This window comes from Mixophyes fleayi, chromosome 8 (assembly GCF_038048845.1).
Source record: "Mixophyes fleayi isolate aMixFle1 chromosome 8, aMixFle1.hap1, whole genome shotgun sequence".
NCBI lineage: Eukaryota > Metazoa > Chordata > Amphibia > Anura > Limnodynastidae > Mixophyes > Mixophyes fleayi.
In genome coordinates, this window is record NC_134409.1 from 106,510,621 (window position 1) to 106,572,871 (window position 62,251).

The 62,251-nt window shown below is 39.7% G+C and overlaps 4 protein-coding genes and 2 non-coding genes across 14 annotated transcripts in view; 4 read left to right on the forward strand and 2 right to left on the reverse strand.

Moving 5' to 3' along the window:
* Positions 1-1,989, reverse strand: part of PBRM1 (polybromo 1) — an 86,423-nt gene extending 84,434 nt beyond the window's left edge. For 3 of the 7 annotated variants that reach the window (XM_075183089.1, XM_075183090.1, XM_075183088.1), the window contains exon 1: positions 1,546-1,989. The gene's annotated coding sequence lies outside the window, so the exon portion shown is untranslated. The remainder of the gene's footprint in view (positions 1-1,545) is intronic. The other 4 variants (XM_075183092.1, XM_075183093.1, XM_075183091.1 and 1 more) reach the window with 2 other exon arrangements.
* GNL3 (G protein nucleolar 3) lies at positions 1,810-12,148 on the forward strand. Its single transcript, XM_075183095.1, has 15 exons — positions 1,810-2,169; positions 3,365-3,423; positions 4,005-4,142; positions 4,256-4,369; positions 5,007-5,090; positions 5,189-5,321; positions 5,632-5,735; positions 7,128-7,266; positions 7,566-7,653; positions 7,853-8,027; positions 8,785-8,927; positions 9,026-9,156; positions 9,442-9,608; positions 10,934-10,979; positions 11,801-12,148. Exons 1-15 carry the CDS (start codon positions 2,157-2,159, stop codon positions 11,893-11,895), a joined length of 1,629 nt encoding a protein of 542 aa, XP_075039196.1. The 5' UTR covers positions 1,810-2,156; the 3' UTR covers positions 11,896-12,148.
* On the forward strand, positions 5,401-5,474 carry LOC142100560 (small nucleolar RNA SNORD19). The gene has a single exon (XR_012678858.1). It is a non-coding gene; the product is annotated as a small nucleolar RNA SNORD19 (small nucleolar RNA).
* On the forward strand, positions 7,330-7,403 carry LOC142100561 (small nucleolar RNA SNORD19). Its single transcript, XR_012678859.1, has one exon. It is a non-coding gene; the product is annotated as a small nucleolar RNA SNORD19 (small nucleolar RNA).
* A 12,088-nt stretch (positions 12,149-24,236) lies between the features above and the next one.
* On the reverse strand, positions 24,237-44,667 carry GLT8D1 (glycosyltransferase 8 domain containing 1). Of its 3 annotated transcripts, none has more exons than XM_075183098.1 (10): positions 44,530-44,667; positions 43,788-43,844; positions 43,061-43,159; positions 41,859-42,075; positions 40,514-40,619; positions 40,328-40,412; positions 39,314-39,426; positions 36,000-36,166; positions 30,439-30,551; positions 24,237-29,381 (listed from the first exon to the last, which is right to left on the reverse strand). In XM_075183098.1, exons 2-10 carry the CDS (start codon positions 43,801-43,803, stop codon positions 29,191-29,193), a joined length of 1,107 nt encoding a protein of 368 aa, XP_075039199.1. In that variant the 5' UTR covers positions 43,804-43,844; positions 44,530-44,667; the 3' UTR covers positions 24,237-29,190. The 3 variants fall into 3 exon arrangements, with proteins under 3 accessions (XP_075039199.1, XP_075039198.1, XP_075039197.1); XM_075183097.1 differs by having other exon boundaries at positions 44,526-44,667; XM_075183096.1 differs by having other exon boundaries at positions 44,512-44,667.
* Positions 44,668-45,072: 405 nt separating this feature from the next.
* SPCS1 (signal peptidase complex subunit 1) lies at positions 45,073-53,732 on the forward strand. Its single transcript, XM_075183100.1, has 4 exons — positions 45,073-45,198; positions 51,551-51,610; positions 52,773-52,859; positions 53,230-53,732. The coding sequence occupies exons 1-4, from the start codon at positions 45,163-45,165 to the stop codon at positions 53,344-53,346; spliced, it is 300 nt and encodes a 99-aa protein (XP_075039201.1). The 5' UTR covers positions 45,073-45,162; the 3' UTR covers positions 53,347-53,732.
* Positions 53,733-62,251: the final 8,519 nt, after the last annotated feature.

Consider the following 62,251-nt stretch of genomic DNA (forward strand, 5'->3'; position numbering starts at 1 on the left):
CATTTGCTTACATAATTTTTTAGTATAAGCATAAATGTTAAGCGCATATGAGCTTAATTTTAACATCTGTGCATACATGCCCTAAAAGGTGTTCTCTGACAGCAATGTAGCAGACACCATGTTAAAGTTAAGTTGCTTCTTATTGTCATAATTCTGAACAGACAAAGTGCACTGCATACATTCCTACACAGGGACAAGTTTAAGTCACAGCAGCTAAATGGTCTTGCTTTGCTTTGAAATTTCAGATTTTTATCACTGTCATAAAGTTCTGAGCAGCGAATTCAACTTTCAGTAATGGATAAGGGAAAATGCTCAATCCCAATTCACTTTCACAAGGGCACATAACCATTTATGGTTAGCCTTGTGCGTACAGTGCATTTTTTGTTTTATTATTTTTTTGGGGACTCATCACATGATGAATGCAACTTGCATGCTTGTAAAAACAATACAAAGTGCCTTTCTGATCTACAGTATAAGCAGTCTGTAAAAAGCAGCGTTTCATCAGAGTGCACCAAAAAGACCATGTTGTATGCATATATACAACTGTTAGGTGGTTTTGACTATTTAATCTATGCACAATCATGGATAAGCCTGAGGGAGGAACAAACTATTTTAAAAGAAAATTGAAGAGCTGGTGTGGACTGTATAAAATATGAAGCAGAACAATATGTGAGAACTAAAAATCACCAGAATACTGTAGTACTGTAATTACTTTTGTATTCTTCAGTAAACCCAAGTTACAGTTCTCATACTGCTACATTGTATATTATTGGTCAGAAAACTCAATAACAAAGTGTAAGTCAAAACAGACTTTGTGGCAACTAAGTAATATTATGGAGAAGGGAGTATGTAATCAGGAGAGGTAGTGAACTTACTATATGGTCACACTATGTACTGCAATATATGGAAGGCTGGAAAGTATTAACAAAAGCAACATCATTGTATCTATGTGATACTAGGGTTGTACTATTGAGAGATAAATGATACATAGAAAGAGTTACATGAAATAGTGTAGGTTTTATTTAAGCATCATTTTATCGAAATGACTTCAAAAGTATAAACACATAGAGAAATAACAATCAGTTCTCTGTGCTGTCCATTGTTTAGAATGCTAAACTTCATGATTACTATGGAATTAATATTTGTATCATAGTACTATGTGCTAAATATTGGTAATTCGGGGCAACTAGGGATAGACTCACGCAAAGCTATAGAATATATGGTAATATAGGAGCACTAGGGACAGGATCACTATGGGGTGCAGACAGGTAATACTGTGGGACTACAGAATAGGTTATTAGGGGGTACGAAGACTGGTAATAAGGGGCGCTATGGACGGAATATGTAATATATGGGTACCACGAGTGATGTAACCAGGATGCAAGTGATATAGATGTGTCTGGGGCTGTCTTCCCGGTGGGCACAGCCACTGGGATGATGAATGAACAGAGAAAGGAGTAGGGGCCAACCATTCACACAAAGGAACAATGTAACCCCCGCAGTCTACGTTTCCCCGCAGCCAGGCCCTATGTTCTCCGCACTTACCGAGCGCCGCCGCCATCCGGACAGGCGCTGTCGCTGCCACGCAGGAGTCGCCAGGGCTGCACAATGCACCAGCCGGTACCTGGATCCAAAATAGAGAGTTCAATGAGCTGTGTACAAGGAGCAGGCCGCGAGTCATACACCGGACAACCAGCAGGGGGCAGCACACCGGGCGGGGCTACACGCACCATCCAACAGGTGGGCGGAGCTATAGGCGCGTGCACAGAGACTCCCGATGGTACTGCACTAAGCTACACCCGCTATTTGGTCAACTACCTGTATTGGGGTGGAGTTAGTTTTTTGTTTTTTGTTTGTAATTAAACGTATGGCGGCATTGGATTGCGGCCATCTTATTTAAGGGAATGTCGTATTTTCCCTACGCACTTTCGGCCATATTTTTTAAGGGTGGTTGGCACTGAACAGGGTTATATATACATAAACGTGTGATCCTGTGCCAGCCAGGTCTAGAAATGGGCGGTTATAGTTTTGGTCCCGCCCATAGCTAAATAGTCGTATGTAGAGGCCGTGCACGAGCAGGTTACGGATATGACATAGGGCATCGGGAGCGCGCTCGGCCTTTTCACACGTGGTGCGGACGAGACTGGACCGGAGACATGAAGCGCCCGAGTAAGTTTCCGCCGCTCACAGGTGTAACACGGATTGTGCACCGGGCAATGTGCTCTAGTGTAAGCCTATAGGTGTGCGCCCCTCACCGGTTGTTCTGTACTGTTCTCACGTTGACATTCTGTATAGAGAATGGGCCCCACCTTGTAATTAAGCCCCACGTGTAGGTTTTACATGTAATGTGCTCCTTATTGTACTTTATCTGGATAGAACAAGTAATTGAAGGGCAAGGGGAATGATGCCCACGCTTTCAGCCTCGTATTTATTTTTTATTCATACTCCAGCTTCTTATTCAGAAAACTTTATTTGTAAACCATTGTATTTAGCTTGGCCCAACATGGGATGGGACATGAAAACAGGTGGAAAAATGGGCAGTCTCCATATTTTATCATTTAGAGTAAGTAGCTATAGTTTTGCAGTGGTTACATCCTTTTGGGCCACACATTTGACAGTGGGAATCAACAGTATCTGGTTGATTGCATACAAACCTGGGGCCTGATTCATTAAGGATCTTAAATGAAGAGGATCCTTATTTCAGTCTCCTGGACAAAACCATGTTACATTGCAAGGGGTGGAAACTAGTATTCTGTTTTGCACATAAGTTAAATACTGACTGTTTTTTCATGTAGCACATAAATATCAACTTTAAATTTCAGTGTACAAATAAGCTATCAAGTATTTGTGTGCTACATGAAAAAACCGTCAGTATTTAACTTATGTGCAAAACAGAATACTAATTTGAACCCCTTGCAATGTAACATGGTTTTGTCCAGGAGATTGAAATAAGAATCCTATTCTTTTAAGATCCTTAATGAATCAGGCCACTGTTTTGGAACCTTAATAAGAAGCTGACCTTTATTTTTACGAGACTCAAGAAATATATAATTACTTGGCAGAAAGTTAAAGTGCAGCCCATAATACATTGGTCATCCTCTAATGCTTAAAACACACAAATTTGTCAGGGTTTTTCAGTTCCTTTATGATTACTTAGCGTTATATATTGATATTGTGTGAGTACATAGGATCATTTTATTTTAGCTTTAAAAGTGTCATTTTTAAGTAGCTTGTGTATTGATTGTTTAGGGGAAGGATTTTTTCTTTTGCTGTTCAATAAGCAGATTCTAATGGAAAGCTTGTATGAATGAGTGTTATGAATGTGTTAACAAAACTAAGTGTTTGTTCTGTTTGTCTTTTACAGAGCTACGGAAATCTAGTAAGCGTATGACATGTAGCAAACGCTTTAAAATCCAAAAAAAGGTAAGTTTATAGCACAGTAATTAGCATTGCTGTATCACATTGCTGGGCTCATGTATTAGATTCTCACCAGGGCAATATCTGTGTCAAATTTGTATGCTCTCTGGTTGTTCGCATGGGTTTCACCCCACAGACCAAAAACATAGTGGTAAGTTAATTGGATTCTGACAAAATGGACACTAGTGTGTGGGGTAGGGAATTTAGACTGTAAACTTCCAATGGGCCAGGGACTGATTGAATTATTACATTCTGTACAGAGCTGTGTTGTATGTTTGACACTATATAAATAACACACATGGAGGCAGCAAGTTTTTTAGTAACCTGTTCTGGTATGTTCATTTAATATCTTAATTCATACGCAGTCTGCAGGAAAGATACAAATGCAAATGTTGAATTTAAATTCAACTTGTGAAGTACCCGACAAACTAGTAAAGGAAGATTATCGTGTCAAATTCACCTCCACATACATCTAGCTAGTTTTGGTGACCTTTTAAGTCTTGCTCCATTTAATTATGACATTATTTCCAGAGTAAGTTCAATTGACAAACTGTTTTATTACTAACCTAAGAAACTTTTCTTGTAAGGTCAAAGAACACAGGCGAAAAGTTGCCAAAGAAGCAAAGAAATCCGGTTATAGAAAGCCAAAGAGAGATATCAGCATTCCCAATGATGCCCCTTTCAAGGAAGACATCTTACGAGAAGCAGAACAGCGAAAACAAAGGGTAAGTTTCACCTGCGATCCTCCCATTGTTATGACTTTTCAATTTGCTTGTATGTGATATTGTTAATTGCTAGCTTTGGGCATATTACTAACCTTTATCATATTTCCTTCAAGAGAGAAGAATTGAAAAAACAACAGAAACTTGAAAGACAAAAAGAAGTTGCGAAGAAAAGAAAACTAGAAGACAAAAAAGGAGATAAACCAGAAAAGAAAAAGCAGGAAACAAAGGTAACTGTAGGATCTTGTTTAATTCTCATCATGGTACTTTAAGGTAGATTTATTAAACCTTCTAAAAAGTAACAGTTGTGTTGCCCATATCAACCAATCAGATTGTAGTTATAATTTATCTAATGCATTATGGAAAGTGACAGCTAGAATCTGTCTGGTTGCTATGGGAAACATCTCCACTTCCTTTTAGAAACCTAGATAAACATACTCAAGACTTTATTGTGATTCATTCTGATTGTGTTTTTTTTTTTTTTTTAAATAAATACACTCTACTAGTCCTTCAGTTGGTCACATTTAGATCCTATCCTTGCCACACAGATCCAAATAATTTGTTTATTAGTCTCTTCGATATATATTAAAATCTCACTTTTGTTTGTCATCCCCCTATAACCTCACCCTCTATGTAGTCCCCTTTTTTGTTTGTGATCCTTGATGATGTTTAAAGGAAAAGGGTGTTCATATTTGTTTGCAATCTTGAGATGTCCAAACCTTCACCCTGCATGAAATGCACTGTAGCAACTGAATGGTGTTGAAAAGAATCTATAATTACACTACGAAATCCATTTTTATCCATGTCCTGTTTACAATCTTGCTGCAGAAATATTAATATTATTTTTCCTTTATCTCCACTTCCAAGAAAAAGAAAGACCCTCCAAAACCAAAACCCAAAAAGTCGTCTGCTCGAAATTCAACCAGATCTCTTTGCCATGAAGTGAACAAGGTAAGGGAGACATAATGATAAATAAGGAAGCTTGGAGAGTCACAAACAATCTAGCAATGGTGCATATGTTATATGTTTAAGCGTTTATTTTCTGGCAGGTGATTGAGGCGTCCGATGTTGTCCTTGAAGTGCTGGACGCCAGAGATCCACTGGGCAGTCGATGTCTGGAGGCAGAGCAAGCCGTACTTCAATCCCCTAACAAAAAACTCCTGCTTGTGCTCAATAAAATTGGTAATTTTCTTTTTTATTGTTGACCACTTGTGGTAGAAATGTGACACATTCCTGGTATTGTGATCTGATTATCAGAAGTGATATGAGGAGACTATTTCATGCAGTCTGATCTAATAATGAAGACTGTCAGATCCAACTCTGATCTGTTCTGCCAGATCATCACAAAACCGAGAATTGTGTTTTTATGGCGATTACACCTAAATGGAACAAGGCTGTACTCTTGAGTTCTTGTGGGTTTTTAAAATCCTATTGATCCCCCTCCCCATGTTTGCTGACATTTTATTCAAATAAAGGTGTCTTTGTGTTTCAGATTTAGTGCCCAAGGACAATGCTGAGAAGTGGCTGAACCTTCTTAGCCGTGAACTTCCAACCATTGCCTTCAAATGTGCCACACAAGTGCAAGAAAAAAATCTGGTAAGTAATTGTCTTGGATGCATTGGAGTTCTACACATTACATTTCATTAATATTCGTATGTGAATGACAATACATATATGAATGTGTTGACAGATACCGTAGGTGGAAATGCTAGTTTATGACCTGTGAGCCTTTGTATAGTAGGCAGTGTACTAAAATGTGAGTGGACATAGGTGCACAAATGTGACACTAGCTTTAGGTTGAGATTTTGCCTTGAGCATGAACTATAAAATGGCTCACTCGTCCCTATCCATGCAAACAAAATATATGCACTGTGCTTAAGTATTGAAAATTATTTCCATGATAAATAGCTGGGCCTTTATGTGCCCCCACTTTTTTTTTTTTTTTTTTCCTTTGTCGCTTGGCAAGGGAATAACTTTATCAACTCACGGCATCTCCTTCCAACATGGTTAAGTTTTTTTTTTAGTGGAGAAGGTTAGGTGTCTTCTCTTGGTCACAGCCCCCCTCCCCCCACATTGTCCAAATGGGCTGTGTATAGACCTCGAAGAAGCGGACTACCCCAGATACTGGGCGCTACAGAATGGTAGCCTTTGTATGGAAATTTTTGTACAGGAGATGTTTCTACTTCCAGAGATGGACTGGAAATAAACAACCTATTGCTATTCTTTGTTTATAATGCACATTCAGAGGTGTACATTGAGGGGATCGTGACACAAATTACAGCAGAAAGTAAAGATGGCCATGTCCACATGAGCTTACAATCTGAGGTGCTGGTGAGCACTTGACACATAAATTACAATTGAAGCTACTGGTGGGTATAGTTGGAGTAAGGAATCCTCAGCCCCCAACAATAACGTTGCTATTAGCGACTGGTGTTTCTGTGCAGCGACTGGTGGTGTGGTTTAGTCATGGAAGGTTTACTACGCAGGAATCTTATAAGGACTGCTGGAAACTGACTGTCCTTCACCAGTTATCTTAACTAGAACAAATTCCTCTTTGGCTCCTAAAGAAAGCTTTATCGCTGCAGGGCCACTCTTCTGGTTATCAGCCAGCTTGGAGTAGCAATGATTTCTCCCCTCTTTGTCCTGCCTTTGGTCCATGATGGTTTTAGGCTATAGAACTTGAAGTTTAATAATGTTTACCATATATTTTGACTCCTCCACATTCCTAGGAAGGTTTCATTTGCATCCATCCAATATCTCAGCATTTTCCTTTGAGTATGTAGATATATGTTCAGACTGGTAGTTAGGCTGGCATTATTTTTCGTATGATTCTGGAGTTAGTAGCTAAAAAGATTCATTGGTATTAAAAATTCCATTTAGTTTGGTGTTTCATAGAAATTTACTATAGTGATTGTGCAGTGAATTGCTGTTGTATAACCTTTGAATTCAGTAATTGGTATTTTTTTTTACCTTATCTTAATATTAAAGCCAGGAAGTATTCAGAAGGTAAAACCCGGCTGTATCGATGTGTCGAAAGGGACAGTGTGCTTCGGAAAGGATTCTCTACTACGGGCTCTACATAGTCTCTGCCCGTCACCGAGTGAAGGAATTAAAGTCGGCTTAATAGGTATGCGAGCTTGCAGGGACTCGACTATAGCATTTAAAATTAGTCTTTCTACATGAATTACTGCAGAAATTATGAGAATTTCAAGCAGTCTGATGTTTCTGATGACTGTCAGATCCAACTCTGGTCTCATTCGTCAAAAATTCTTGCAGAATTTTCTTTTTAGGATTTAGCCACCATTAGGTGTCCTGTAAATAGAGTTAATGAAGATTGTGTATGTGTACAAGACTGTGAGGTCTGCAATGTTTATAGCTATAGAAAGGAATTACTAAATGTCTGCATTGTAATGGTTTTCTCTCTAGGTTTTTCAAATGTGGGGAAGAGCAGTTTAATCAACAGTGTGAAGCAATTTCGTGTGTGCAATGTGGGAGCATTAAGAGGCACTACAAGGTAAGTAAGTGCTGGTAGTCTAGAGAATGTAATGCTGGACTATCTCTGCTTCTAATGACTTGGTGTGTGATGAAAGATTGGAACTGACGATCCCGTGGAGGACCCATTCAATCCAACTCTGAACCAGCTGTACATTTTATACGTTCTTGATTTACTTTTGTGAACACGGAGGCTATAAGCTAACTAATTCTCCCCACAGATTCCAGCAAGATGTGAATATTGACCAACAAATCAAGATGATTGACAGTCCCAGTTTAGTTGTCTCTCCCAATAACCCACCTGTGACTATCCTCATGAGAAGTGTGTTTCCAAGAGGAGATGATGATCTTTTAGCTGCCGTGAAAATTGTTTTAAAAAGCTGCAATAAACAGCAGGTAAGCTCTGTGCAGTTCATGCTGGCCATTTCTCTTTCAGCTGGTACAACGAAACACTGTTTTTACTTAATCTATGCTATTTTGATAACAAGTCTGTAGAAATGTTATACAATGTGCTGTAGAAGTCTAGATTTGTGTGCAAATGACTAGTTGTTTTTTCTTTTTGTTTTTTTTTTGCACTTACGTTTAATTTTATAAATGAACAAATTAATGAATAATTGATAGTCAGGCTCTAGCACACTTATTCTGCTTCGTCACCCAGAGGTGATTGGGTGGTACTGATAATCATGTCTTTCTATAAAAAAAAAAACGACCGTACTTGCCACGACTCGAGGATCCCGAAAGTCTGATGGCAGGCATGCTGACGTTGACGACTGTTTGAAAAAATGAAGTGCAACCATTTTGACGCATCAGACTTTCGGAATCCTCGAGTCGTGGTAAGTACTGTTTTTTAGTAATCCGAAATTTAGTACCCAGCCCGAGGTGATATTGCTAACGCCATACTGCTGGATGTAAGCACTGAAAAGAATACACTTGTAAGGCAGCTAACTTGAGGATCAGGAGGACGGATGCTGTGCATTTGGAAGGAAATCATTGTAGGTTTCTGAGTACATCATGTCCTAATGTATTATGAACACTTTAATTGTGTCCATCTTAATTATTTAAACATTAATTTAATTGTGTTTATACACATGAGGTCTTGAATACAGACTTTTACTTCTTTGGCAGTTATTTACAAGTAGTTCTTTTTTTGCAGATCATGCTGAAGTACAATATTGCAGACTTCAGAAATTCCCTGGAGTTTTTGGATTTACTTGCTCATAGACGTGGGCAGCTGAAGAAGGGTGGTGTGGCTGATTTACAAGGCGCAGCCATACTATTCATGAACGATTGGATGGGGTGAGGACACCTTGCATTTCATATATATATCATGTTATTATGTCCTCATTGTTTATTCTGTCCATTTCCTGCTTAATAATGCAATTTGTGTTTTATAGAGCCAGACTCTGTTACCATACTCCACCACCTACACATTTCAAATCTCATGTCAGCAACCTGCAAACTGGGGCAATGCAGAAAGGAATTAACCTTAAACTTCTAGAAGAGGACAATAAGAAGATCGTTAAATGTAAGCTTATGTTCGTTCTTAACCACATGTTATTTTACTAGATTCTTTGAGTGATTTCACTGTCCTGACTTATTGTGTTTCTGGCTATTGGCAGGTAGTTGCATGGCAAATATATGTTTTGGATGCATATAGGCTCATTGTTATACAACCTGCACAGTAATTCTAAAGTTCCACTTTGCCCGACTGCACATTTTTCTATTAGTTTTCCATGTAGATAGCAATTTTCCGTTCCCTGCATGGTCAATGTTGAGCACCATAATGGTTGGTTGTTCTCTATATCCACAGCCTCGAAGAGCCCAAGTCCTTCCAGCAGCATTGTTTTTCATGTATCTCATCTAACCAATGGTATCCTTGATGAAACTGAAATAGAGCAGGAGCCCAAAGAGGAGGAAAGTGATGAGGAGCATGTAGAAGAGGAGGCCATAGAAAAGGAGGATGATGGTGATGAAGAGGTAAGAAAGTGGTAATGGTTCAATCATTTATGCACAGTGACACCTGCTTTTAATGCTTTTAGCTTACTAGACAACTCTGAGACCATAAAATACCTTTGTCATATTGTGTCCAATGTGTCGGCTCCCTGCGGAATCATTAACTCTGCAGACATATGGGTTAAATGACTTCCATCTTAGGTTATTTTTTAATTCTTCACTTTTTAAAACTGGCATTCTATGTAAAGAGCAGATTCAGCATTAATTGTAGTAAGTTAAAAAGAAAGGTGACCCTCCTCACTAGCCGTCAGGAGAGGATGTTTAAAGTGAATGCATTAGGTAGTGAATTGCTGAAATAAGATTTTTACTCGCCGTATAACCCATTTCTCTTACTCCATTGGGTGGACACTGCGATACATTGGGGTATAGTAGTGGCTGTAGGAGTCTAGGCACTTATCAACTTCTTTGATCTCCACTCTCCTCCCCTACTATGCCCCTCCTCACATGTGGATACTTCAGATTGACTAACCAAACGTATGAGATATGGACGCCCTAAAAAGCAAGAAATATAAGCATACAATTCACACAACAGAGCTATTTAACAGACCAAGGGAGGGTACGCAGTGTCCCCCCAATGGAGTAAGAGAAATGGATTTTACGGTGAGTAAAAATCTTCTTTTCTCTTTTCCTGTCATTGGGGGAAACTGCGATACATTGGAGACATACCAAAGCTGCCCCTAAGGGAGGGAATGCTCTCGAACGGCTGCGCGCAATACTTTGCGCCCAAAGCTTGCATCTGAGGATGCGAAGCCCTGCAACCTATAAAATTTAGAGAACGTATGGACAGATGACCATGTGGCCGCTCTACAAAGCTGCTCCGCCAAAACACCAACGGCTCTAGTAGAGTGAGCCTTTAGCGAATCTGGGACAGGCAGAGATGCTCGGACATAAGCTAGACTGATGGTGGATGTGATCCAGCGGGCGACAGACTTTTTGGAGGGGCCGAGCAGCTAGTTTCAGGCATTCAAAATAACACTCCAAGCACAGAGCTACTCACTTTAGCTGAACATATTCAGAAGACCTCTGAATATGTAGGGCAGGCAGCCATGGATGCGGTGTCTGTCAATTCGAGACTCTGGCCTCATTATTCCATCTTGCCGTACACTATGGCTACGCTTGTGGATGGCGGACACTGATTCAAAACGAGCTCTAAAGATGATAATTGTTCTAGGCTAGAACCCTGACTGCCTCTAGTGGCTGATTCCACATAATGCATCCACATTGTAAAATGTATATTGCCCCCTTTTGTAAAAATCACAATCAAAAACATTTTTACCTTTGTTCCACAGGAAAAGACAAATTCAGTGTTGCCCGAGACTTTGGCTAAACAAATCGGTATGTATCAAATGCAAACAAATCAGCTTAGAGTCCGCAAATAGTGTAAAATCAGGCACTGAATAATCTTTCATCTCCATTGTTGAAATGTACATGTTCTTTGTGTATAGTAAGTAAAAGCTATGTAATAAGACATGTCCTTCAGAACAGTATCAGAGTGTTTCTACCACAGGAGCAGACATACCTATATGAATACAAAATGATTATACACATATATGGGGGGCTTACATGGGGGGCTTACATGGAAGGCTAGTTGAACCTTGTCTAGCTCTGTGGAAAACATCCTAATATTTAGGGGAGGGTGAGGTGAATGGGGTAGCACCTGAAAGTGAGAAGAAAGCCATGCTGACCATCGGTCATCTACCTTGTGAACACAACCAGCACAAGAACATAAAGTGAGCACATAAAAAGTGCTGTATGTGTGGCGTAAGAACCAAACTGGCATATAGATTGTTCTGCTAACACAGGCCTAGACATAAAAAGGTGCTTAACTATCACACTTCTCAGTTATTAATTTTCAATCCCACACAACAGGGAAAAGGATCTGTGTTTTTTCTATTGCCATAAAATATAGAAAAGATTTTGGCTAAAAATCTATATTGGCTCTAGTATTTTTAAATTTGCAAGCTTATTGGAAGAGCAGTCATACTCTTACTCATCCCTGGCCCAATCTCATTTTTATTCCTGATCCCGTGATTGATTGCCCTCTTGAGTTGTAAATATTAAAGCTTTCGTACAATAATAAATGCCTGCTAAAATAATATATTTTCGTTGCTTTATTTGCTTTTTAATTTTTTTTTTTGTATTTCTCTTGATTTTAGATTTGACTAAAGAAACTGCTAAAAGATCAGTCAGTTTTGATAAACTGGGAGCTGAGGCTGATGATGCTTATGACTTTAATACAGACTTTAACTGAGAAACCAATCCGATTATGATACCACACACTAAACTTGTAATGCTTGATTTGTGGTTGGATGGGTGTGAAGAGATGGCAGCTTGCATTGGATGTCTTTGAGGCCATTGACATGAAAATGACAATAGTCGCTGTATATAGAGTGGTATTGTATAATGTGGATTCTGTGAATCTCTAAATTATCCATTATGACTGATGTATGCAAAGCCTGGTGTGTGGAGAGATTACCTCCACATAATAAACACATTGTTCTCTGTCTGATCTTTGCTGTGAGTGATTTAACATTGTTATATTGGGAGTCGAGAACCCACACGTAGCCAAAGTGGTACCACTATATATATATATATACATACACACAACATAATCCTCCATACATTGCACTCCCTATGATGAGCTGTGTTGTGCAGACGAAGTCACGTTCACTCTTGCGTGCTTTAACATAAAGTAGAGAATAAGTTACACCTTTGGGTCACATGAGAAAGCTTTCCAGGACTCCTGTTACCTTTCACTACTCTAGATGCTGAAAGATAGTTGTGCAAATTATCTGGCTTCTCTGTAGATCTATGTACTTTGTAAGACTTGTGGAAGTTTAAACCATTGTTTCCCAACTGTTAGTATATAAACATTAATCACATTTGTTTGTGTACAGATGTCAATGCAGTAAAAAAAATTGTTTAAAACTAGATTGCAGAAAGTAGATGCTTCTAATTTTTAAAATGATAAAACTATGCAAATTAACTATATATAAATTGATAATGGGGACACCAATTGGACAGCCTGCCTAGAGGAGATATACAAAATGTATTGGTGGGTTGCTCAATTTATATTCAGCCAAAGTGCCACGAAGAGGGGTGATATACTAAAAGCGCACAAATAGAACAAATACTTGTGGGGAAATTCAGTAGTGAACAAATTTCGGTCGGAGCCCAATATGATGCGACTTTGTGGGATGTTTTATTTGCTGTAATAACCAGAAGTCTGTGCAGCTGCATATCAGGCAGGGCTCTGACATGAATTTGAGACTTCCTGGCATCTGTGACACATAATACAATAGGTTAACGCCCCCAAGTCAAAATGGGTTACTTAGCCTGATGACTTGCTCAGGGTAAGATTATAAAGTTGAATAAACTATCCTGATTTTGATGGGCTCCAGGAAAGGTAAATTACTTTAATGGTTACATATTATAGTAGTAATACCACAGATGTTGGAAACTTACTGTTTAGTGAGGCTATATCTGAGGGTTGCAAAGTGAGCTATGTACTGTGAAGTTCATCCAGGGTTTCTATTAGCCTCCACCTCAAAGAAGCAACGAGTGCTAGGAATCAATATAAGTAGTTTATTACATTACACAACTTACTCTCATATTCACTAACTATACATCAACATTTATTCATATAGCGGCAACAAATTCTGTAGTGCTTTACAAGTGGGGACAAATACAGTAATAAAACAATACTGGGTAATCTATATACATGTTCCGCTAAATTACCCAGTGGACAATTCTGACACTTGTGGCGCAGCTTGTGAGGTTGATGGCCGACTGTGGTGATCAGGCTGGTTCTGTCTATTTCTGAGCTTGCTGCAACGTCTTCAGATGGTAGGCTTCTTTCACTGAAAACTCAGGTTCTATAGTTTCAGTTCTCCAAATTCCCTGGCCCAAGGCTTAGGTGGTGGCCTCGGCATCTAAGAAGAACCTGGAGCCTTTGTTGGGTGATGTCTTATTTGGGCTGGAACTTGAGAAGATCATTAGTTGGGAAATGTACTGGAAGAGTTCTTTATTTGCCAAAAACATGGGCATCTCTATTTCAGTCCATTCCCACTGCCAGTAAAGGTAAGGTTCCGGTATCAAGAAAGCAGTTCTTTGTGGATGACAACTAAGGTAAATAAGCCTGATCTACAAAGAAAGCCAGAGCAAAATCCTCAGATAGTTTTGTAAGATGGGCCTGCCCCATAATAACTATGGTGAGAGCCCATTTACTTTTCTTTTGAGATCAGAGGTGTTGTAAATCATTGATCACCCTGGAGCTCCACCCAGATGTATTTTCTCTTCCAGCAGATAGGGCAAAGGGTCAGGTTTGTCAAAAGCCATTCATACTTTATTGACCACTGGTGTAATCACCCCAGTGCCAGCAGAACAGGGGAATAGAGTTTTATTTCAAACCTGTTTTTGGTTCAAATAACAAACTCTTCCTTTCATCTCATTTTGAACCTCAAGACCAGTGTTTCTTAATTTCAGTCCTTACGCACCCTTAACGGCTCATGTTTTGAGGATTTCTGTCCATGATCCAGCCCAGAAGAGATTCACCTGTGCATAAATGAAGAAATCCGGCAAAACATGAGCTGGTGGGGGTGCGTGAGGACTGGAGTTAAGAAATTATGCTCAAGACCCTCAACACTTCTATTTGGGTGGAGAGGTTCGAGCTGGAATGGTCGAGATCTGTCATCGACAGGATGAATTCATGGTATCCATGTACATCAAGGATGCTCTTTGCATGTTCTAATCAGGAAAGGGTCACCAATGTGGTTTAATATAATTTTGAGCGCTGCCATTTGGGCTGGAGACCGCTCCTCAGGTGTTCACAAACATCATGGCTGTGCTTCTGAAATCCAGGGGGGTGATGATTATCCCTCACTCTGATGATCTTTTATTCAAGGCAGTGTTGCTGAGTTTAAATAAATGTAGATAAATCTTTCTGCTTAGTGGCTCCCCAAATAACAACAAAATTGATAAATAATAAAATAAAATATAGTAAACAAATACTTATGTTCAGTTGTGTGGATATGTTCAATTCTCTTCACTTTTCAGTGGTGGTATGCATGAAGGAAATGGAAAGACAATAGCATAATCATGTATGCTAATAGGTTGAACTATACAATCATAGATTAAATGGCAAATTTGTGGATACAATGCCGTACAAAAAAATTTAAATTAAAAATAATTGAACAATGAATAAAATCACTATTGAAAAGTCCAAACTAAAAGCCCTCACAAACTGATATATTTCAGTTGTATAAATAAGTCAACGTTCCACCAGGTGCAATCTGTTATCTTCCTATGGTATGGGAAATCTCCCGCAGGGGATTCTACTTGCAACAAGTATTCTTTGGTAATGGCACTTCAAAAATTATTCTTTATCCCTCGATCGTCTCGACAAATATTTAGAGAGGGAAAGAAAAGGGACATCTCTAAGGTAGTAATTAAAATATTTCTTTAATCGATATTAAAACATGGGTACTCCTACCGAAAAGCAGTTGGTAATCAGCGTGTAGTGTATTAAACACTGAATTCAACAATCGCGGACATCATGATGGAAAGTAAGCGAAGTCCAGGATGCAGACTGCAGTCAGCGTGATGTACAAGCTGCTGAGTTCAGCAATTATAGATGTCCACGTGAAGGATATGTGTAAATCGGTAGGGTCCTAATTTCGAAGAATGAGCAGAGCCACCGGCGCGTTTCAATCCCAAATCACGGGATCTTTCTCAAGGTGATAAGGAAAGATCCCATGATTTGGTGAAGAGAATTGAACATATCCACACGACTGAATATAAGTATTTGTTTACTATATTTTATTTTATTATTTATCAATTTTGTTGTGTTCTTTGGGGAGCCACTGCGCAAAAAGATTGATCTTATTTAACCTTTGTTCTAGACTCCAGTTTAGTCTATCTGCAGCAGTGGTGTGTGGAGCGCTGCAAGGGCTGTTTACTATTCGTTTTTAAGTGTTGCTGAGTTTGCTTCAGGCACATTATCAGGAGGCCGCAACAATATTGAAGTCCCATGGTTGGATTATCAATTACCAGAAATCCAATCTGATCCCTGATCAGAAATGTACTTTTCTGGATCATCTGTCCAACACTTGACAGCAGAGGATGTTTCTCTATGGGAAAATAGTCTTGACATTCTAACCTATGTAGTGTGCATGGTGCCATTCAAAGTCCTTTCAGATCAGCCAATCTAAATGGGACATATCACATCAGTCTGTCTCCAACAACACATTGTTTGCTCCTTCGGTTAAGACCACAACCTCAACAGCAGCTGTCCTTTGCTCATGTGGAATGGACAACTGTGAAAACAGACATCAGCCATCCATGCTGAGGAGCTTGGTGGTTTTAGAGACGGTGGTCTCCAAGATGATGTGGCACACACACAGTCTCAAGAAGTGTAAATGTCATAGCCTTGTCCTCTAAGGAAGGATCTGTTGTCTCAGGTACTGTTTTGACCTTTAGAGCTTAGTGCAAATTACTTTAATGGTGTGGCAGTTGAAGCCATGATACTTAAAAACAGGTTCTCTGATAGCGTTATAGTGGCCATGCTCAGAGCTGTCTCGGCTAGGAATTATCTTATGGTCTACTGTATTTATGTTTCTTGGTGCAAGAAGTTTCCAACCACTTCTTTTCAGAGTCTGGTTGTTCCTTTTTTACAGGATTGCTTGGATAGCAGGTTAAAACAGTTCTTTGAAGGTTCAGCTTTTAGCCCTTCATGTTTTGTTTTTTTTCCCAGAAGAGGTTGGCACTTTTACCAGACTTAAAGACGATCTTGCAGGGTGTGACACATGTAAGACCACCATCCAGTCCTCCTTTAACCCCTTGTTACTTAAATTTGATGTTAGCCGCATTACAACAACCTCCATTTGAACCTCTGGGGGTAAATGTATTAACATCCGATTTTGCAAGTCACCGCTATTTGCAGAGACTGCATTGAAAATTTAACTGCAAAGTCACCGAATAGTGGCGACTTGCAAAAATTGGATGTGAATACATTTACCCCCTGGAGTCACTGGAGGTTACATTTCTCATACAAAGGTTTTTCTTCTGCACATTTGCATAGCCGAAATGTTATCTGAACTGGGGGCCCTTTCTTGCAAAACTCTGTATTTGGTTTTTCAGAAGGTTTTTTTCCGTATGAAACCATCTTTTCAAATTTCTAATTCTGATATCTCTTTCTCTTGGTTTAATTTTGCTTTGGTTCTGTCCTGTGGGACTTGGTTAGGCAAATAATTGAGAATTATACTCACCGTTAATTTCCTTTCCTTGAAATACTCTGCTCGGCTGCCATGGAGTATTTCAAGGAAAGGAAAATAACGGTGAGTATAATTCTCAATTTTCCTTTCCCTACTCCATGGCAGCCCTTACAATGGGACATACCAAAGCAGTACATTAATCGGGAGGGCAATAAATCCAACACCTTAATAAGGTCAAACAAAAAATGTATTCACAGCACTTTGTTATGCACGTCTAGTTGCTACCCAATAACGATTGTCGATTGCCGATATGTGGTTCCAAAACACAAAGTGATTTAATAGCCAAAAGTAGCAGAATAACAAATCAGAATAAAATAAGTACAGCCGTTACTTATCACAGGTGCTCTGGATCCAGTGTACAGTCATTCAGGTCTGAAGGCTGTGGTCAAGTAGACTGTCCACCAGGTCCAGAGCCCCTGCTTATATACAGTCAGTGAATACAGTAAAATAATGCAGATGATGTGGCTTGCTTCTATTGGTCCAGGCTTCAAGAAGCTTCAGTGTACTGCAGGTCATAGGCCAGTTCAAACCATAATATCCAAAGGTGTGGATCAGCTCTCCAGGGGATGTACTCCGATTTTCCTGCCAAGAATCCAGTTTAAACTAGTCTATTTACATTATACAGGCAGTATCATTTCAAACATTTATTTCCTAACATCGCTAACTAGCGTATGCAATGTGCGATCCCTTCGGCGAATGAACCGGACAACTGCGGATGAATAGGGGATTAAAATGATACTAAACATGACATATTTCCTGCAACCTGGACCTTTGATTTCACCAACATGTATATGACTTATAATATTAAACATAAATATTGCTACATTTCAACATAAATAACTATGTGTTGCAACTACAATTAATGTGTACTAATTACAAATTGTATGTTCGTGTGAATGCATGTAAATGTGTAAACATGTTATTTGCCACGTGTTGCGGCTGGATACGCTTCCCCACACCGTAGCATGCTCTACGCATAATTTTCAGACAAAGACAACCAGGTTAGATAGATATTAACTGAAATGACTTTATCCAATTTGCTGACTTCGACAGCTCCACCCTTTGATAGTGTATTAAATTATCACCAAATCACATTCTCGATGTCAGGATTGTACTGTACTTCTTCACAGACCATGATTTCTGTATTCCTCACCACCATTTCAGTCACGTTTTCAGTGTTTACCTCAGTAGACTGCTTTCCACACAGTAGGAACACATCTGACACATAAGCCAATTACTAGGATGACACCAAGTATAAGGAGAAGGAGCTTACCTACGCTAGCAACCCTTTCCTGTACCAATTCCCCTAGACCAGAGAACCATTTTACAGGATTCAACCATGAGAACCATCCTGCCATCTTTTCTCCTATCTCATATAATGAAGAATTATGGTTCCTTTGAAATTCCCATTTCAGTTGCAGAATTTCATCCATCTTCCGGTCTATGACTTCCTTGGGGTCATCTGTATTATTGGTGATGTACGAGCAACATTTGACACCAAACTGGGTGGCCAATGTCACACAATATCCACCAGTAATAGATGTAAGAAAATTCAATACCAGTCTATGTTGCACCAACTCCTTTTTATAAACTTGTAGCTCTCTTCCAGTATACCTGAAAGTGTCATCATACATCTCGGTGATATTGTCTATCAATTTAGCTAGATCTTGAATATACTTAAAATTTAAAGTGCGCCGAGCGTTCCTGGTGGGATCTAGAGCGACCATAACCTGAAAACCAGAGGTTTCACTAATAAATTTAGTAGCTATGGGTTCTTCACCAGGAATCATATTTCTTTTGCCACGATGTTCATAATGTGTGTGTATTTATGGTGGTGATGTAGTCTTGTGAATACCAACCATTTCTTCATGTGTAATAGTCATGATTTCAGGAACCAGTTTACCTAAGAAACGCAAACCCTTTGAACTCGGAGTTATCCTGGAATAAGCTTTTCTCCCACAAACAAAGTACACGTCATCTGGGAGAACATAAGATGCAGTATGACCATTGATAATATCACACAAAGTTTTGACAAAACTACCCCTGCCTAGTGTCTAAATTTGTTCGAGACATGTGTCAGCATGGATTACATTCTTACAATTACCTATAGAGACTTTCCCAATGGATACTTTCTTATGTCTGTTTACACATCCTAGTCTATGATGCCCATCAACATTTCTGCCTATTGGTGACCTTGCAAGTCTCCCTTCAAAATGAGTGTGGCGAGCCATTGTCTGATCTGGTAGGTCAGCTTCCCAATTCTCCAGTCGTTTTACATGTGAGATATTTAGACACAGTAAAGACTGGTCTAAGGAGTATAGGCAAAGCTTCAGACTAGGGGACCTAGTGTTATTGTACTTCCCCTCTATGGACCTCCCTCCCCTTAATTCGAGGACCTCAGAGATATTTAATGGGAACGGCACTAGTCCTATGTTATGCTGTCCCTGAGGCACATGAGCGCACACCCAGCACTCGGTTTGGTGTAGGACCTTACCCACTAAAGAGTGATAATCCTCCAGAGGATGCCCGCCCATGTCCAGATTACTATTGGACTGGCATCGCTGGATGCATTTCTCTTCAACTATGGAGTCACAGTACTTACAAATACAATATTCATCAGACAATAGCCCCTCACGCTGTCTCCGAGTTCCAGAGCTAGCAAACCTTATCTTAACCCCTGGGCCAATCTTGATAATGGGCTTCGCTGTGTATTCTATCAACCTTTCCTCCAACTCCATCTCATCAGTATCACTACCAGATCCTGCCTCTGTCATCCATTCTCCTTCACAAAAACAGGGTGTCCTATAAAAAAATGAAAACAAGAAAACTCCTGGAACAGAAGAAAAACAAAAATCGCCACTCCATTGCTGGTAGGATAGTCTGGGCAATGTCCTTGGCTCAGGTGTCTTGACTGCAGGCTTTATGTTTCCCGGAATAGGTTTACGAGTGACAGACCAGTGTCTCTTACTTTCTCTGGGCTACTGACTTTTCTGCAGTGGGTGGAATGGACCCAAGTGTCTCTTTCTGCGACCTTAAGAGATGTGGTACTGGTCAGCAACACTTGGTACGGGTCTTCCCAACGGTCTGTTAAACAACCTGAGCGTAAAAAATTGCAGATCATAACATATTCCCCAGGCACAACATCATCACAGTTCATTTCTGACATACCAGGTGACAGCATTTTTAGTTTTTGTTGTTTTAGCTGTCTGCCATTTATATGAGATATTGCACAGTCACTTCTTTATTACACTTCAAGTCGTTTTGTAGAATTAGGATCAAATGAGGTTGTCGGCCAAACAGTATCTCAAAGGGGGACAGATTAAGAGGAGTACTGGGAGTGGTTCGGATGCTATGGAGTACTAGTGGCAAAGCTTTTGACCACGCCAACACAGTTTCAGCCATTACTCTCTCCACCTTACCACTGGCTTGTGGTTGGTAAGGGGTGTGAAGTCTGCTACTGATTCCCATAAGCTTACACATGTTCTGGAAGATATCACCAGTAAAGTGGGTACCCCTATCACTTTCTATGATTCTAGGGATACTGTATCTACACACAAATTCCTGAACAATTTTCTTTGCAGTGACCACAGAAGTGTTAGTTGCTGCTGGATATGCTTCTACCCAACTGGAAAACACATCAATACACACTAACGCATATTTGAACTTCCTGCAAGGTGGTAATTGGATATAGTCAATTTGTATTACCTGAAAAGGGCCATCAGTAGGAGGGATATGGGTTGGCTCAGTTGGTATAGTTTTCCCAACATTTTTCCTCAAACAAGTAAGACAGGACATTGCCTTCTTACCGGCCTGAGAGGAAAAGCCAGGTGCACACCAGTATGCGCTCACTAGTTTGCACATACCTTCTTTACCCAGATGAGTAAGACTATGTGCTGCCTCAGCCAGGCTTGGGTAATATGCTCTTGAAGCCACGGGCCTACCTTGTCCATCTCTCCAGAGTTCCGAGTACTCTTGACCACATCCCTTCGCCTTCCAGACCGCCTTTTCCTGTAGGGAACACAAATCTTGTATTTCAATCAATCTCTGCATGTCTAATGTCTGAAAAACCATTATCGTTTCTGTCAATACAGTTATAGGTTGCCCTGCTGCCCATTTAGCAGCTTTGTCCGCCCTGTTATTGCCCAATGACACCAGGTCTTCTTCAGATGTGTGGGCTTTACACTTTATGATGGTTACTGTCTTGGATAACTGTATTGCTGTCACATGTCCTTTTATGTGTTGTGAGTGTGCCACTGGCATGCCTGCTGCTGTCGTAAAGTTTCTAAGACGTCAAAGGGCCCTGAAATTGTGCACTACCCCGAAGGCATACCTAGAGTCAGTATATATTTTAGCTGACTTACCCTTTGCCAACTCATACGCTCTGCTTAATGCTACTAGTTCGGCCACTTGGGCCGAGTGAGGTGGGCCAAGGGGTCCAGCTTCTTTAACATCCCGATTGTCTACAGCAGCATAACCAGTACATAGTTCTCCCGTCTCAGTCTGTCTATGACAACTCCCGTCTGTATAAAACGTAAAATCTGCATTTTCTAAGGGGGTGTCACGTATGTCGGGCCTTGCAGTAAAGGTCTGGTTCAGATATTCCATACAATCATGCGTATTAGTATTCCTTCAAAACTCATCCCAAGCAGGGTCTCCTCACCTCCCATCCTTTGTGCATCTCGAGGCACATATGGAAGGTATGTAGCTGGATTTAAGGTGCTACATCGTTTGATGGTGATGTTTGAGGGTGCCATCAGAGCTAGTTCCAATTTTGTGAAACTAGCTGAAGAGACATGTCTGGTTTGAGCTGAATTCAACAGAGCTGATACCGCATTAGGTGTATAGACAGTTGAATCATGTCCTTATACTACATCCTCACTCTTACTTACCAGAAGAGCAGTTGCTGCTACACTTAGACATGCTACCAGTCTGTTAGCGTCACCATGTTTCTGAGTGAGGACACCTGCTGCACAGCCATCAGCCTCCGTACAGTATAACTCAAAGGGCTTTTCATAATCAGGTATTCCCAGTGCAGGTGCTCTAGTCAGACTATCTTTAAGATTAAAGAATGCTTGCTCTGACTCCTCTATGTGTATGACACGTTCTGGTTTTGAGGAAGATACTAACTCCTGCAATGGTAATGCCAGAATAGAAAAACCTGGGATCCAGGATCTACAGTATCCACACATCCCCAAGAAGGTATGGATTTACTTCTGGTTCTGTGGCAGAGTCATGTGTTGTATTGCCTCGATTCTGTCCGTAGTCAAGTGTCTTAGCCCCTTAGTGAGGCAGTGTCCTAAGTATTTAACCTTACTCTGACATGGCTGTAACTTGTCCTTCGCAACTTTGTGCCCTGTTTGCGAGAGATGAAGTAACAACAATTTAGTATCATGTAAACATGACATAAACGAATCAGAGCACAACAACAAATCGTCCACATATTGAATCAGAACAGACCCTTTGCTTGGTTGGAAGGATTGTAAACAGTAATGTAAGGCTTGGGAGAAAATACTGGGGCTGTCAATGAACCCCTGGGGAAGTCTAGTCCATGTGTATTGCACCCCCCTATAGGAGAATGCAAAAAGGTATTGACAGTCAGGGTGAAGAGGGACTGAGAAGAAGGCAGAACACAGGTCAATGACAGTAAAGTGACTATCAGATGGTGGAATCTGCATGAGGATGACAGCTGGATTGGGAACTATGGGGAATTGGCTCTCAACAACTTTATTAATTCCCCTTAATTCCTGGACTAATCTATAGCCCCTTCCCCCATTCTTCATCACAGGGAAAATGGGACTATTGGCTGTGCTGGATGAACAAATTAAAATCCCTTGTTGCAACAGCCTCTCAATAACAGGATACACCCCTAATTCCACCTCCGGTTTTAAGGGATACTGTGGGATTTTTGGAGCTATCCTACCACTTTTTAGATTTACCAACACAGGAGCTACATTTGCCATCAATCCAGTGTCCTGTCCATCTTTGGTCCACAGGGAACCCGGTATTTCCAGCAACATTCCCTTTACCTGAGATGGACTTTGTTCTATAACGGTAGAGTGCAACATTAACCCTTGTGGGGTGTCCAATATATCCTGTACCTCATGTGCAACTTTCTCTGGTATTTCTAGAAATACAACATCAGGGGTACAGTAAATGACACATCCCATTTTGCACAACAAATCCCTTCCCAGCAAGTTAGTAGGAGCCACTGCAGCCAAGAGAAATGAATGCTTGGTATGCAGCGGCCCGATAGTAACTTCTGCGGGTTTAGTTAAAGGGTAATGTAACACTCTTCGTTACCCCCATAGCTGGAACAGTTTTGCTAGTTACCTGTAGATTTAAAGGAGAGGTTATCACTGATCTGGCCGCCCCTGTATCTACAAGAAAAGTTTGTTTACTACCAGCTATGTCAACTATCATTGTAGGTTCTTCCCTCAGACTGTCAGTTAAACTCACTGGCTGTAGACTACAGGTTTGACCTGACCCCTAGCACTGACTGTCACTTTCCCGCACAGCGTTTGCTGCTATAACATGTGCGGGTAGGTGTGAGTCTTCTAACCTATGTGTGTTTCTCCTTTGTGGGTATCTATGTGTTCCCCCTCTAGGTGTCCTGTCTCTTTCCTTTCTGCAATCTTTCATGATATGTCCTTCATTGCAAAAAATAAAAACCTCCAGGTAAGCCCTCTAGAATAAAATAAAAAAAGAAAACAAAAAACACTCACTACACTACCTGTCCTATACACTGCTGAGACAAGAAGAAAAGACACTGAGCTGCCTTATATAGGGGCCAGGTGGGACAAAATTATTCCTGTCTACACTAGCTGATAATTAACCCACTGTAAGGGCTGCCATGGAGTAGGGAAAGGAAAACGAAGTTACCTGTAGGATCGGGATATAAAAGGGGAGGAGAAAAGACTTAAGATTTTTTTTTTTAATTCCTAAAAGGAGCCTGTATAGGCCATGCTGCAGTGTTCCCTCAACAGATTCAGAAAAAAAGGATTTAATGCAAGTATAATATATATATTACATAATATAAAATTATATTATATTATGACCAATATAAATACATTTCGCCTCTGCAATATGCTCAACATTTTTTAAAACTTTTTATACTTAATGTCCATATAATAAATATGACCCTCTTATGTATAACTTTATGAATTATATAAGAATTATTTTTTAACAAGCAATGTTTTTATTATTCAAATAATGTATTTATATATTCACAGAATTCTGAAACTTTTATTACAAAAATATAATTATTGAATGCATCATTATGGAAGAAATTGATATTTTTTTAATAAAAAACCGCAATGCAATATTTATCCACATAAAAAAAACTCTTTATTTCCACATATGTTAACATAAAGTATTTGATGTTTTTTTTTCTTTTTACAAACATATATAATCATTAAATCAACAAATTACTAATGAAATGTAGATGTTACCAGCCCTCTACTGGTGAATTTCAGTATAAAATGTCTGGCAAATGATATTACTCATGACCGCCTACCGAAGAAGCACATCTCATTTGTGAAACGCGTATAGTACTGCGGAAAAACTTGTGGAATGCAGGAAACCTCTTCCTGACAGCTGGTCTGTGTACCCTCGGAGCTCAGTAATCACAGTACAGACACCAGAGAGGACTACACTAACACAATATTGTTAACTATTAACTTTAAGCGTGTTTACACTTTTTGAATTGTTTAATAAACTACTCTTAATTTTAAGTACCCCAAAAAGTGTGTTTGTTACAGTCAATGTTTTTTACAGTTGATGCTTAATTATACTTTGTAACAGAAAATATCCAGAGTGTAGCACCTGTTTTTGTTTACTGTAATGCGCAAAAGAAATGGTCGGGAAGTCTTGAAATATTGTGCAAAATAAACACAGTACTGACACTGGCTATTGTGTAGATTAATGGAGAGTATCATAATATTGATTCGATAACTGATTGGAACCAGAGCAACAGGTGCATCTCCACAAGGGATAGCCAAATACCAGCACTGATTCAGCCCAAAGCCATAATGAATAAAATTGTAGCAATTTTTCTAAACAAGTTTAATTCATTGCTTGATTACTACTTTTCTTTTTTCTTAGAAACATAATAAATTCCTATAAAACACACAAAACAAAATAGGAAAATAATCATTTGACAAACTAAGTACATTTGTCAATAAAGGATAATAAATAACTGGCAACATCTGAAATATGCATCTTGGCTAGACCAGATCGGCAACTCTCCTCTGGCCTGATGTCAGTCCTCAGAGTCGGCTACTTCTGAAACTATGGTCAAGGGCAAACTAAATATAACATATTGACAATGGTCATCAAGATATAATATGCCTTAGATAATACCCACAAAAATCTAGTATGCCATTGTTTAATACTCGGCAAGAAAAATAAATGCCAGCGATAATGCCCATCAGTATGAAATATGCCATATACCTGTATGAAACCTACTATCAGGACTAACCAAAATCCCAGAATACAGTCACGATAATAGTGACAATTGCAAGAGGCTGCCATTAGCCCTATCTATGAAAAAGTGACAAGCTAAATATTTTGGCCTCCTGGGCCTCACCAACTGGGCTGTAATAATATTCCCTGGTAACGCAATATCTCGGAGCCATGTCCCAGCTTTTAGAACTCGATGCCCATTTCCTGCTTCCCATGACAGTAATTGTAATGCTGCAATGTTCTGCAATAGCAGATTGCAAGAAGAAGCACCCTGATACAAGTCATCTCTTTCCAGTAAATGGTATTTTGGGAGCATTGCTGGAGTAGAAGGAAAGGGAGAATATTTCCTCTGTAGTCAATTTGGTCCTTATACAGGGATTACTGGAGGGAAAGGCTGGTCATGTGTCAGTGTGGCGAAGACCAGAGTGTCGGGGGAGGGGGGGGGTAGAAGCAGGTTGAGGGCCAAGTGGAAACATCACCATGAAGATGGTACATCAGATAAAGTGTTCTCTCTCATCTTGCCTGGATACATACAGGGGAGAGATGACTAAGCCCTTTCCACCCTGGGCATGGCAAATAAGGAACTTCCCATAATAGGGGTGTTAGTATCTTAATGGAAAAGTCAACAAGAATGTCAGTAAAAAATTCTTTATAATGTCCTGCCTCAGAGTGGTAAAGGAACGGGCACCCCAGGGTCATTTCAAGAAATACAGGCTTTTTAACTATTTGGCAAAACATCTTGATTTCAATAATACTGTATTAAAATAAGGGTTTATTTTTGTCATTGGAGAATTAAAGATAACTTTTTTGCTCTACTGTCTTCTGAGTCCAGCCGGGCTCAAGTCTGCCTTCTCCTAGACACGACTCTTCAACTACACCTTGGGCACCCTGTAAATGCACAGCTCTCTATATTAATGTGGAGTGAGCATGCGCAGGACGTCAGTACTTGATTGGGAGTGAGTGGGTGGGATTGGCTTCGCTTCATGCAAAGCCCATGCTCAGCTATTAGTATATTGGGCGAGTTCTATCATGGAACATCTTGGGGTGAATGGAAAGGAGTAGGAGTGTTATGGTGATCATTCTTTCCCCTCTATGTTACAACATATACTTAACTATAAATAAAAAATGTTCCCATGGTCTATGTTAATATTTCAGCAAATAACTATGCTCAGTGGTCAGCCTCCACTAGACTGAATAAAATGAAGTATACTTAATTCAGGTGAACCTACAGGGATGCAGTTCATAACAAGCTCAAGACTCCATTAGCATACGCAGGTCTGAAAGCTGGTGAGCAAAAATTCAGTCAGAGATTACTTTGGGGGAAATAGATGGTTAGTTTGGTGTACACCATGTAAAATGTAAATATGGGTGTGGCTATGCACCAAAGTGGGCGTGATCATCAATCTTCTATCCAGCAAAGGCTGCTATGGTCTATACAGCAAATTACATTATCATTAAATCCAGTAAGTCTCATCCACTGCACACAATAGGAGGATGAGTCCTCATTTTCCTAACCTCAATATATAGCTGTATACCAAGGCTTAGATTAGAGTGATATTGCTAAACTAGGAACATGGGAATTCATCCTAAAATGTGTGGGCATAAGGCATCCAACAACCCCACTGCTAGCCAAACATTTCAGATTTCTCATTGCCTAGACCAGTGTTGGCTAACCTGTGACACTCCAGGTGTTGTGAAACTACAAGTCCCAGCATGCTTTGCCAATATATAGCAGCTTATTGCTGGAAGGGTATGCTGGAACTTGTAGTTTCACAACACCTGGAGTGTCACAGGTTAGCCAACACTGACCTAGACATATCCCCATTGCCAAATATATCAAACAGAGGTAGTCCACTGCCAGCCATATTATTGCACAGAGATACCCATCTTCCTCGAATTGCTGCCCATAATGATTATCCCCTTGCAATATCCCCCTCTGCTGGTCCCTAGTGATTTACCCGATGACACAGTAAACATGCTCCTGGTATATCCACACTGTCTAAAGTTTCTAGGGTCAATCTGGGCTAAGAACACTTCTGTGCATTATGTAGACAAGTGCTCACAGTCCTGAATGACCCCACAATCTTCAGACAGTAGGCGACTGATCTGAATGGCCAGTATCATTCAGCACTATAGAGTAGATTTATCAAACATTCTAAAAAAGGAAAAGTTGCAACCCATCAGATTCTAGCTATCTAGTACATAGAAAATGCAAGCTAGTCTGGCTCCAATTATCCTTTGTAGAAGGCTTGATAAATCTACCCCTATGATTGCCTAGCCCACAGTAGTGGTAAAAACTAGAGCACCCATCATAGCTGCTGTACCTTTTAAGAGGCCAGAAAGATGTTATTCAGCTGTGCAGCGTACATAGTATGTTTCATGAAGTACTGTACACGGAAGCCCATTTCCTACCCATAATGGTATAAATATCTAAAACTTTACTTATACATGTATTTCCATTTGTTTTACCTCATTGAGGTCATTTTCGATCAAACATTTCTACCCAAATTTCTTTTTAAACAGGGCAAATGGGAGCGAACATGGAATTAACACTTTCTTCTTGACATAATATTTTGTGTACAACAAATTAATTGATACAGATTGAAAAAAAAAGTGGTTAAAAAGTACAGTACAGTGAACAAAAGTTTTACATGAGTAAAGTGAAAAAAAAACCAACCAAAAAAACACTTTCATAATTGTGTAACTCATTCTAGTAGTGAAATAGTAACTGACCTTTATACAAATGGCGATTAATGTCACCACAGATTCACAAATAGATTTTCCATTTAACTAAGCATATACAAAAGCCAAGCAACTGTGCATCAGCATTTTTCAAGACGTGTTCAAACCTCTCAGTTGACATAGGCTGTACTTGCGGGGCAGTAATACAATGTACAGCAAGCACACTGAAAATACAGGCGTCTCTGGGATCGATTTCCTCACCTCCCACATTCACAGCTCAACACAATGAGAATTATACATGCAGACATCCCACATTTTGGACTTTTAAGTGCTGTGCATACAGTCAGAGTGGAATTACCAGAGAGATCTGGATAAAACAACAGAATTCACAGATACAGCTCTATAAACAAAAAAGAATTATGAACCATAATTTGATCACCTGAATGGTCTATTGTGAAGACGTCTTTGCTGATGACACTTATGTAGTTAAAATTCAGCATAACACTGTTGTGCATAAATATGCAGCAATGCAAACACACAAAATAAAACCAGTTTAAATAACCTTAAAGGAGAACTCTAGACAATCTTATACAAACAAAAATCCCACCACCCCAAACTAGTAAAAGCCCCGGTATGCATCCAATTTGCGAGGCACTCACTTAGCCAGCACTATTCTCCAATATGTATTGTTTGAAGAATTTGGAGCTTACAGCTTCTGACACACCCACTCAGGATCAAAAATCCCCAGGCTGGGTGGTAAGTTGGGTGCTGGGAAAGAAGACCCCGCAAATGTTGGTGTCCTAATGGCAGGACTTTAAAATCATAATGGGCTTTCCTTTATAATAAGGTGGTGCCCAAAATCTTCCTTTAAGAAGCAGCCTGGCTCTAAAAGTAATATTGAATATATTATGCTCTGCCAAATTTGAACAAGTCTGTTGTAAAAAAAAAAATATAGTTATTAAGAAACTATTGGCAGGACCAAAGTACACTGTAGTGTTTTTTTCTAATGAAAATAAAATGTGGGGGGGGGAAGCTTTATAGCTACAGATTCCTGAGAAAATACTGCTCTTCATTGCTTTGTGGCATAGTCCTGTATTAAGAGTTCATAATATTCCCAGACTGGTCATCATCCTTCACATGACTCCATCAGCCTCTGCGTGTCTCCTGATGGGGGAAAATTTCCCAGTAGGGTCAGGAACGTACCACTTCTCCCAAATCTCAGAGTATGAGGCTGTTCGTCCCCATGGTTTAAAATGTCCATTCCAATGGAGGAGTCTAGCAGCATTCACAAACTGAAGAGAATAACGCTTCCCAGTACTGGAACCTTTAACAAAGTTAAGTCATTGGCATTAAATACAGATAGGAGGAATGTTCCTCTATTCTAAGTAAAGAAGAGATAGGAATCCTGCATAGAAATAAAAAATTGCCAGTCTTCTATAATATCTATACAAATGTCTATAATGTCCATGTAAAGCTCATTACTTGCAAGTGCTAAGGGTAATTCTTGTGATGGTAAATTCCTACATTTTTCTTAGAATTCACAAAGCTGGCGTATGCTTTGGCGTAGGCCCTTACAACTTACTCTGGAAGTGTATTTACGACTGAGGAACTTCCCCACAAAATAAATGAGGACTGCTATGAATACATAGTACAAGAATGTCTGCAAAGTTGATTTGCCTCTGTGAATTCAATTTTACCCCCTTTAATGAATTTTACAGGCACTGGTGGAGGGTTATAAAAAGTACAGATGCAGCCGTTTTCCAGGGCCTAGCCAACACAACGGCTTAGTCTACTGTGTGTAAGTGATGGGCATCCTTTGATACAATCTTGTTGGTACAATTATGTACAGGGTGATTCAAAAGTCGCAGTCCACCCTTTTATTTCAAAAACTCTACAGGAATTGGGCCGATTGGCCGATTTCAAGATGGCGCCCATGTTTGGTACATACCGTAAAAGATAGACCACGTCACCCATACCTTACTGGAGTATACAGGTTTCCCAATTTCCTGTAGAGTTTTTGAAATAAAAGGGTGTACTGCGACTTTTGAATCACCCTGTATTTGTAGGAACATTGTCCAAGCAAGAGATGGAATTTGTGGATGTAATAGTATAATATGAAGCCAGGCGACTGTTGGTCTGATTACCCACTGTGTGATTAAGCTTAAGGTCACCATAGTAGCTTCTGCTTGTGATTCAGTGAGGATCTAGATAAAACAAGATGGAATACGAGTGCGGCAGTGAATGAAAGGACAGAACAGAAAAATAGGTGGCCTTAGGGTTTAACACGGTCTTAATTTGCCAATATCTACCAAACTATCTTGAAGAAACACCATCACATACTGTGAACACTCCCCTTCTAGTGTTCAGATAGTAGTACTTACCTAAGTGTCTGATGTGCCACATTGGATCAATACTAGAGTGCAATTTGTAGAAAACAATGAGAAGTGGAGGCGCTGTGATACTGCCAGCCAAGGTCTTACTGTATAGTTCTTCCCTGAAAGCAGAGAAACAACTTATGTCAACATCTTAATGTACAACTCTCACCGTTTTACTTAAGGCTGAATTTCTGATAGGAAAACTGGGTTGTGAACATCGAATGACACCCGTGAAATTTACATCTGGTCCTACTAAACAACAACTGTACCCACAATCCCACTGTTTTACCGAATTATAGATGCACAGACTTACTTTTACATTTATTAATCGACAACTGTACATGTGCTGCATTTTACTGAAGTACAGCAGTATACACATTGCCTTACTGATCTAGATACATTTACAGTCTCAGTGTCCTTTTCAGCTGCAACTGTACGCCTTCTCTCAGTGTCTCTTTCAGCTGCAGCTGTACGCCTTCTCTCAGTGTCTCTTTCAACTGCAGCTGTACGCCTTCTCTCAGTGTCTCTTTCAACTGCAGCTGTACGCCTTCTCTCAGTGTCTCTTTCAACTGCAGCTGTACGCCTTCTCTCAGTGTCTCTTTCAACTGCAGCTGTACGCCTTCTCTCAGTGTCTCTTTCAACTGCAGCTGTACGCCTTCTCTCAGTGTCTCTTTCAGCTGCAGCTGTACGCCTTCTCTCAGTGTCTTTCAGCTGCAGCTGTACGCCTTCTCTCAGTGTCTTTCAGCTGCAGCTGTACTCCTTCTCTCAGTGTCTCTTTCAGCTGCAGCTGTACTCCTTCTCTCAGTGTCTCTTTCAACTGCAGCTGTACTCCTCTCAGTGTCTCTTTCAACTGCAGCTGTACTCCTTCTCTCAGTGTCTCTTTCAACTGCAGCTGTATGCCTTCTCTGTGTCTTTTTCAGCTACAGCTGTACGCCTTCTCTCAGTGTCTTTTTCAGCTACAGCTGTACGCCTTCTCTCAGTGTCTTTTTCAGCTACAGCTGTACACCTTCTCTCAGTGTCTTTCAGCTACAGCTGTACACCTTCTCTCAGTGTCTTTCAGCTACAGCTGTACACCTTCTCTCAGTGTCTTTCAGCTACAGCTGTACGCCTTCTCTCAGTGTCTTTCAGCTACAGCTGTACGCATTCTCTCAGTGTCTTTTTCAGCTGCAGCTGTATGCCTTCTCTCAGTGTCTTTCAGCTACAGCTGTACGCATTCTCTCAGTGTCTTTTTCAGCTGCAGCTGTATGCCTTCTCTCAGTGTCTCTTTCAGCTGCAGCTGTACTCCTCTCAGTGTCTCTTTCAGCTGCAGCTGTACGCCTTCTCTCAGTGTCTCTTTCAGCTGCAGCTGTACGCCTTCTCTGTGTCTTTCAGCTGCACGCCTTCTCTCAGTGTCTCTTTCAGCTGCAGCTGTACGCCTTCTCTCAGTGTCTTTTTCAACTACAGCTGTACGCCTTCTCTCAGTGTCTCTTTCAACTGCAGCTGTACGCCTTCTCTCAGTGTCTTTTTCAGCTACAGCTATATGCCTTCTCTCAGTGTCTCTTTCAACTGCAGCTGTATGCCTTCTCTGTGTCTTTTTTAGCTACAGCTGTACGCCTTCTCTCAGTGTCTCTTTCAGCTGCAGCTGTACGCCTTCTCTGTGTCTTTCAGCTGCACGCCTTCTCTCAGTGTCTCTTTCAGCTGCAGCTGTACGCCTTCTCTCAGTGTCTTTTTCAACTACAGCTGTACGCCTTCTCTCAGTGTCTTTCAGCTACAGCTGTACGCCTTCTCTCAGTGTCTTTCAGCTACAGCTGTACGCATTCTCTCAGTGTCTTTTTCAGCTGCAGCTGTATGCCTTCTCTCAGTGTCTCTTTCAGCTGCAGCTGTACTCCTCTCAGTGTCTCTTTCAGCTGCAGCTGTACGCCTTCTCTCAGTGTCTCTTTCAGCTGCAGCTCTACGCCTTCTCTCAGTGTCTCTTTCAGCTGCAGCTGTACGCCTTCTCTCAGTGTCTCTTTCAGCTGCAGCTGTACGCCTTCTCTCAGTGTCTCTTTCAGCTGCAGCTGTACGCCTTCTCTCAGTGTCTCTTTCAGCTGCACGCCTTCTCTCAGTGTCTCTTTCAGCTGCACGCCTTCTCTCAGTGTCTCTTTCAGCTGCAGCTGTACGCCTTCTCTCAGTGTCTTTTTCAACTACAGCTGTACGCCTTCTCTCAGTGTCTTTTTCAACTACAGCTGTACACCTTCTCTCAGTGTCTTTCAGCTGCAGCTGTACGCATTCTCTCAGTGTCTTTTTCAGCTGCAGCTGTATGCCTTCTCTCAGTGTCTCTTTCAGCTACAGCTGTACGCCTTCTCTCAGTGTCTTTTTCAACTACAGCTGTACGCCTTCTCTCAGTGTCTTTTTCAGCTACAGCTGTACACCTTCTCTCAGTGTCTTTCAGCTACAGCTGTACGCCTTCTCTCAGTGTCTTTCAGCTACAGCTGTACGCATTCTCTCAGTGTCTTTTTCAGCTGCAGCTGTATGCCTTCTCTCAGTGTCTCTTTCAGCTGCAGCTGTACGCCTTCTCTCAGTGTCTCTTTCAGCTGCAGCTGTACGCCTTCTCTCAGTGTCTCTTTCAGCTGCAGCTGTACGCCTTCTCTCAGTGTCTCTTTCAGCTGCAGCTGTACGCCTTCTCTCAATGTCTTTCAGCTGCACGCCTTCTCTCAGTGTCTCTTTCAGCTGCAGCTGTACGCCTTCTCTCAGTGTCCTTTTCAGCTGCAGCTGTACGCCTTCTCTCAGTGTCTTTCAGCTGCACGCCTTCTCTCAGTGTCTCTTTCAGCTGCACGCCTTCTCTCAGTGTCTCTTTCAACTGCAGCTGTATGCCTTCTCTCAGTGTCTCAGCTACAGCTGTACGCCTTCTCTCAGTGTCTTTTTCAACTACAACTGTACGCCTTCTCTATGTGTCTCTTTCAGCTGCAGCTGTACGCCTTCTCTCAGTGTCTCAGCTACAGCTGTACGCCTTCTCTCAGTGTCTTTTTCAACTACAACTGTACGCCTTATCTCAGTGTCTCTTTCAGCTGCAGCTGTACGCCTTCTCTCAGTGTCTCAGCTACAGCTGTACGCCTTCTCTCAGTGTCTTTTTCAACTACAGCTGTACGCCTTCTCTCAGTGTCTTTTTCAGCTACAGCTGTACACCTTCTCTCAGTGTCTTTCAGCTACAGCTGTACGCCTTCTCTCAGTGTCTTTCAGCTACAGCTGTACGCATTCTCTCAGTGTCTTTTTCAGCTGCAGCTGTATGCCTTCTCTCAGTGTCTCTTTCAGCTGCACTCCTCTCAGTGTCTCTTTCAGCTGCAGCTGTACGCCTTCTCTCAGTGTCTCTTTCAGCTGCAGCTGTACGCCTTCTCTCAGTGTCTTTCAGCTGCACGCCTTCTCTCAGTGTCTCTTTCAGCTGCACGCCTTCTCTCAGTGTCTTTTTCAACTACAGCTGTACACCTTCTCTCAGTGTCTTTCAGCTACAGCTGTACGCCTTCTCTCAGTGTCTTTCAGCTACAGCTGTACGCATTCTCTCAGTGTCTTTTTCAGCTGCAGCTGTATGCCTTCTCTCAGTGTCTCTTTCAGCTGCAGCTGTACTCCTCTCAGTGTCTCTTTCAGCTGCAGCTGTACGCCTTCTCTCAGTGTCTTTCAGCTGCACGCCTTCTCTCAGTGTCTCTTTCAGCTGCAGCTGTACGCCTTCTCTCAGTGTCTTTTTCAACTACAGCTGTACGCCTTCTCTCAGTGTCTTTCAGCTGCAGCTGTACGCATTCCTCAGTGTCTTTTTCAGCTGCAGCTGTATGCCTTCTCTCAGTGTCTTTTTCAGCTGCAGCTGTATGCCTTCTCTCAGTGTCTTTCAGCTGCACGCCTTCTCTCAGTGTCTCTTTCAACTGCAGCTGTATGCCTTCTCTCAGTGTCTCAGCTGCAGCTGTACGCCTTCTCTCAGTGTCTCAGCTGCAGCTGTACGCCTTCTCTCAGTGTCTCTTTCAGCTGCAGCTGTACGCCTTCTCCCAGTGTCTCTTTCAACTGCAGCTGTATGCCTTCTCTCAGTGTCTCAGCTACAGCTGTACGCCTTCTCTCAGTGTCTTTTTCAACTACAACTGTACGCCTTCTCTCAGTGTCTTTCAGCTACAGCTGTACGCCTTCTCTCAGTGTCTCTTTCAACTGCAGCTGTACGCCTTCTCTCAGTGTCTCTTTCAACTGCAGCTGTACGCCTTCTCTCAGTGTCTCTTTCAACTGCAGCTGTACGCCTTCTCTCAGTGTCTCATTCAGCTACAGCTGTACGCCTGCTCTCAGTGTCTCATTCAGCTACAGCTGTACGCCTGCTCTCAGTGTCTCATTCAGCTACAGCTGTACGCCTGCTCTCAGTGTCTTATTCAGCTACAGCTGTACACCTGCTCTCAGTGTCTTATTCAGCTACAGCTGTACACCTGCTCTCAGTGTCTTATTCAGCTACAGCTGTACACCTGCTCTCAGTGTCTTATTCAGCTACAGCTGTACACCTGCTCTCAGTGTCTTATTCAGCTACAGCTGTACACCTGCTCTCAGTGTCTTATTCAGCTACAGCTGTACACCTGCTCTCAGTGTCTTATTCAGCTACAGCTGTACACCTGCTCTCAGTGTCTTATTCAGCTACAGCTGTACACCTGCTCTCAGTGTCTTATTCAGCTACAGCTATACATATATTCATTTCAAACTATATAGCACAGCTGTAGGTTAACAAAAAATGCTCAACCTCCTGTTATTTTTATTTTGTTGGATAATGCAGACCTTTTGCTGTATATAAGAAGAGCACCAGGTCCAGCACCTAACTATTTTGTTACAACTATATATTCTGAGTGTGGTGGCACTCATAAGTGTTGACAGTTTGCATCCTGTTTTTCTGTGGAGCACTTAAGGAAGTTGCTTTTGTTTATATAGTGCGCACTATGGAACATTGTTAAAAACATCCACACTAATATGGTTAATGACATCTTACTGAAAATGAGAACTAGGGGCCTGATTCATTAAGGATCTCAAATGAAGAGGATACTCATTTCAGTCTCCTGGACAAAACCATGTTACAATGGAAGGGGTGCAAATAAGTGTTCTGTATTACACATAAGTTAACTACTGACTGTTTTTTCATGTAACACACAAATATTTGATAGCTTATTTGTACACTGAAATTTAAAGTTGATATTTGTGTGTTACATGAAAAAACAGTCAGTATTTAACTTATGTGTAAAACAGAACACTTATTTGCACCCCTTCCATTGTAACATGGTTTTGTCCAGGAGACTGAAATGAGAATCCTCTTCATTTAAGAACCTTAATGAATCAGGCCCTAGTTTCTTAGAATTATAATTTGGTGTCTCAGTAAAGATTAGACTTCGCACAAACAAAACAAAAAAACAAACAAAATGATGACAGTGACCCAGTGTAATAAAGTAACTTCATTCATATCCAGAGCCATTGGAAAAGGCATTGAGATCTCATTTGTTCCATCAATTTGGGACCAGAAGCAAATGGTTATGGATTACTGGGTGTTGACTATATAGTGAATCCAGGAGATGAGAGCACACAATACACCAAGACAATGTACTCACAACATATCCAGTTCCATCCATTTCTCAAGTTGCCTGGTAATGTTCTGCCTCTTCCACTCAGTAAGATTCGCTACAAAGACACCGGGATTGAACGAGCAGGTATTAGCTTTCATGCCCAGCTTCCGAATTGTTTCTTTCTTGTAGTCAAAATATCCAATGTAATTATACTGAAAAACAAAGCATCATTTTATGTGTGTGCATATATGAATCCAACAATAATACTATCTTTCTGCCCCCTGTGACAAGATCAAGCTGCATGTAGCCTGCTTGCATCAGATAGTGATTAAATTATGTACAAAGCTAACACCTGCAGAGAAGGTAACACAAAATTTAGACGAGATGGTGCTAAAGGAAACATGTCTTCTAGTGCACCAATGTTTAAATCTTATTTAACCATAAATTAATTAAAAACATACACAATTAAATAAAGTACATCTGTACTGCCTACTAATATGCGCTCCATAGCAATCCCTCCAGGAAGTTCCAGTTGCTTACTCTATAATGCATTTATTTTCTAACACAAAATCCAATTTGAAGTGACAGAACAAACAGCCCCACCACTTCATAGCAGTATCTGTTTCCAGAGGAACCAAACTCAATATTATGCCACAGGCATAATAAATTAAAGCTCATAGGTTCTAAGCTGTATTGGCAAATATTAATGTCAAAATATATTGCACTTGTTTGAAAGTGGAATTATCCTATAAGATCTTGAATTCTTTCATGTTTTCTTATGTAGCCCATGTGCTAAACACAAACATTTAAATATTTCGGAAATTATTCTATTTTATTAATGCCTTTATGGAGCGAATGTTACAGAACTGTACACAAGACTTGAAGTGAGGTCTCACTAGTGACCTATAAGGTGGCAATACAATCCTTTGTTCCTAAAACACCATCTTAAATAACTAAGGGGGTAATATAGAGTGGAAGGCAAGCGCATATGCACATCATAATTATTTGTCTCACTGCGCATGTGCACAAATTGCCCCAGTATTTGAGATGCATGGATCTAATACTACCATCCCTTGCACTTCAAGAGACAGATCAGGTGCGGCCACCAGCAAGTGCAATACAGTAACCTACACCTAAGTGGGTGCAAGTTTTACACTTGGCATGTAAGTTTTAACTTGTGCATCAGTTACATACATGTATATAGTGGAGATGCACCTATGGGTGCACCTCCACAGGGCAACTCTAAATATGTGAGCGCATATTTAACTTGCATCTGTACATTTTTATGCAGGTGCAAATATGTAAACCTACATTCAGCTCTAAATCCCACGCTAAGTATTCTACTCTTTAGTAGACTGCTCGCTAATCGTCATCTCATATTAGTTGGCAAGTGATTATTGTAACATTTCATTGGCATTTGTAATCCCCTTAGTGGGTGAAACAAACCACATCCACAATAATTTTATGGGTTTTAATTAAACAATTAAATAACGAATACTCTTATTGAACAAGATGTACATAAAACAACTACAGAATGGTACACAGAACTACCAAACATAAAAAGGTACATGAAACTACCAAATATGGAAGAGTGAACCCAACTACAAAAATATGAGATTATAATTAACGTGAAATAAGTTAGTGAATCTAGATTCATACATTTTGAACATACGTGTAAAACAGCCATTAAAGATGGCAGCCAAGCACTGTCAATGACAGCTTGGGGGCCCAGCCTTGAGGCGAGGAGCAGTTTATTTTCATTTCTGGCCTTACAATTGCAGCATACAGTGATCATGTGGTAATGTGGATTGCATGGTGCTTTAGCCATAAAGGCAAATCCTGTGACTTCACTAAGACATCCCCTTAATAACAGGATGTTCCAGAATCTATAAATGCAGCCTATGCCAGGCTGCATTTATAGATTCAGGTAAATTGTGGAAGGAAGCCCACACAGACAATGGGAGAGCATACAGGCTGCAGAAAATTAGTGTCCTGGTTGGAATTTAACCTATGACCACAGAATTATGTGGCAACAACGCTAACCATGTACAATAGTTAAGGGGTTAATCTACACAGATTTAGAAAAACATTTTCAAGTAATGGGTTAAAAAAGGAATAATCTAGGACGCTACCATATAGCCCTTGAGTTATATTGCAACTTTTAAATTTTTTAATGTACCATGCACACAGACATACACCAATTAGCCAAACATTAAAACCACTAACGAGTGACATGAATAACATTAATTATCTCGTTACAATGACACTTGACAAGGGATGGGATATATTAGGCAGCAAGTACAGCCAGTTCTTGAAGTTAATGTGTTGGAAGCAGGAAAAACGGGCAGGCGTAAGGATATGAGCGAGTTCGACAATGGTCAAATTGTGATTGATAGATGACTGTGTATGCTGTGGCTAGTACCGACCAAAAGTGATCCAAAGAGGGACAAATCGGTGAACCAGTGTTCACGGGTCCCCAAGGCTCACTGATGCCTGAGGGGAGCGAAGGTTAGCACATATAAAGAGCTACTGTAGCACAAATTGCTGAAAATTTAATGCTGGCTATGATAGAAAGGTATCAGAACACACAGTGTATCGCAGCTTGCTGTTTATGGGGGTAGCCGTAGACTAGTTAAGAGTGCCCATGCTGACCACTGTACACCACTGAAAGTGCCTACAATTGGCACATGAGTGAAAGAACTGGATCATAGACCAATGGAAGAATGTGACCTGGTCTGATGAATCATATTCTCTTTTACATCATGTAGACAGCCAGATGACTGTGCATTGTTCACCTGGGGAAGAGATGGCACTGGGATGCACTATGGGAAGAAGGCAAGCCGGCGGGGGCAGGGAGATGCTCTGGACAAAGTTCTGCTGGTAAACATTGGGTCCTGGCATTCATGTGAATGTTACTTTGTAGACCAAGTGCACCCCTTCATGGCAACGGTATTCCCTGATGGCAGTGTCATGTTTCAGCAGGATAATGAGCCCTGCCAACTGAAAATATTGTTCAGTAATGGTTTAAGGAACATGACAAAAAGAGTTCAAGGTGTTGACTTGGCCTCCAAATTCCCCAGATTGCAATCCAATTGAGCATCTGTGGGATGGGCTGAAAAAACAAGTCAGAGCCATGTAGGCCCCACCTTGCAACTTACAGGACTTAAAGGATCTGCTGCTAACGTCTTGGTGCCAGACACTTTCGGAGATCTTATGGAGTCCATGTCTTGACGCGCCACAGCTGTTTTGGCGGCACGAAGGGGAACAACACAATATTAGGCAGGTGGTTTTAATGTTGTGGCTGATCGGTGTATATATAGAATCTCATCAATCGATTATTCTAGGAAACATGGTCATACCTGATTTCCGGCGCCTCTGACAAGGTATTTTGATGTAACTGAATCACAATCTTCAGAGAATGCTGCAGCATATCCCACTTTTATTGGGGTTTTGTAGAGTTCTAGAATGTCACCTATAGAGAATATAATTTTTCTATTAAATTCATAAAGTTTAGTTAAAGCAGGTGTGGAGGGATTCTTTGCTTATACAATCAATTTACATCAAAATTCCAGAAACAAATGGAAAAGTGAGGCTTGTGTTGATAGTAATCTTTGGTCAAAGACATTTTGTTCAATGGAGTTTAAAAAAGCACAATACATTATCTATAACCTGTAGCATATACAACAGTGAAAGGTATTTACCCTGTTACAGAAATGATCAGTGTAGGTACCCATCTGAATGAGGCATACGTGCCAACTTTTTATTGTCCCCTCCGGGATCTCCTTGAGGGGACTGTAAAGCACAATTACAGAGGGTGGTGGAGCAATGCGATCTGTGTCATTTTGGCACCGCTCCCCACAACCCAATGCTGTGATAACATCATTTCACTGTGGGGACAGGGACTAGATGAAGTGATTCCCGACTAATTGCATCATGGAGGTCCCCATCTCGCCCACTTCTCTAGGAAGTGGGCAGGATGTGGAAGAATTGCCTACTCTTCCAGGAGTCCGTGACACCTATCCGGAATTCAGGAGTTGACAAGTATGGATTGAGGTCACCTTGTCGCTGTAAACAGACATTTACAATTTAATCAAAATGAGCATTGCCCTCATGTTTGCTTTAGATATTATATAGCTATATTAGAGAATCTAATACACAAATGTTTTTTATTGTGATTAGTAGGTCCTTAGCGTGCTCCGGCATTATTAAAATATTCACAAATAATGGGCGCTAAATGACAGGTTTTTGCACTGTTTACCTCATGTGTGATATATTTATTTTGCTAATAACAAAGAATAAGAACTTATTTTTTTTAATAAATGCACTCCTGTGTCTATACAATAGCCCAGTTATAATCATACTAGGTGGGATACCTTGCACAATGATATCATCATCAAGATAAATGATTTTCTCTACTCCAGGGACCAATTCGGGGAGGTAGAATCTTGCAAATGTTAACTAGAATGAGAAGATGAAAAATGATGTAATGATCTAAGCGGAGCACTTTATAAACATATATTAAAGTATAGTACAGTAATACATTGTGAACATTTACTTACAGGTTTCACACCCACTTCAACTCGAACTTTCCCATCAAGGACCTGAGGATTAAAGTCTAGAATTTTATACTTGACACTTTTAAGCTTAGTGTCACTAAGCCAGGTCCTATAAAGACGAAAGGAAGAAAAAAAAAAAAAAGTCAAATGTAAATTAAAATCTTCATGAAATTATACAGGAGAAAATGAGAAATTCTGAATTTGATTTTGCTTTCATGATGGAAAGAAACCACAGTAAACAGTCCATCCTGGTGGTATATATTAGAAAAATGCTAACATACATAGGCTGAGTCTGTGAGAGTTTTTGGGAGATCTCTTAAGAGCTTATTTATGAATCCCTAAACTATGTGGAAACTGCTTTTTCCACATAATACTCTAATGGGACTGTGATCTGAGCAATTTGAACAAGTTCTGAAAAGCTAAGCATTAGCCAATCAATCCTACAGGGAGAGCATTGAGGTAGAGGGATCTTCGGGTCTCTCACCGCAGTTTACCTACTCTCCCCTTCAATCACTATCGCAACATGTCTCTGCGCATGCGTGACTTTAGGTCACAAATGCACAAAGCCACTTTGTGATAGTGACTGGACAGGAGAGACAGACAATAGGAATTTTCAGGTAAGTGAATTCATTGACAAGACAGCCTCCTATCAGATGCTCTGTCCCGGGATGATGCTTTTTAATGCTTACAATAAATCATTTGTCATCGCTGGGATGAACATAACAAGATAAAACCCAATTAATTAATAAACAGGCCCCTTAATAACTACAGATATCAGAAAAGGGTAAAAAGAAGTCCAGTTTTGGGGCTATTGCTGGCTCTTAAGAATAAGACACTCCACATTATATAAAGCTGTATGCCAGAGGTGGAACTAGCAAGCTGTGGACCCCGGCGCAAGGAAGCAGGGAGGAGGGAACCAGGGCCCACAGCTTGCTAGTTTTGCATGCAGCAGGCCCCATTATCTTCATGGGCCCTGCTGCACCAATGGTAGTTCTGCCACTGCTGTATCTGCCAAGGGGTAATTGGAATAGAGCGATGTTCTGCAGATACCTAGAGGGAAAGCTAATAATTGGATTTTTTTTTTAGTACCAGAAGAGAATTCTGTGGGGGCAGAACTAATGTATGAGGTTTTGGAGTATATATAAATATATGCTCAGTTCTTGTTATGAATAGCAAAATGCGCCTTGGCTGGTAAATCACCCGATATCTGTCTAAATTCAAAACTGCATCAGTTATTGTGGTTGCTGGGTTTAGACTGCAAACAGTAATTTACCTCTGACAAGCAATAACAGTAGCAGATGTCTAATAAATATAACAGCCCTATCCCACATTTCCAGTAGCGAAATACCTCAAATGTTCCTTGGTATCATTCATGGTGACAATGTAGAAGACGACATTGGACTTTGTGTTGCTGGAAATACTATTTATCGCAGTTATGACCCCTCCAAGTCTACTTTCCACAGCGGTGATAACCACAGGAACCTCCACACTATTCCTCTCATCAGATACACTCTCAGGAGCCTCCGGTAGGAAATCAACATGCTGAAATAACAAAGGACTGGAATCTGGAGGGGGAAAGTCCACACGTGTAAATATTGTTTTGAATGAACAAATGGAAAACTTGTGAAAAAGATCATATACATTGTGGTAAGATTATCAGTCACATTCATTAAAGTAGCAAAAATATAGGTTACCAGTCATGAAAGAGTTTTCTTTTATCTTTTACATATACTTTCTGCCAGTTTCAATGATCGTACACGTGCATGTTTAGCAAGGACTACTTGCATACCGCATCTCTGTCAAATTTACCATTATTTTTCATATATATGGCCAAAAATGTATGTTAGCTTTACGTTATGCTGAAAAGATGCATATTATGAAAACCATAGTCATTGCACTAAATTCAAGAAAGATCATTTGACTACAATTTAAGACATTTCAAAGTCCATTCTTCAGAGAAGGCTACGAATCATCTGCCAAATTCAAGGAAGATCTTTTCATTTTAAAAGAATGGTTGCATGTCAGATTTCATCACATAAATAAACCTTCTTATGTGAATATGGCTTTATATGTGACTTAACGTGTAGGTAAGAATTGCAAAGTCTTGGTGAAATCATTTAAAGCAAAGTCACACCGGTTTCCATGAAACTGGCGGTGGTATTTTAGGGCCCGATTCATTAAGGATCTTAAATGAAGAAGATCCTTATTTCAGTCTCCTGGACAAAACCATGTTAAATGCAAGGGGTGCAATGAGTGTTCTGTTTTGCACATAAGTTAAATACTGACTGTTTTTTCATGTAACACACAAACACTTGATAGCTTATTTGTACACTGAAATCTAAACTTGATATGTGTGTGTTACATGAAAAAAATGTCAGTATTTAACTTATGTGCAAAAGAGAAGACTAATTTGCACCCCTTGCATTGTAACATGGTTTTGTCCAGGAGACTGAAATAAGGATCCTTTTCATTTAAGATCCTTAATGAATCAGGCCCTTAGTTCTTGGACAAATGTTGACAGATAAGTAAGTTCCTGAAAACTCCAATCACCTGAACTTTGCCTTTTCAAGAAATCGCTCAGGCCCAGTAGATTGTGGTGCAGGATGAGGAGGAATACCACTGCTGCCAGCAAGATTATTACGATATTCACTGAAAAATAGAAATACACAGTTGTGAATTAGAAAAGTGGTAAACTCACCACAGATGATGGATATGGAGCCTGCCAAAATGTGTATGATCTAATAAGCTTGACTAAACTGTGCTTTCTCCAAATATAAACAGGTTGTCAAGCAATAATATTTCTGTTTTGACTCCAATAATAAATATTACATTTCAATCCCACCATGTTTCACATCTCTATATCACATCTACATGCACTGTTCTCTACACTCATCACTACTCTTACCTGTTAGAGAACATTGTTACCTAGAGCTAATATATAATCCCAAACAGGCAGTGGCAGGCAATACTAACATTAACATTTTTAAGTAATGTAACAAAATTAGCATTGCATTTTTAAAACAGACATTAGAAAAATTAAGATTTTACCAACATAATAGTCTTGGTAAACAGTGTGTGTTAATGTTTGGTCAAACAAAAATATGATTAAAAATAAAATTAAATAATATGGTTAAACTGCCATTAAAAACTCAGTAATCTTTTGCTTCATTTTTTTTTTTTTTAAACAATTCCAAATTAAGACCTTCCACTATCAATCTATATAATAAAATTTACTGAAAGCAATTTAAGTTATTTAATTTTTTTTTTTTTTTTTTACCTTTGCGACATGTCATTTTTTCATTTATCTTGGTTAGTTTGTGACAACTTTTCCAATCTGCAACAAAAGAAACTCTGCTGAGAGTGTATTACCCTTTTCAATTATATAACATAAATGTGGCCCAACTCCAGGACTTTATCAATGTGGTCATAATGAAAACATTTTCATATTATTTTTATGGAAACAATAAAAAAAAAGTCTGCTCACTTTGATTTGCCAAGAGCAGATTGGCAAATCATACTAGGCAAAAGAGATGTGCAAAAAAAGATTCCAAACACCCAGTATATGATCATAGCTCCTCAGATCCATTCACGTGAAAAGTTCCCAGTTCATGAAGCATGCACAAAATATCAAATACACTGGCACATTGTTTATCAATGTACAGGTAGTTCAGAACTAAAAGTGGGTCAGGGAAGAGATGAACACAGGCTTTTATTAACTAGATCTCGGTTTACCATTGAATGCATGTCATGTAATGTAATCAATTACACTTTACAGGAACTTCTCACTCAATGCACAGAAGATCACGATTCTAAAATATAGTGTAATACATTGAAAACATTAGAATGTAGTTATGCAAAACAATTCCCAATATTAACTTGGTAGCCGACCACGAGTTAGAGGAAGGGTAACAGTATTGGAAGAAACATATAATAATACTGCATATGGACGTAATATGGAGAAGAGACACTGTCGGCGTAAATAGATGATTAAATAAATATACCGTTATGTACATACATACTGTATATACAGGACACTCGCTGAGCGCAGAAAGGTTCCACCTCCCAGCATAGATCTACATGAAGCCAAATTGCCAACTCAACATCTGTTCTAAGCCACAAGCTGGACACACCCCCACTCCCGTCACATGATCAAGACAACTCTAAGCACATGATCAGGGAGAAACAGGAGAATCACGTGACTGAGGCACCGATCTACATCTTTAACAGGGCAGCTCTGTCCCAAACTATGAACTGAAGTACGAAATCTTAGTACTACAAATGTGTTTCAAAATACTAAACATTCTGGTTATTTCTTAGCTCATTCCATCAATGTAATCTGTAATGTTTTACTAATTTCAAGGGTGTATTTGCCCTTAAGAGACATGGCGGACCGAAGAAGCCCCGTCTCCCCCAGTACTGCAGACACCTAAGACTTGGGGTCTCATCAATGATTGTGTGTATACTTTTGCAGTATAGATTGTCGTTATTCTGTGGTTTAGGTATTGTAAAAAGTAGCCGCGCAGTGACGCGGCTGTAGTCAGGCGCTGGTAAAGACACCTATAGGGGGCTTCCGTTGGGGTGACGCTGCTCGGGGGACTAGCGCTTCCGGACTGGGACCCGCTTGTCTTAAAGTGAACCGCTGAGCTGCCACCATGTTCGACATATTCGCCTCTATTCCTACTCAAATGGTGAGCAAACATCTGGCAGATGCCACTTGTGGCACAGTGTGTATTTGTGAGGGATGCAGGTGTGTGTTAATGTGTCCTGTACCATGCATGTTTCCTGGGCAGATTGTAAATATCTGTCCCTAATGGATGTTATCCCCACAATATATTCTTATTCTATATAAGTTAGTATTTATTAAAGAGTATTGAATTGTAAAAAAATAAAATTCTAACAAAGTCCACTCAACATATGGGGGTTTATACTTAGTTGGATGCATATATGTCCATAAAAAAAGCCAAGAAGTTTAATAGAGTATTTACATCCATATACAGAATCTCATGTATGTCATGATGCATCCAGAACTGCACCAGTAGCATATATGCCAGCTTTATGTCAGGTGTACAGCATATTCAGTTAGACCCAACCAGATCATAAGCACAATTTTTTTTTTTTAACATTTGTTTTTGTAGTGAAAAAAGCATTCACGATTGGTTTTGATTGAAATAATAATAATAAAAAAACCTTCTATAATACAGCAGGTATAATCTTCTTTCTTGTGTATGAATGAAAATAGCAAAAATAATTTCTAAGAGAAGCCCACAACAATTGTATGTAGACCCGGCGATCAATGAAGAAAGCACTATCGGCTTTAGAGGTCAATAAGAAGCTGCTAACTAGTGCTGGCAACTGTTATGATCATCAGTATGTATTTACAGCAACCCTCAAGCTGAGGAAAGCTGAACATTCTAGGGTATTCAAAATATGTCTGTCTATTTTTGCTTCCTGGGTCAGAAATCGTGAGCAGAACATAGTTATTTTGGTCTTGCCTTGGATTATCATTAAATTTATTTATGCATCCCTGAACCTTGTCCGATTGAGTTGAAAATATCTCTGGATTCAAAGCCTGTTGCTGTATTTGATTTAGAAATTGCCTCCGGTCACGTTTATCATAGAATGATTGAGTGTGCCCTCTTGCATGTTTATATAATTGAATATGGTTGTATTGTCTGTCTGCATTTTCACTTTATCATGCTCTGAAATGTCTAGTGTCTGCACTGGGTTCTGTGACAATCGATATCCATTGAGGGGTTTACAGAGATAAACCTCTCCTGAGGTTGGACACTGACTGAAAATGTATCAAATGACTGTTGTTCTTGAGACTTTGTTCCATTTTTTGAGAGATAAATTAAAACTGAAATAGATGCAGGTGAATAATTGTGCACTAGACCTTACTAGATCACCAATTTGCCTGTCATCCTAATACATCTCAGGGTGAACTCCATGTTTAAGCTCAAAATATTTGAGATTCTTGAGGAAGTGAGACTTGAAGGAGCTCCAAGGAACTCATTCTCATGAACTAGTTGAACATGTGATTATTGCCAATTCACATTCCATCCATGCAACTGTAATTCTGAAACAGCAATCTGAACATAAAACGTCAGGTTTTCTCTATTGGTTGTCTTAACTAGGATATCATTTAGGTCAGTGATAGGCAACCTGATACGCCTCAGGGGCCGCGTCTAATCTACGTAAGGGCTGCACATTTTGCTTAATCTCAATAATATGTTAAAACAATATATTAAAAAATTAAATAGACACCCATCTGCCATAACATATCACCAGGCATTTTAAATGTCTTAAGTATTGCATTCTATAACAATAACTGTCAATAAAGCAGGATGGAGGTGGGGGACCACAGGTAAAGGACTAGAGAACCGCATGCAACCCTAGGGCCGCCTGTTGCCCATCATTCTTTTAGGTAGACATAGATGTCAATTGCATTGACACATACCGACACTAGAAGAACTAATGGCATATTTTGTAAACTGGGATGTAGTCAGTCTGAAGGGGAATAGCTTGGTGTTGAAAGTGGGAGAATTCAGAATTGGAGAAATATGTACTGACGGGATTGGTATATGAAGATGTGCATCCTTCAGGTCTATTTTTGTAAGCCAATTGTCTACTCTCAATTCTTATAAGACAGTCTCCAGAGATTCCATTCTGAATTACATTACAGTGAGATGAGTGTTCAGCTTGCTTAGATCTAAAAGTATAGTTCTAAATTCACTTGAGGTCTATCAAATTACCAAAGATTACAGTAGATTTCTCTTCTGTAACAGACTCGTCTTCTTAATTAGATTTTATCCAATAGTTTTATTATTTATTATTATTCATTTTGGATTTTGGAATTCTCAGATCTATTGATGATTCAAATACTGATTTTATGGGGAGAGATCCTAATTCTAGATGGCATCCTCTTTTATTGCATGGTGGCACAATGACATTGCTGCACTGGCAGTATGTGTTTAATTCATAGTAACATATTTGATGAGGTTGAAAAAAAGACACCAGTCCATCAAGTTCAACCTATTTTTGGATCTCCTGCGATCCTGCACTTATATTTGAAATTGATCCAGAGTAAGCAACCGCCAATCTGTTTCAATTGTGAAAACACCCCCAGACCCAATATTGCAGTCCTATTTTTACCCTATATCCACTGCTGTCCTTCATTTTAATTAAGGGTCGTATCCCTGGATACACTTTTCCACTAAAAATTTGTCTAACCCTTTCTTAAACATATCTATTGAATCTGCCATCACAACCTTCCCTGGCAGTGAATTTCATATCTTGACTGCCCTTACTGTAAAGAAACCCTTCCTTTGGTTGTGAAATTTTTTCTTCTCTAAACTTAGGGGGTGACCGCGTGTCCTGTGTATAGTCCTTGGGGTAAAAAGTTCCCATGAAAGTTCTCTGTATTGACACTTAATGTATTTGTGCATAGTAATCATATCTCCTCTTAGACGCCTAAACTGGCTAACCTTTCCTCATAGCTTAATGACTCCATACTCTATCAATTGCCGTCAAATTATTCCAGTCAGTGGCAATTCGGCAGGTGGCGGCTGAGATTTTATGACGTGCCAGTTTGTTTTGATATCTGGTTGCAGCGTGAAACCCAAGGGGCAGAAGAAATTTTTTGGATCTAGAGGAATGTCTGTTTGGATCAGGGATTATATCAGGTTCTTGATATCTAGTCAAAATTGGGTAGCTTCGGGCAATTCACCAGATGTGAAGAAACGTCCCTATACCAGAGCATACACGCCAGCATCTGTCTGAAGATTCGGGCAACATTTTGTGAAGACGGGTTGGGATATAATACCATCTATACAAGAGCTTTTTTTACGTTCTCTTTAATCTTAACACCTATAGAGCTAGAAGCAGCGCTTTCGCGTATTTCGGTCCAGTCATCATTGTCGAAAGGGTCACCCAGGTCTCGTTCCCAAGCTATTTCGTGGAGGTCCGATTAGAATTAGTAGGGAGAGTGAGTTCAGAATATATTGTGGAAATATAGCCAGGCATGCTCTGCGCAAGCACAACGCCTTGATTGTGGTGAACGGGCGGGCAGTAAGATGTGCTTTAACAGAAGTATGAAGATTGCGTATTTGCAGATACTGGTAAAATTATTTAGATGGTATATCAATTGCTGTTTGAATGTCAGTGAAGAGGGTGGAGCGGGAGATATCATTTAAAAAGCAGACTCCTTTGGAAAAATAAGGGAGGATGCACAGTGTAGTAGCAAACCTGGCTGGAGTTCCGTATTGTTGAATTATTGAAGAGGTATGCGTGGAGAAGTCGTATCGCCTAGATGAGGAGTTCCATATTGCCAAGGAGTGTGCAACTGTTGGATGAGTCAGAACCCGTTTGGGGCGACGAGCCAGAGGAGGGAAGCAGTGGTAAGCAAGTCCAGGCCTTTGGCCTCAACTGACACCCAGACCCTAGAGTAATGTATTGGAGGAATTTGAACACATAGGGAGGGACCTGAATGGGAAGGGTCTGGAACAGGTATAACAATTGCAGAAGAATATTAATTTTTACCTTGTTTATACGGCCTATCCAGGGGCCTGATTCATTAAGGATCTTAACTTGAGAAACTTCTTATTTCAGTCTCCTGGACAAAAGCATGTTACAATGCAAGGGGTGCAAATTAGCATTCTGTTTTGCACATAAGTTAAATACTGACTGTTTTTTCATGTAGCAGACAAATACTTGTTTGCTTATTTGTACACTGAAATTTAAAGTTGATATCTGATTGGCTCGTATCTTTGCGGCCAGGGGTTCGATCACTAAAGCAAAAATAAGTAGGAAAAGGGGGCATTCTTGACATGTGCCGTTGAAAATAGTGAAGGAAGATGAAGTGAGCCCTTTAACTGACATTCATACACATTTATATTTCTGATTACTACATCTGGAGGTACCTGAAAGGAAGTATTCTGTTCAGATTTCCAGTTAGCAAGATGACTGCATCATCTTCCAGATCATTTCTTTCTAAACCGAGCAGTCTGTTGGTTGGACTGACTCAGTCTACTCTGTGAGGAAGGAAGGTACTTTTTCACAGCAATATACTTTGATATGATTTGGTCTAGTTTAGCTTTAAACAAAAGACCTCCCTCAAATGGCAACAAGCAAATGATGCTCAGATGTTAGGCATCCTGCCATTGTCTCAACCATAATATTCGATGACCTGTGAGGCCATAGGCATAGCTGCAAAACAAAAACTGGTTGATTCAATTCTCAATGGAGTACCCCTGGAACTGTAGTGGGGGTTCACAGATTTTTTTTTGCACCTTAAAGAGGTACATAGAAAAATCTGTAATGTTGGGGTACTGTACTACCCGCAAATGAGTTCAACCAGACACAGCTGTGATGTTCGGTGGCTCATGTCAGGAAATTTAATTCCACCCAAAGACTCCAACTCTAAATAGTCACCTTGTTCCTTTGCTCATCCTTGCAGCGCCCCCTACGGTCTTGGCCTGGCTGCAATAGGAACAGAAGAGGCTTAGATAATATGGTTGTATGGAAAGTCCCTGGAACTCTGGTTAGTGGGAGGGGCACCTCCAATATATTTTAGTAGGTGGCAGTTAAGACTTAAAGGACTCCTATACTACTGTTCCTCTTTAGGCCTGGATGAGAGTCCAGAATGAGAATAAATAAAGAGTTTTGGTAATGCAGCCTGATTTGCACTTGTTTAATTTAAGTACCAACAGCAGAAGCAGAACTAAAGCAGAGAAGCTTAGAGCATTAACATCCATCAAACAGAACTTACTATGTAGGTCTTCAGTTATAACTGTTGGTGCCTTAATGCCATCCAGCCATGTCATGAAGGAAGAAATAAATAAGACTTGCTGCGCCTATACCTCTGATGTGGGAAAAGACTTTTACTGCACAATACAAAGTCATTGCTGCTGACTGCATCATTGGTTCATCCACAAACTAACACTTGTGGATTCTTCAGTGAATGAAGAAGCATGGCCTTCAACGTAGAGCATGGGGATATTTGAAGGACAGGGAAAGAGTATAGTAACAACTGAGAGAACATTTTAAGATGGTTCTTCATGTTATTTCCATGGCGGGGGGGAATCATGTTTATGTGCCTTGCTATGTTAAGGGAAAAGGAAATTAGTATGTAAATTCTGCCCATCAAGACACATGTACAAATGGATTAATTTGGATTAAGGGCTCGAGGTTGGCATTCACTGCTATTGTTCTTTAATACCAGATTAAGAATTTACTAGTAAGAGAAAATTGGGATGACCCCATACATAAATTGTGCCTGCGACTGAGAGCGGTGGAGGTACATTGTCATCGTCCTTTCAATGCTTCTTGATCGGTTAACCCTACTCTATTTACTCATGGCAAGTGAATGGAATGATGTCAGTGGAGTGCCCTCCATCGACCTCCATGTCCGGACCACGTGATTTTTAAGGTGCTACAGTTCTGCACAGTGGTTGAAAAAAAGAGCACAGATAAAAAACAAAGGGACTTAAAAGATGAACAAAATAAATGCAGACTTTTAAACAAAAGGTAGGACTATCATACAATTCTGTGGTGTGTGTAACTGTATTAAGAGTATAGTACAGTGAACTAAGATGCTTACATTGTAATTGCAACCTCTAGCACAGTACTTATGTTTCCTGATGTCCTTTCAGTTTCTGAGTTACCGCAATTCTATATTTTTCGAAAAGCAAGAAGGTGTTACAATCAGAGTTTCTCTATGAAGATTTGATCTGGCTTCAGATATGTCCCATCATTCTATAGTGCCTGAGTGCAGTAAAGGAGCCAGTTCTAATAGTTACCAATCAATGCTTTGGAGAAGAGGGGGAGAATTGACTGATTAGATCTGTTGGACACAGATTGGGTATTATACACAGAAAATAAAGTTTACTTAGTTTTGGAATTATTTCATAAGATCATCTAGACTTTGTCTGGCCTCCATGCAATACCAAATTTCATGTAATCTAATCAAGTTCAAGATGGTGTAGTTCATATTGTGATTCAGTTTTTATGATGCCCTTTTTAATATCTTGGTTTTTCTTTTAGGATTACAAAGGTCAGAAACTTGCAGAACAGATCTTTCAAGGGATAATACTGTTTTCTGCAGTAAGTAAAATCTTTTTCTTTTTCTTTTTTCAAGTTTATATGTTCTTTGAACACAAAGTAATCAGTTTGGGGGAAATACTTTTTAAAGCCACATAGGACTTCGAATCGCTCAGACTTATTACTCATCTGTACCCAATTTGCAGACACAAATTGAGCAGACCTTATCATTCATTAGGTGGACTGAACACGTTCCACATACACCTATGTGTGTCTAAGTCAATAATTTTGGGGCCACATTGCCAGTTTGGCTGGAAAAGACAAAGCATGGTGACATGACAAAGGATACTTTTACCTTAAGGATTTTTTTTTATTTGAAATTTTATATACAGCAATGATGTGTGAGGGGGTAAGAAAGGAAAGAGGATTTGGGTAGGGGAACCAGGTTTTCATATTGTTATACATGTGTTGTTACAGTAGGTAGTGAAACCAGAGCAACATTTTGTACACAACATACAGAGATAGTTAAAATTGATTCCTATCATCCAATATGGGATTCTAAGTACAGGTTTCGTGCCAGAAATTCATCAGAAGGCACATTGTGAGTGCATCATTATGTATCGTGGAGTATGGGTATAGTGTATTGCTACTGCTAGAACTTTTATAGCAGTGCTATTCATATGTGGAAGAAGTAGGCAGAGTTTATTATTGCAACTTTTTTTTTTGTAACTCAATTTCCAAAAAGGTGCAGGTTTGTGACACAAAGCATGCACACCTCTAACTACAGTCAGGCCTAGGTGTAAGACTAAATGCTAAGGTTGTAGACTTGTTGCATACGGTGCAGCTTTTTTTCGGTGGCATTCTGGCTGTGCAGTTTTTGCCCAGAACAGTTTTCTATAAATGCACCAAAAAGTTACTTTTAATACTATTTATTACAGTATTTACACATTACATACATCATTGCTTGATGGCAAACCCAAATGAAATATATATATTCAAACAGAAATCTAAATGAAGTACAATTTTAATGACATAAGTCTTTTATAGTATGAACCTTCAATAACAGTGAAGCAGGAAGCATGGATTATGCCAGGGCTGGAGATAGGGTGCTACATATATGGATTGATTTCTGAACGCTTAAATATATCATTTAATAATTGTTAGATAAAAATGGAAAGTAACAATGGTTGAAAGTCTTGATTGAATGTAAACTTGTCTCTTGCAGGTGGTCGGCTTCATCTATGGCTATATCATTGAACAGTTTGGATGGACAGTGTACATAGTAATTGCAGGGTTTGCTGTGTCTTGCTTGGTATGCTATTTTCCTAGTGTAATTATTGTTTCAGGAAAGGAAGATGGTTTAGATTAAAGGGTTATCTTCTTTTTTTGTTAATTATTACTATTATTATTATTAGTTTTATTACTCTAAGAGCACGCTGTGATCTGGATTTCACATTTTTGGCCTAGATCACTTTTTTTTATGTTGCGTGCCTTCTAGTTTCAACCTTCACTATAAATTTATATGATGTTTTTTTTTCTTTCTATGCGGGTAGGCATACTTAAGATTACATATATAAAAATGCAGTAGCATGGTTAAAGATGGAGCAGCCTTTTTTTCTAAATAGATAACAAAATAGAAAACCATTGACCACAACAGATCATCTTTCCTGTGTTTATTGCAGTTAACACTTCCTCCATGGCCAATGTATCGCCGCCATCCTCTAAAATGGCTACCCGTCCAGGACTGCTCTGTGGATGACAAGAAACAGCAGGACAAGAAATCCAAAAAGCACAAATGATTCCCCACCAACGGGCACCACCACCAAGTCAGAGGACCACGTATGAAAAATGGACTTGAACTGATATGTTTTCTGCTAAGCAGAACACTGTGCTTATAGGGTTTGCGTTCATGGTAATGTCTAAATGTCCAATAAAATTTCTGTTATTTGGTTATGCCTTATGCTATGTTGCTATTCATTTATACTTTGGCAATAAGTGGTGACTTTTTTCAATTGAAATGGTTATCTGCTCAAAGTCTGAGCTAACATTTGTACGGACTGAGGGAATATTCACGAGTTTAGCGACTGTGAATTTGACCTCACCTGGCTCTTGCTGAGTAATGACAAAAAACCTGTACTCTACAACTGTACTGTAGATATTGAATTAAAGCCTACTTTGCATTTTACCTATCTTTCACTCTAATATAATGTGGAATCTTTAGTTGCTGAGAAGGAAGTATGTATTTTAGTACATCTAGGTGAGAACCATAATAGAGTATGTAAGCCAAATGGTGATTATTTCCTGTATAGACCCCTCTAACGTGGTTTCCCCAATATCTTCAGTTCTATCCTTTTATCACTGCTCCCTGCTTTGAGGAAGGTGAAAAGGAAATAGTTGGGTATGATATTGAGATAATTAGTGTAGGGTTGTGTCTGTGATGCATGTAGGACCTTAAGGAAAACAACAAATTCGAAAAGCTGAGTCTACAATAAATAGTGCACTATGCAAACGCACTCAAGGTGTTATTTCAGTGCAGATAGATGGCACATTTATGTTCTGGGTTTGTAGGTTGCTGGGTTTGTTGTATGAAGACATAAATTTCAGTTTGGAAATAATTACCTAACACAGTTGAGGCCGGTATTTTATGAATGGTAAGAATTAGGGCCGGCTGAACATAGTAAGTGCGACAGGAAGGATGTGTGTGTGAGTGTGTATGTATATATATATATATATATCAGCCCACAAATGGCAGCTCCCATTATTTGGGTGAACGGGAGCCCTTAAAACTGCACACAATCTGTAGTACAGCTACTAAACTTGGGCAAGGTTACAAAACCTTAGTGTATTGAGAGTAGGATGTTCATGTGCTAGCGTGACAGCAACAAAACCCTGACTGCGGAATTAGTGAAATCTGCTTCGGACGTCTGTATTACTCAGGGTATTTTTGATCGAGGGATGTAATTAATACCCAAATTCAGTAGAACGGAGGTACGAGTAAATCCTGCTCAAATGTGAAATTTTGGACCTTGCCTGTATGCTGCAGGGAGGTGAAATTTAAAATGTCCAGAGAGATTTTGTTTGGAGTGGGTGCATATTCATCATTATCCACATTTATTTATATAGCGCCAGTAAATTCCGTAGCGCTTTACAATTGGGAACAAACATTAATTAAACAATACTGGAAAATAGAGAGGTAAGAGAGCCCTGCTTGCAAGCTTAAAATCTATGGGACAATGGGAGTTTAATAGATAAGGGTAATTGCTACATCATATTGCACATTGGTCCAGCTAGAATGCAAAGGTAAAAAGTATTGAGTGGGCTGTGTGATCAGTCACACAGCAGTGTTGGTCAGAGGGTTGTTAGCTGTGTAGAGGGTGGTAAGAGGGTAACCTAGGGAGATTAAGATGGTGGTTGAGGAATATCATAAGCTTGTCTGAAGAGGTAGGTTTTCACAGAACGCTTGAAGGTTTGAAGACTAGAGGAAAGTCTTATTGTGCGAGAGAGGGTATTCCACAAAGTGGATACAGCTCTAAAAAAAGTCCTGTAAACGGGAATGGAAGAATCTTATGAGTGGAAGAGAGACGCAGATCTTGTGCAGAATGGAGGTGTTGAGTTGGGAGATATTTTGAGACAAGTGAGGAGATTTATGTCGGTGCAATTTTGTTGATGTCCTTATATGTTAGTAGAAGAATTTTATGATTCATTGGAAAACAGGAAACCAATGTAGAGACTGAGTGGCTCAGCAGAGGAAGAACGCTTTGCAAGGAAAATCAATCTAGCCGCTGCGTGCAAAATAGATTGTAGGGACTAGAGTCTGATTTTGGGAAGACCAACATGGAGGGAACTGCAATAGTCGATGCAGAAGATGATGAGTGCATGATTTAAGGTTTTTGCAGTATCTTGTGTGAGATATGTGCGTATTCTGGAAATGTTTTTTAGATGTATGTAACATGGTTTAGATATAGTCGATGTGGGGAACAAAGGCTAGTTGTGAGTCAAGGATTACACCTAGGCAGCGAGCTTGTGGGGTAGAATTTATGGTCATGTTATCAACAGAAATAGAAATGTCAGGCAGGAAGCTTCTATTTTTTGGGTGGGAACATTATTAATTCTGTTTGAAATATCAAGTTTGGAGTTGGCAAGAAGATATCCAAAATGAAATGGCAGAAAGAGTCCGTAACACGAGACAACACAGATAGTGAAAGATCAGGAGAGGATAGATAGATCTGTGTATCATTCGCATAGAGATGATACTGAAATCGAAAGCTCATTAGTTTTCTTATTAGAGAAGTGGTGTAGACAGAGAATAGCAGAGGACCTAGCAATGACCTTTGTGGTAGGTACTCCAACTGATAAAAGAAGCAGAGCAGAGGTGGATCCAAAGAAATTAACACTGAAAGAGCGATAAGATAGGTAGGATGAAATCCAGGATAGGACAGTGCCTTCAAGACCTAGGGATTGTAACGTTTGTATGAGGAGAGAGAGTGGTCAACAGTGTCAAATGCAGCAGAGAGATTCAGGAGAATTAGAAGAGAGTAATGGCCTTCAGTTTTTGCTGTGATCAAATCATTGACAACCTTGGTAAGCGCAGTCTCTGTGGAGTGTTGAGAGCGAAAGCCTGACTGAAGAGAATCTAGTATGTTGTTAGCTGTAAGAAAGTGTGTGAGGCGAGTGTGACAGGATGGACCGCCTATGCCACCCTGTCTGTTGTTGCTGGGAACCGGCTGGGCTTACTTTGCCACCGCCCCCTTTGTTATTCTGAATACGCCCCGCCTGTTGCAGTAGGAGGAGCCTGCCACCACCATCGGGCTCCTTTATGGCGCCCAGAACCATGTTCCTTCTGGGTAACTGTCACTGCTGGGATACCTCCTTGCTGGAGTACCTGGGCTGGTACTCCGGACCTCTTACTATTGATCCGGGTAGCTGTGGATGGATCCCCCCTGGCCTATCACACTAACCAGAGCTGCAGGGTAGCAGGCAGAGCGGTGGCACCGGAAAAGCTGGGTCCAACCTTGGAAACAGCCGGAGAACGGATTAGATTCAGGGCTAGATTTACTAAACTGCGGGTTTGGTTGCTATAGGCAACATCCCCACTTTTTCAAACCCGCAGCTTAGTAAATTTAGCCCTTGGGGTCTAATCTGCAGGCCACAGGATTACAGCAATATTGAAGAAGTTGTCATGCAGTGTCTTGAAGCAGAGTGATGTTTATTTGCTCTCTCACTGGTTGAAGGTACCAGGTGATCAGGTCACATGGAACATCAGAATGATACATTTCAGTATACAAGACAGTACTTTTTATACTGATTTGAACACAGGCTATTTTTAGAATCGGGATGCAATGTGTTTACACAAACATGGATTTACATGCATTGCAAACTTAACAATATTTACACTTATCTGTGAAATTCTAGAAACGCTGTGATGTCCTGCATCTTGTTTTTAGACACAGGAAATCTAGCAAGTCAAAAGGTCTAATTCACATGACTACTTTCTTCAGACAGTCGCAGAATACACATTCCCAAAGAAAGGTACAAACCCCAAACAAGACATTTTCCCACATCATGATACACAAAGCCTTTATAAACAAAGGCTAATTGTATCAGATACATCAGAAATAAGGCATCTCCTTTAGCAAAGTTAAAACAGGAAAGGCTAATTTTCTACCCTGGTCTCAGAAATAATGATTTCCTATATCAAAATATACACAATATCAAAAATAAGTGCATTGGCAAATATACTGCGCTATTTTATTTAAATAAATTTATACCATAAGTTATTTATAAGTGATCCAGTCACAGCGAGTGTAGGCAATTCTCTTGAAGCTTGGAGGGGCATGGGAGCCGAGAGATGAGATGGTAATTTGAGAGAGTGTGTGGGTCAGAATTATTTTTTTTTTCAAAATAGGAGTAATCACTGTGCTTGAATAGTGATGGAAAATACCAGTAGAGAGAGATTACAGACTTTACTTAGGAGGTGGAATGAGCACAGGAGACAGGGACCTACCAATTTCTGAGGGTATGGGATCAAAAGGACAGGAGATAGAGTAGGAAGATAAGAAGAGAGTGAAAACTTCAAACTCATGTCATAGAGGAATTGAACTGATTGCTTGTTGAGGGAGATGATACAATTTCAAGTCTGATCTTATCTATTTTGTTCTTGAAATAGGAAAGAAAATCCTGGGCACTGATGGGTAGTCTAAGCATTTGGGGTGGGAGTATTAAGAAGAGGTTTAAATGTGTTAAAAAGGTGTTTGTGGTTATAAGCCTGAGCATAGATGAGAGATTGGAAATATGTTTGTTTTGCAGTGTCCAGAGCATCTTCGCTCAACTCTAAATTGCAGTGAACAAATAAAGCTGGCCAGTATTTGTGTGCTGCATGCAGGAGCAGCCAGATTTCCCATGTGAGAAAAAAATGCATTTCTACCTCTTGCATTGCAACATGTTCTGTCAGGGTTCTATTTTGCACTCTTTAGCTGGATTTGCTCCTAGTTCTAATATGTTGTCTAAGAATCAGTTTAAAATATATTAGAAAATGGATTTGGTGATTTTACTGCTGATGAGAAAAACCTCTGCTAGTAGAATGCTTCTCATTACCAGTTACAAGTTACATTGTGCCCATGATAGACTTTCAATGCACTTCACATTTCATTTTTTTTTTTTTATGACTTTGTGTAAGACAAGTTCCATCAAACACATACACACACATTACATTTATGTAACAATTACACAACCAATACAAATATTAACCACTAAAGTAACATTTTAATAGAAGATAATGTAGAAAAGCATGGAATTAACATGACAAAGTAAGTGTCACATAGTTATAATACATTTATTTAAAGGTCCATTAAACATAAAATATAAGTTAATACAATATTAAAAGGCTGTTTTGTAGCACTCAAACATTTATGTATAGAGTCCCTTAATGTGATGGTATGTGTACTTGCTATGAGTGAAAGCTATTGTTCTTCACAGATTTAAGCTATCCACAAGTACAGGATTGTTCTGTGTCACCCCTAGAACAATAGTTCTACATCAGGAAATCTTGTCATCCAATAACCAAATCTCCCTATCTGTGCTGTAGCAGAAGATCACCAACCTTAGTGAAACTACTACTGAGGGGGGAATTCAATTATCGGCGACGTGGAGTGCGAACATTGGGCTGTGCACATTGTCAGTAATTATGGTACAAATCTATGCTTATTTTTGCAAGGAAAATGAGCGAAGAGATTTCTGTCAAATCTCGGTCACAAAGTTTCTCACGGATGGTCCAGAGACACTTCCCGGCTAATTGAATTCCCCCCCTGAGAGAAAGGAAATCTGGAATACATACAAAGCTGCCTCTCACTTGCATAACTTGTATTTTAGGTTAGAAAGGTCAGTACAGATCAGCATGGATTGACGTGGTATATTACAGTGGCTTTAAACATATTCACCCCCTTTGGCAATTTTCAAATTTTATTTTCATGGAAATAAAATGGATTTGTTTTTGAATTCTTACAACTTATCAACATAAACTACTCTAAATGTCAAATGAAAACTAAAAGCTTTTACATAATTACAAAAAGTACAACAAACACTGCTTGTTGTAATACTTTTTTTTTTATAGTGCTTTATTAATTCAACTTAAATAAAAGTATAACAGAACTACGATTGTTACACAAAACAAAGATATGCCTACGGTGCTAAAGATAATATAATATTTAAGAGTAGTTTAAGGCAAAGGGGTAGCAGCCGCTTACTGATGTGGTCCTGACTATAACACACAAAATAGCAACGGCAAAAGGCAGCGCTTGGCACAAAAGATTACCCACAGTACTAATGTGTTAAAAATATTATTATATTATAAATAAGTTCAAAGTTCCAATCATGTTATTTCGATTTAGCTCCTGATAGGATTAACATGCATTTTTAGTAGTTTAAAATCCAGTTTTGGATTTATACTTTTATTGATTTTTAGGTATATGCATTGTATTTATATTGATATAGTCATTGTCATTTATTAAAAGGATCAATTTATGATTTTAACATTTCACATTTCACTCATGTATGAGGAATTTTGAACAGATTACGTTTTGTAGGTAAAGTGTTGTGCTATGTGCTGCTTTTTGTCTAAAATTCTTTGCATCCATTCTCTCTCACACTCGGCCACCAGTGGCATTATAAAGATTATATGGAAGAAACAATGTTTGTTTAAAATCATTATGTCAATCTAGTTCACATTTATCCCAATGATGACTATAACTTATTAAACCTCTCTGGGCACTACTGGGAAGACATTGTAATTTATAGAGGGTTAGTGCCTTATTTATATGGACTAACCATTGTTTCCTTGAGGTGTAGTCCTCCTAGTCCATGGCTTGCTTCCTACAGGCAATACTTGTACAGCTGTTACTCAGCCTTTGTAGGGTCAAAATCATTCACCAAACCCAAATAGTATTACAAGTGGGCAACAAAAAAAAAAAAAATATTCACTTTTAGAAGTGAGCAAAATTTGCTATCAACTTTCAGACACTAGTGATCTTAGGACATATCTAAACTGGATGAAAAAAAAAGTGCCTGTGAAAGAATTTGGATATATATACCAGCATTGACACTGCTATTGTCACAAATACTTCTTTGCAATATTGCCTGATCTCCATCAGGTTGGATGGGGAACACTGGTGAACAGCAATCTTCAATCATTCTACAGATGTTTCATGGGATTAAGGTTTGGCCTTTGAATGGGCTACTGTAGGACATGGATATATTTATTTTTTTGTATTTAGGCTACTCTAGTGTGGCTGCATGTTTTGGGCATTATTAAGGTAGTGTAAACAAATAGCTAGCGCTTCACTTTCAAATGCAGCCTAATAGATTTCAAATGCAAACATACACCAGTTTGCTAAAACTTAAATATAATGTTAGATACCTCTCTTTCCATTTTTATGGTTGTTGGAGACTGCAATCTGACACTGTGAAATATCAAAATAGAAGGATGAAATCTGAAAGATTTAACCCAAAAGTCAATAGCCTATTATTGTCTTGTGAGTAGCCTAATAACGGGGGAACACGATCTTGGAGTTATCAGATTTTCCTTATGGATATTGAATAAATTATTCTGATGATTATCTTTAAGTGTGTAGATTACAATATTCTCCACAGTATTACACTATTTTATGTATTATTTTCCTCTATGTGGCTGTGCCAACATTGACTCTCTAGAGACGCATAGACATCGTGAAGATATCAACATACCAAAATAGAAGTATTTTCTTTATGAGATTACATTTGCGCTTATTAGGATTTCATTCATTTATTATTGTGATGTTTTGGGCATTGCCTGCTGCACTATAAATCTCCCAACTTACAGGTCTGTATCCTAATCAATCAATTTTGACACCATGATGTATGAAAATAAAATGTGAAAAGCCAAAGGGTGGTGAATACTATGTATACCCACTGTGCCTGCTCAGATTGAATTATATTCTCACGAATATTGTTGGTTTTACCCACAAAGCACTAACATCCAATGTGTGTATAAGAGACTGAGCCATTCGCTAAGTTTTTTTCTAATGCATTTGTTGGTCTTATCCAATACTTCCAGGAGCCCGTACAGGTCTGCAAGCTAATGCCTTCCTCTAACACATACACACTACATGACAAACGGAGCAGTTTCTTACCAAAACATGTATTTACAAACATTTGTAATGTATGTATTTTGTAACTGCAAAATAGGAGCAGCTCAAATCACTGATGATTTGAATATTATCTTATTACCAATTGGAGGGTGGCATGGAATAAAAACAGAAAATACAGATTTACACCTGCAAAAAATGACACCAAACAGAATAGACACAGACAGGGCACAAATGCCTCTGCCAAGTGCATTTGTGCAAATTGTTATAATTTCTTTTTTAAATGTTTCAACTTTTTAGTTTGGTATCAACCCTGAGAAATTGATGACCAATGGAAGTTGACTTTATTTTAATTTCCTTTAATCACAATAATTTCACTGCTATTTAACCCTTTCACGTCTGAGGCATTTCTCATCACTGTGCAGAGCACTTTTGGGGTCATTACATATTTATTTAATGCTTGCTGATTAAAAATGATCAGCAGCCAATAAATGAACAGGGACTTCCCTCTTTCACATCATGGTTCCCCCAGCTTTCTATGTATCAAGGATAGGCTCTATAAGAGCCTTCCCCTATCCCTTGCATATCCCATAGAATTTAATGGACTGTGCGGGTGCAGGAAAAATTATTTTTCTCTGGCAGCTTTAGAATATCCACACTGAGAAGTGATCTGTGGGTTTTCTTCACCCCTTAAAGTTAGGCTCGTCCTTAGCACTTGACCGTCGCACTTTAGGGGTTAAGTAAATATCTCCATCAAAGTTAACTGGTCTGCAGGATATTTACCTACCCTCATGTGTGGGCAAAACAAACTCAAGAGTACTTAGGCTGCGTCTACACTACAGAAAATTTTTAAATTGTTAGTGATTTTACCAACCAACCCAAAAAAAAAAAAAAAAAAAGTCCCGATCAGCATGCTATACACGTTTTACAAGATTTACCTTCAGATCTGTGCTCTTCATCTGTCATAACCATCAGCTGAAAAGATTTTGACTCTGCACACCCATAGAGATCTATGGACACTGCTTGTCGTGAGTGCATACGTGCTACAGAAATGGAATGACATTCCATCGTTGAATGACATTTTTAA

Bases quoted from the DNA above. Each gene is read 5' to 3' on its own strand.
- GNL3 (XM_075183095.1), top strand. The intron at 7,654-7,852 runs GTAAGTAAGTGC...TTCTCCCCACAG, and splicing joins GCATTAAGAGGCACTACAAG to ATTCCAGCAAGATGTGAATA. The intron at 9,609-10,933 runs GTAAGAAAGTGG...TTTGTTCCACAG, and splicing joins AGGATGATGGTGATGAAGAG to GAAAAGACAAATTCAGTGTT.
- SPCS1 (XM_075183100.1), top strand. From the start codon at position 45,163: ATGTTCGACATATTCGCCTCTATTCCTACTCAAATG. The intron at 45,199-51,550 runs GTGAGCAAACAT...TTTTTCTTTTAG, and splicing joins CCTCTATTCCTACTCAAATG to GATTACAAAGGTCAGAAACT. The intron at 52,860-53,229 runs GTATGCTATTTT...TGTTTATTGCAG, and splicing joins GGTTTGCTGTGTCTTGCTTG to TTAACACTTCCTCCATGGCC.
- GLT8D1 (XM_075183096.1), bottom strand. The intron at 43,160-43,787 runs GTAAAAAAAAAA...TCTATTTTTCAG, and splicing joins AAAAATGACATGTCGCAAAG to TGAATATCGTAATAATCTTG. The intron at 30,552-35,999 runs GTGAGTACATTG...CTCTGCTTTCAG, and splicing joins TGGATGGAACTGGATATGTT to GGAAGAACTATACAGTAAGA.